The 72089-nt window shown below is 36.2% G+C and overlaps 4 protein-coding genes across 5 annotated transcripts; 2 read left to right on the top strand and 2 right to left on the bottom strand.

Moving 5' to 3' along the window:
• Positions 1-4972: 4972 nt before the first annotated feature.
• LOC145040657 (uncharacterized) lies at positions 4973-11087 on the bottom strand. The gene is made up of 2 exons (XM_078988565.1): positions 10764-11087; positions 4973-5047 (listed from the first exon to the last, which is right to left on the bottom strand). Exons 1-2 carry the CDS (start codon positions 11085-11087, stop codon positions 4973-4975), a joined length of 399 nt encoding a protein of 132 aa, XP_078844691.1.
• Positions 11088-33000: 21913 nt separating this feature from the next.
• LOC145043612 (Eukaryotic aspartyl protease family protein) lies at positions 33001-36290 on the top strand. 2 transcript variants are annotated; one of them, XM_078992315.1, is made up of 10 exons: positions 33001-33585; positions 33875-34010; positions 34095-34330; positions 34446-34670; positions 34780-34915; positions 35043-35113; positions 35291-35390; positions 35483-35543; positions 35705-35776; positions 35870-36290. In XM_078992315.1, the coding sequence occupies exons 1-10, from the start codon at positions 33284-33286 to the stop codon at positions 36082-36084; spliced, it is 1554 nt and encodes a 517-aa protein (XP_078848441.1). In that variant the 5' UTR covers positions 33001-33283; the 3' UTR covers positions 36085-36290. The 2 variants fall into 2 exon arrangements, with proteins under 2 accessions (XP_078848441.1, XP_078848442.1); XM_078992316.1 differs by having other exon boundaries at positions 33002-33585; positions 34098-34330.
• Positions 36291-36582: 292 nt separating this feature from the next.
• LOC145043611 (pre-rRNA-processing ESF1-like protein) lies at positions 36583-41755 on the bottom strand. The gene is made up of 7 exons (XM_078992314.1): positions 41075-41755; positions 40904-40981; positions 40094-40323; positions 39644-39806; positions 38393-38521; positions 37115-37779; positions 36583-37029 (listed from the first exon to the last, which is right to left on the bottom strand). The coding sequence occupies exons 1-7, from the start codon at positions 41693-41695 to the stop codon at positions 36783-36785; spliced, it is 2133 nt and encodes a 710-aa protein (XP_078848440.1). The 5' UTR covers positions 41696-41755; the 3' UTR covers positions 36583-36782.
• A 7905-nt stretch (positions 41756-49660) lies between these two features.
• On the top strand, positions 49661-52270 carry LOC145043613 (peroxidase 64-like). Its single transcript, XM_078992317.1, has 4 exons — positions 49661-49976; positions 50094-50282; positions 50906-51068; positions 51720-52270. The coding sequence occupies exons 1-4, from the start codon at positions 49779-49781 to the stop codon at positions 52112-52114; spliced, it is 945 nt and encodes a 314-aa protein (XP_078848443.1). The 5' UTR covers positions 49661-49778; the 3' UTR covers positions 52115-52270.
• Positions 52271-72089: the final 19819 nt, after the last annotated feature.

Genomic DNA, 72089 nt, shown 5'->3' on the forward strand with positions numbered 1-72089 from the left:
ATGTATATGGTTATGTATGTCGGGAAAGACCCATTTATATTTAGGTTGGATGGGGCCCATTTATATGTACATTGGTCGGGGCCTACTAGGTAGTTTGGGTGGGACCCGTTTATATGTAGCTTGGGCGGGGCCCATTGCGTAGTTTGGGTGGGACCTGGTTATATGCTTAGTGGGTGGGGCTTGATATATGTATGGTGGTATATGGTATTTTGGGGAACCCACTAAACTTCGTGCATACCCAGTTGAATATAAATGTTTTTCTATTACTACATTGATTTGTGAGAAGGGCAAGGTTCGGATGTACACACGCGTATTCGCAACATGTTTCCACATAATGTAACAATACACTAATATATATATATATATATATATGAATAAATAAAAATAAAAATGTTGGGTTAAAAATAGGGAGGTTACAAGTTGGTATAAGAGCCCTGGTTTAAGAGAATTAGATGAACATCTGTGTGATTCCAGAATCAAATCAAGGATGTAAATATCTTAACAAATATTTAAGAAAAAAAACCTTATTCAAAAATAAAAGAATGTGATGCATACAGTTAACCAAAGCTCAAAAATGAAAGTGACTCCTAAAATGTCTATATTGTTTTGATTGTTGATATATGAAACGTTAGAAATGCATACTAGTATGTATGCTAGGAATCTTTTCAGGAATTACATGATAGAATTGTATGGTATTTAAGATGTATTAAAGCCTAGGGATTTGTTGGATTAATGTTTCTAAGCTCATAATGAAATTGGTATATTCTTGTAATTGGAAGCAAATCCCTTTTGGGGTTGCCTTCATAACTAGAACTTGATTAGAATGATATTTGTATAGAGAGGATGAGTTATTAGATTATTATATGATTAATAAACTAATTGGAAATTATGAGGAAATGTTTTGTTAATATATTATATGATTAATATATTAATTGGAAACAAGTAGTTGATTTGTTAATTTATTACTCCCTCCGTCCCAAATTGATAGTCCACTTTTGACTTTTTAAGTCTTTTTTCTTGAACTATGACCTTAAATATTTTTATTTGTGTTATATATTACTTTATAAAACTTATAACAATGAAAAAACATTTAAAATACAATCTATTCATATATTTTGCATCAAGTATTATCTATCAAAAACAAAAATATTTAAGGTCAAAGTTAATGAAAAAAGACTTCAAAATTCAAAAGTGGACTATCAATTTGGGACGGAGGTAGTATGTGATTAATAAATTAATATGAGATCAACTACTAAATAATTGATTTGTTAATTTATTTGATTAATAAATTAATATGACATCACTTAGAATTGATTAATTATTAATCATAATTAATCTGGAATTAATTTAGGATTAACTAAAATTAATTAGAGGTGTAAATGGTGAATTGTAATTGTTTATAGTTGAGTAAGGAAAGACAATTCTGGAGAGTTCTATAAGGTAAACGGTTTTTTTAGGAACAGGGGAGGATTAGGGTTTCTGGAAGCCTCCCAAAGTTGATAAGCCTCCTTAAATCTGTGCATACACTTCTTTTAAAGGTGTTGAATCAAATTTATAACTCTTTACTCTCTCATCACATGTCTTTTAGTTCTAGGGTTTGGGTGTGATCCATTACAGACATTATCCTTTTGGTTCTAGCTTTCTAAGCTCTTCAAATGAAAGATTAAAGTAACTTGTTTTCTATAACAATTTAGAGGTATGTAACCATGATTTCTTAATTTTGAAATTGTTAGGGTTCATGTTAGATTTTGTTATTCAAATTATTTTGCCTTCAAAGTGTAAGACATAGATCCTTTTAGGTTGGGTTTTACCTTCTTAATTGTTAAGTATTTATTTCCACATTATGTATATTGTTGTAACCTCATAAACCCATCAGTGGTATTAGAGCTACTTGAGGTGTCTTGCACTGAAAGCACATTTGTTGAATCGAACAAATATTTTTCGCAAAAATTGTCTTCATGATGTGACAATCCATCTTTCACAATGTGAACTAAGCTCATATCCAAATTTTCAGGATTTTCTTTGTAATCTGATTTGTGTGGTCATTATTTCGTAATTATGTGTTTTGATTTCAGCAACAATTTGATTTTTTGATTATATTAGATGATTAAATAAAAACCCTAAATATTATAAGATAATCTTAGACAAGATAATGATTAATTAATATTATCCTAATGGATCTAATAATTAATTTAATTATAAGACTAACTAAAAGATTATTATAAATCCATTATAGGTTTAAATTGATTAATTAATTAAATGTTTAATTCAGATAATTAATATTTAAACCTAGTATTTTGAAAAGTTTTAAAAGACATTTTATATATATTTCTTAAAAGTTAATTACTATATGTATTATATAACGCCATGTGAATCACTAGTAAGTCTCATTCACGAAGCCAAGCTATATAGAGGGTATAAGGAAATGGCTTATACAATGACCATTGAATGTGTATCCTTCTCACTCACCGCTCTCCTATGTGGTTGAGGGTCGTTAGTTGAACGGGTTAAATAGGACATAATCGGATTAAAGGTATAATTTTTAATGTACTAGAACCTTCTTTTAAAATCTCACTCTAGTTACTTTAGGAAAAATGTGAAGTTGTATGCTAATCCATGAAAACGTGCATTGTTTCTTTAAAATTTGTTAGTGGAGTGTGCGTGTTAACCGGCACACTAATGTGGAACTATAAAGTTGAAATGATGGCACAACTCGAAAATTATTGATGTTAATGGGGCATGTGTGGTTAACCGGCACATCAATCTGAGATGATAATTACCTCGAGGTTATCAAGTGGGTTTGCATGCTTATTGACATCTCGTTTGTGATCCCCGGCATCCCAGTCACAAAAGTGAGAGCATAAACTGAGATTAAACATGTCATTGATAAGATTCAATGAATCTCAAAAGATCTAGGAGTTTCATAAGATTGAAATTGGTAAAAGCCTTACTTACCTAAAATAGATTCGTAATTTGATGGCATCCCTCTTCAAAGTTCGGATCGATAATATGGATCCTAGCCATAATTTAGTTTATGGGTTAATAATTAAGGATTAAAATCATCTAAATTGAATTCCCTCTTCTCCTAATTTTAGATGTCAAATCAAGACAATGATGATCTTCCTCGTTTTTATGGAAATGGTTTTCCTCAATCTTGTGGAGATGGTCTTCCACTTTCAAGCCAATGTGAAAATGTCATCCATTCCTTAGGAAATGGTGCAACTACACATTGTCTCTCTTCAACTCTTCCACCACCTCCTTTTGTGACCCTCCCAACATCACGTTTTTGTCAAGTTGAAAGATAGGAAACTACTCAAGCCATATTGTCATGTAAACATGAATATGAAAATTTTGTGTGTGCACACATTCTGAAAAATAAAGTCATACGTAATCTGATGATCACATTTTGATGTTATTGCAGGATCAAAAGGAAAGAAAGAATCTTGAGCAAAGTGATCTAAATCTGATAATTAGAAATGGACTTTTGTCACATGGTTCGATGGTCAAAATGTGGAGTAACTACTAAGGAGTTAGGATAATTTAGTAGATTGATATTATTTTGTGGAGATGTCTAGAAATATAGTTTTTCATTTCCACCTAGTTCCCGAGTTTAAACAAAGAAAAGAAAAGAAGTAAAAATAAACTACAGAGATAAAATAATATAAAGGAAAGTAAAATAATTTTTTTGTGTTTCCAAGTTGCAAAGAAGAGGAAGGAAAATTGATCATTTTGTTCTTTCTTTCCAAATCCTTCCAAATCGAACGGAAAGTTAGGAGGCAAAATGATTTTTCCATTTCTTTCCTTTAATGAAACTCGGAAACACCATTTCTTTTACTTTCTTCTCATTTCCATCCATTTCCTTTTTTTCTCTCGTTAAGTTGAACTCGGGAATGTCATGTTCATTCATTGTAAGGACAAGCTCCAATTTTGATTTTATTTCAATAAAAGAAAAGTTTTGGTTTACATAGTTGCCTTATCTTATTTCTATTTAATGACATTTTGAAAGTGTTGGTTATGTTTCATATAATATCAATATTAATTATGGATTTGATTCTTATGATATCGCTTAGAGTATTGTCATAATTGACCAGGTAAAAAGAAATCCCATCACCAACCGGACAGATACTTGGTGTTGTACAATTCAAATTGTCTAATATATGAGAATATTGTTCATTGGAAAATTATTACTTAAATCATATTTAACATGCTTATGTGAGGCAGAGGAAGGACTAATGGATCTAGTACATGTTGATAAGGACTCTTCAGATCCACCACGGTAACTTTATTCATCATGATTTACTGATGCTTCAGTAAATATGATTGTGTTTATAAGATTAAACATAATTATGATACTTTGAAAAGATTCAAAGGGTAGAAAAACGAATAGAATAATCAATTAAGCAGAAAGATAAAAGATTTTCTAATCTAAAAGGAAAGGAGAGTACTTTAGTATCCTATTTTATGATCATCTTAGTGATTGGTGAATTGTATCACAATTGATCCTAAAAGAACATCTTAGTGTAATTGTATGACTAAGAAGAGGAATCAAACATTACTGGAAATGGTCCGATCATTGATGAGTCATGATTCATTCCTAATCAAGTTTTATAGTCATGCTCTAGTAAAACATATCTTCAAAATTCATTTCAAACCAAGAAGGATGATAATACCTCATAATATGTGGAGTAAGAATACTTTCTCGCTCACGCACATTAAGAACTAGAGTTATGATGTTTTTCAGCGGTCGGGAAACAAAAAATGAACTGAATCCTATTCTGAAGATTGTTATCATGTCGGGAATCTGCACAAACTTTTGCATATTTGTTTTAGCTCGTCAAGGAATGTTTCTTGAGAGAAAAATTATATGTCAAGAAGTGGGAGTCGTATTGATCTTGAGAGTTTCAAGAGTCAACCGAAAATGATCCTTTTAGTTATCACTAGCATGCAACCTAAGGTTGAAAACATGTTGTGTTTATTGACACATTCTTATTTTGGAGCACTTCCAGTTGATTTGGCAATGATTATCATTTGTATGTTCTTCATTTAACTACAAAAAAAAAAAAAAAAAAAAAAAAAAAAAAAAAAAAAACTAAGCATGTTGGTCAGTGAAAGTACATTGATCAATATAGGTGAGCTGATAACAATATGGAAGCACTTGTAGGAACTTTGAGCTAGCAGAAGGTAAGAAATTTAGGTTGGCGAAATTCGGTCCATGAAGAAAAACTGAATTTGAATTTGGTTTGTAGTAAACCTTGTTTTATGAATTTATGTTGGAAATGATAGATTCACATGGATAAGAACGTATTCACCTTGAAATATAAGTGACAAATGTTTCACTCTAATTCATGAAATTTATTATGAGGATACACTTTTGTTGATAGATTTTAAGGATCTGATAAATATCAATACGGATATTGGTTGCATTAATTGCATTCTCAAATTCACAATATGATTACGGGATCCCTCTCCATATTTTGAATTATGTGGAATAGCAAAGAATTGTTTAAACTTTTAGGAGATATATTTATCATGTCTTGAAAGGGTTTGAACACATACACTATCTAGATAAGTGAATAAGCTTAAGAAGCCTATATAGAGGCATGATGAAGCATCGCAAAATAGGAATCTGCACTTCCATGAGAAAGTCAAAGGGTATTGATTTATAGAAGTCCGGTTGATGCTTGAGTACATTTCAAAGCTAGTAGGAACATAATTTTTATGTTGGTATTGCATGTTGATAATATTATTCGTAAATAACATTGTCTCTAGATTTCAAGTTACAAGAGATGGGAACTGTTTTGCTATAGTGGACTTAAGGGAGGGGGCACTCATATATCATTATGAATCTAAAGATTTAGATCTATATTTTAATAGAACTTAGTCAAAATCATAAATAAATAGTGTGTTGAAATGTTTCTACATATAAGATTCTATATGAAAATATTATAGCAAGAGATCGAATAGATATCAAATCCTTATATAAGATATAATGAGTCGAGTCTCTTATGCTTCGGATATAGGAACAATTACATATGTTATAATATTTGCTTATTAAAAATTTTCAAATGCTATGAGCATTGTGAGAAAAAGGGACTAGAATTTTAAGTGGCCAGAGTTATTAAACAAACTGTCAAGAACAATCTAAGGTTTTACTAAAGATTGTTAGCTTGTGGATAGTTGGAAGTATGGTATTGTTTTGAAAGGACCATAGTGACATATTTTACATTGAGACGATTCTTGGTTAGAATTGATGGCCATATAGGAATATGGAAATGATTCCATAATGGAAGAAAGGTATATGGAAATATTTCCATAATAAGAATTGGTTATAAAATCTACATGTGAGTTGGAAGCTTTAATGCAAGAGACGTATTCTAGGAGTGTACCTTGAATTGAAAATTCATAGCCATGGAATTTTTTTGAGTAAAAAATTTCATTGGAACGTTATGTAATATATAAGGCTCAGTCTCTATGACTTTAGAACCTCGACATCACAGTAGGCCAGTGCATGTCAAGATAAAAAATCCACTACATCTTAAATAAGGACAAGAATTTGGAATTGTGAAATGAGAATCATTGGAGTAATGTCTAGTCGATATGTTTACAAAGGAAAGACCATTGAGAGGCATAGTATGGATGTTCATAACATGACATGACTGATGTTATCTAATTCAAGTGGTTAGTTGATTACTTGAAACATGATAGAATATATAAATTCGTAATTTTTATGGTGATTAAATAATAGGAATTACTTATGTTCAATGGGTATGATACCACAGTTAATTAATTCATTATTGTGTTTCACTTTGCATGTTTACTTCTGAAATAATTTTAGTATTTGAAATTCCATAGACGCTTATACTTTTGGAAGTAAGTAGTGAATCAAGACTGCCATGATTTGATTGTAGATTATCCATAGAGATTGGACATTGGATGGGATTGCTACAATACTCATGAGTACTTAGAAAATGGAGATTTTGAGAATTGGATAAACCCACACTTAGATATTACTTCACGAATTCAATCACGATTAATTCTAAGATGATAGTATCTTCTATTCTTAAAAAATAGATACATAAGTTGTAATTTTCAAGTCGGTTGTGCATTAGTATTATGAAAACGCATCGATAACATGATGTTATAAAATGTAATGTGATGTATGACTTGGTCGATAAAGATTACATTTATGTAGTAAACATTTATCCATTCCTTTTTCCTTATCAGGAAAAAGTGTTATTTTTGGCCCCTTGGTGATTTAAGCTCATCTATGAAAAACCAGGCACCTGGTCTGAACTAAACTGAGGCGTTCGATTTTGTAGTCTGAATTTGATCACGAATCGGGAAATCATGAAACAAATAAATAAACATGAGTTTCATCATTTAGTACATAATTCTATTCATAAGATATCTTGTAGAACGAAGGAATAACTAATCACATATATTAGGGCCAACGTTTGATTTAAATCAGAGTTCAGTAGTGGCTTTGGAAAGCACACTTTGCTATTTGGTTCAAGGTTATACTTGCAATTATAGTTATAGACTTATCCAAGTGGGTGATTTTTGGATTAAGGTGTCTAAGATCATAACTAAATTGGTATATTCTTGTAATTGGAAGCAAAGTCCTTTTGGGTTGCCCTCATGTAACGTCCCAAAAATTACTATGTAAAATTTTTATTTTAAAACAAAAAGAAACATCATTCATTCATTCCAAAATTCATTAAAATGTGATAATCTATAAAATAATTATCATAGTACAAATAATGTCATAAAATGCATAATGCTTTTGGATGCGGTGCGATCATGTCGGGCCCTCCCTTTCGAACCAGCAGTACCTGAAACTGTAAACATAAACATGTAAGCACAAAGATTAGTGATTTTCCCCATAATAACTCATATCAAACATACATAATAGCTCAAAGCTAAAATTGGGTCTATTACACCCCCTTCGGTATCCTTCAACCGGTATTGGGTCTATTTCACCCTCTTCGGTATCTTTCAACCGATACTAGGTCTATATCTATAACACTCAGTTTCGGACTTGCTTCTTTATTCAAGGTTGGGGCCTAATATTCAAAGGTTATGAGGCTTAGGGCCTTGGGAAAGAAAGAATTTGGCCCTTCTCGGGTGTAGGTGTTATGGTTTAAGTGATCCAAATGTTTGATGTTGTCTTTGGAGGTTAAGGGTATAATTGTAATTGGATATCTCGATATTTTATGGATTTTGGGTTTTATCAGGAGGTTTTTATGTTTGTGGGTATGGTTAGGAGTGTAGGGCTTCTCGCCATCTTTTCGCAGATATAAGGTTCATTAGAAGCGGACCTAGGATGAGGGAGTTATGGTATTATTGAAGTTTGGTAGAAAAAGTTTGTGTTTCAGCCCCATGCATGCAAAGGTTCCATGCGCGTGAGTAGGCCCAGCGTAAGCTGGGGTACACCTAGCGTAATGTTAGAAAAGTGAAACACGGGTTTGGAGTTGTACGCCCAGTGTATGTGTAGGATCCCTAAAACCCTAAAATTTAGGGTTGGCTCACTATTTAAACACCTTAAGTCCCAGGTGTGACCCTCTCTTTCATCCTCCATTATCATAAACTTAATCTCGAGTTGTATCCTCATCCAAGATTGTATAAGCCTTTTTATGTGCATCTTTGGTGGGTTTTAGTGATCATTCAAGAAGTAGAAGCTTGGTGCAAGGTGGTGGTTCAAGGAAGGCTTGTAGATCTCGACTCTTTGCTCCATTTCCAGCTCTTTAAAGGTAAAATGTTCTTAGCTTGCTAATTAGATGATAATATCTAAGATTATGTGGGTTTTGGTTCCATTTTGACCTCATGAGCAAGATCTAGTGGTTGGACACCACACTAGAAGCTTTGATTTGCCACTTCTAGCAGATCTGAGGTTATAAGTTTATAAAACGCTTATCTGATGCTTAGATATGGTCCATGCATGTTCTTGTTGGGCTTTAATGGATTAAAATGGTTATTGGGTCTCATTGAGACATGTAAATGCATAAAGGTGTCGACTTTATGCATTAGGAGCTTAGTTGGAAGGTATTATGAGGTTTTTATAGAAGGATTTAATGGATTAAGTCATGAAATAAGTTTTGGAGAGATTGCAGGTACACCCCACGTAAACATAAGTACTCCCCACATATTGAAGACTTTGTGAATACACTCAATTTACCAGTTTGTTCGCCCACCATAAATGGTCGAGTGCCACTTTGGCCTTGGTTGTCACATTTGGACCTTGGGCCTTGGATTTGGGTCTTGTGCTTTGAGAATTAGAATTCTGGATGGAGGAATTGTTTTTAGAATTGGACTTCTTCTTAGACTAGGTTATGGGGTTTCTTTATTGGGCCTAGCCTTGTGGTATCTTTAGGTTTTCTGAGGTACGTTATTGACTAGGGAATTAATGGGCTTTAGGATAAAGCCCATATGGGGTTGGGTCCAATTTGGAAAATTGGGCTATTCATGGGCTTTTATGAATCGTGTAGGTTTGGCCCTTTTGGTTTTTGGTTTGGGTCCTGGTTTTGGTTCAAGTTGGACCAGGGGTAAAATGGTCATTTTACCTGTAAGTGAGGATTATGGATTATAGTTTGGATCCCAATTTCTAATTGGGTGTGTTGTTGGCATTGATAGCACGGGAAGCCGGCAGGGCAGCATCTAAGGACTTCTTGCTATGAGCTTCAACATTCGAGATTAGTCTCCTCACTGTTCTATGGGTCGAAGGCACCAATTCCCGCCTATTTGGTTTGTGTAATATAGGAAGACCAGGGGGTGGACCTTGGCAATCTGTACGCAAGACCAGAGTCTGAACTCTGGTAGTTAATTGATTACTAATGGTAGAATTGTATTCTAGTTGTCTTTATGACTCTTGTATGGAAGACCAAGAGGTGGCTCCTAGCACTTGTCTATAAGACCCAGGGTTGTGGCCCCCGGCCTAGCAAGGAAGACCACGAGGTGGCTCGTGGCATAATGGCAAGACTATGGTTGGCACATAACACTCCTATTGATTATGTTTTTGTGTGATATGTATAGCTCATAATTATGTATGTTATGTAAGGATTGTTTGATATGTATGGTATGTGGTATTTGGGGAACTCACTAAGCTTCATGCTTACAGTTGTAGTTTTGGCTTCAGGTGTTACCAGTTCGGAAGTGAAGGGCCCAGCTTGATCACAACACATACACCCATGTTTTCTGTAATATGTGATTTTGGGATTTAATTCTGATAATTGTGTTACTTAGAAATGATTTTAAATGTTTGGATCAAGTTACATCTATGTTTTGAATATAATAAAAATGAAATTTTTATCCTTTATTTTTGGGACGTTACAATTTCACCCTTATAGCTAAGCATACAATCCCATATGCTTTAAAAGAGATTATAATACTAAAACTAATCAAAAGAATGGTGCTTTTAGACATGCATATCCAATGCATGTTTTGAACTCAACTTAGGTCAAAATGGGGGGTTTGTAACCAAAATCTTATGAATGGCTCAAACAACTCACCAAACTTCATATCCAAACCATAAACTACTCCAAATGATCCAGAGATTCATAAAGTTGAAACCATTACGAAATATCACCAAAGTCAAAATTTTAAAATAAAATAAATCATACCTCAAAACCGGATGCTACAACTCTCCCCTACTTGAATCATACTTCGTCCTCAAAGTCCATTGCTGCAAATAGCTCCGGGTAGTGGTCGTTAATTTTCTCATCAGGTTCCTAAGTCTACTTTGAGCCTCTCCGGTACTACCATTGCACCTTCACTACTTTCACCACCATTTTTCTTAATGCTTTGGTCTTCCTATCGATGATCACAACCAATCTCTCTATGTAATTTAGGCGCTTGTCCACCTGAATATCCTCCAAAGGCACCACTGCATAATCATCAACCAAACACTTCCGTAGTTGAGAAACGAGAAAATTGTTGTGGATATAACTGAGCTCTTCGAGCAACTCCAAATGATATGCATCCATGCCCACCCGGGAAATAACCCTGAAAGGGTCGATATATCTGGGGCCCAGCTTGCCACGCTTCTTGAACTGGATGACACCTTTCCAAGTTAGAACCTTCAGGAGTACCATATCTCCGACTTGAAACTCTAAATCGGATCGGCATCTATCTGTATAGCTCTTCTGTAGACTTTGTGTGGTCTACAATCTCACACGCACATGTTGGATCAACTTGATAGTCCATAGCACCACCTTTATGCTACCCATTACTTGCTGATCGACCTTTCCCCAATAAATTGGGGTCTGAAACCTCCTCCCATAAAGAATCTCAAAAGAAGGTCAATCAATACGAACGTGATAGTTGTTGTAAGAAAACTAAGATAATGGGAGAAACGTATCCCAACTACCACCGAACTCCAGCACACATGCCTTAAGCATATTCTCCAAAGTCTGGATAGTTTGCTCACTCTAACCATCGGTTTGTGGATGAAAATCCATGTTGAAGTGCATACAAGTACCCAACTCCTCATGAAATCTCTTCCAAAATCTGGAATTGAAACGCACATCCAAATCTAAGACCACTGATACTGGAACCCCATGTTGTGCCACAACCTCTCGGATATAAACATCTACCAACTTCTCCACAGAGATGCTCTCCTGAATGGGAACAAAATGCGCACTCTTGGTCAATCATTCCACGGTGACCCAAATAGAATCCACCCCCCGCACTACCTGTGGCAACTTCGTGATGAAGGCCATCATTATCTCTTCCCATTTCCAAACAGGAATATCCAATGGCTCTATTTTTCCATGAGGTCGTTGATGTTTGGCCTTGACCTTCCTGCAAGTAAAGCACCTTTCCACATATGAAGCTACATCCCGCTTCATGAAGGGTCACCAATAATTGGTTCGAAGGTCTCTGTACATTTTTGTCGCACCGGCTGAATAGAAAATCTCAACTTATGCGCCTACTCCATCAAAATCTGACGAGCATCTCCTAGATACGGAGCCCAAACTCTCTGATGTAATGTCAAAAATCACTGGCTATCATAATCAATAGATGTAACTTGACACCCACTATGCGTTTACTCTTCCGGTGCTCCTCTTTTATAGCATCAACCTGGGCCCCGCGAATCTGCTCCAAAAGTGGATTAATCACTATCATCCTCAAACACAAATCTCGTATAGGTGTGCTAGTCACCTTGCAACTTAGCGCATCGGCCACCACATTGGCCTTTCCACAGTGGTATAAAATCTTGTAGTCATAATCCTTCACTTCATCTAACCACCTATGTTGCCTTATATCTAGATTTTGCTGATCCATCAAGTACCTCATTCTCTTGTGATCCGTGTAGATGGTACAACGACCCATAGAGGTATTGTTGCCAAATATTGAGGGCGAAAACCACCACCCCTAACTCCAAATCATGAGTGCAATAGTTCGCCTAATGAGGCTTCATCTTCCTCGAAGCGTAAGTAATAACTAGAACCATCTGCATCGGTACTACACCCAGACCCGAGATCAAAGCATCACAGTATACCACAAAATCATCCACACCCTCTGGTAGAGTCAAAATTAGAGCCTCGGACAACCTCTGTATAAAATTATCAAATGTCGCTTGCTGCTCAGTAGGGGTGTAAGTGAGCCGAGCTACTCGTGAGCTACTCGGGATCGACTCGCTAAAAGCTCGACTCGAGATCGAATTAAACGAGCCTGAGCCGAGCTTGAGCCTAAATATGAGGCTCGTTTATTAAATGAGCTCGAGCCGAGCTTCAATTAATGGGCTCGCGAGCCTAAATGAGCTTAAACGAGCCTCTATATATATATATATGTATATATATATATACATACACACACACACACACACATATATATATATATACACACACACACACATAGAGGCTCGTTTAGGCTCGATTAGGCTCGCGAGCCCACTAAATTATTCGTGAGCCGAGCTCGAGCTTCATTTTAAGACTCGAATCGAGCTCGAGCTCGAGCTCGAGCTTCCTCAAATTAAACGAGCCGAGCTCGAGCTTTGTCAGGCTCGGGCTCGGCTCGGCTCGTTTACACCCCTACTGCTCAGGCCCCCAATGGAAAATAACTAACTTTTTCGTCAATTTGGTCAATGGGACTGCGATCCTACAGAAATTCTCGATGAACCTCTGATAATACCCTGTTAAACCGAAGAAGCTCTAAATCTCAAATGGAGACTTCGGAACCTCCCACTGCATCACGGCTTCGATCTTGGCCGGAAAAACCAATATCCCCTTCTCATTGACAAGATGCCCTAAAAACTACACTTTGCACAACCAGAACTCATATTTGAAGAACTCGACATAAATCTTCTCCCTCCTCAGAGTCTCTAGAACTTCTCGTAGATAATCCTCATGCTACTCCTTGATCTTAGAATAGACCAGGATACCATAAACAAAATAAATACAATGACAGACCAATCCAGGATCGGTGTACACACATGGTTCATGAGACCCATGAATACGGCAGGGCATTAGTGGTCCTAAAAGGCATCACCACAAACTCGAAATAATCATAACAAGTCCAAAAAGCAATTTTCTGGACATCCTCATATCTAACTCTCATATGATGGTATCCTGAACACAGATCGATCTTGTAGAACTAAGATGCACACTGCAACTACTCGAACAAATCATCAATCCACAGAAGCGGATAACGTTTCTTCATCGTTAGCTTCTTCCACTCCTGATAATTGTTGCACATCTTGTGGGAGCTATCCTACTTCTTAACAAACAAAATCAGTACTCCCAGGGTGAACTACTCAGTCTGATAAACCCCTTGTGAAACAACTCCTGTAGTTGTGTACAAAACTCCTACAACTTTGGCGGTGCTAACCGGTAAGGTGCATTAGCTATCAAAGTCGTACCTAGTACCAGATCAATACAAAACTCCACCTGCATCTTTGGGGGCAATCCATGAAAGTCCTCTGAGAATACATCTTGATACTCTTGAATGACCGACACATCCTTAATCATCCTCTTTCTCTCCATCCTAATGTCCAATACACAAGCCACAAAATCTGAACAACCTTGCTGAAGATATTTCCTAAATCTCATAGTTGAACAGAGATTCGTTCCATGCTAAGCACCTTTACCATGAATAGCTAATTCTCCCCTACTTGGAGTTCAAAACTGAACTAACTAGAGCCTACAATCGATCGTCTCCCCATTAGGGTTTAACCAGTCCATCCACACAATGACCTTGCTCCACTCAAAGGAATAGGAACCAAATAAATCAGATATCTTTCATGAAACTGCTCAAGAGTATAACCTTAATGAACTCTCGATACCCTTACTGAATGATCATCAGTTATCTCCACTGAATGATCATTAATACCCTTATCGATGAACTCTCGATACCCTTGCTGAAGCGGATAACGTTTCTGATGGGTTTAGAGCATTCTAAGACTCCTAAGATGTACATGCAACCCTAAATACCTTGGATCTATGTTTTCTTTATTATACATGCAAACTTTCATTTTCCAAGGTAGTACCCTAACTAGCATACAAAACTTTGATACTTGGGTAATAAACCAAGTTAGATAAGATGTTGTAGCTTGTTGCTGGGAGCTTTAAGAGCCTAGCATCAATAGTGTGAATGCCTCAAGTGGAATCACAAATCACCACTAACACTTGGAAACTTGGAAGAGGACACTCTAGCACACAAAATCGGCCACACTCTTGTATAGACTCTAGGTGCCAATTTCTTGAACCAGGGGGCTTCTTATATAGTATGGTTACATTAGGGTTACACCATGTAAACCCTAATGTGCATGACTTTCCACATTCCTCGTGATCCATGGGTTCTAACCTCCATGGAGTATCCATGGGTCACCACATGGGTTAAGCCCAACAAAAGGAATCATGGATCATTAGCCCACATTATAAGAATGAATGATTTACAGAATCAATCCCTATATATTTAATTAGTCTCTTTTTTATCACAAAAAATTAATACCAAATTAACTCTTGATAAATACTAATTAAATAATATGATTTCATATTAATATATTATAACTTATAATATATTAACAAATCATAATTATCCTCTTCTCAAAAGTCCAAATTGTTCCGATGAAGTGCAACCCAAATGAACCATGCTAAACCGGGTCAATTACATACCAAATATAGTTATGGACATAGATACCTTAACCAATAGTCTCTCACTTGGATAAGTCTAATAACTAGAGTTGCAAGTACGACTTCAGGAACCAACCAGCAATCGTAGCTCTTAAAAATTTGTTGAACTGGAACGCGTTATTTTAGACAAGTGATCATATAATCCTCTGTTCTAAAGATATCAACCAGACAAATACATGGAACAACATCATACTTATTGTCCAGCAGTTTGTTTCCCGATTTTCGATTTGTTTGACATAGAACTTAATCGAACACATCAATTAAGTTTTGACCGAGCCCGGAACATAAGACAAAAAAAATATTGAGGTGTCCAAGATATCACTTTTAGTCCTCCGAGGACTAAAAGGAATAGATAAACTTCGACTCATATGATTGTACTAACTATTCTCCAAATCATACACAACAACACGTTTTATAACATCAAGTTACTTATGCGTTTTCGTACTATCAATGCACAACCCATTCATATTTAACAACTCATATCTCTTGGTTTGAAGGCTTACATGATATTATCATCTCACGATCACTCGAGATTATTTCCATGAAGTGATACAAGTGAGCGTCGATTTAATCAAATACTCAGAACTTATGAGCACTCATGAATGTCAAAGTAATTTCTAACCATTTCATACAATCTACAAGCCAAATTCATGACAGTGTTAATTCAATACCTACTTCTAAAGTATGATTGACTATGGACAGTTTGAATAATCTTATTATTCAGGAAGTCAAAACATGCAAAATCGAAACAATAGTAAATAAATGACACAAGATAGTAACTTTACTCATAAATAAACAACTTTTACTTCATCATCAAATGTCAATTACATTTTATCTATTACAAGTTTCATAAATAACTATTTAATCATTAAAACTAATATCGTCTATTAGCTCGATGCGCCTCACATGCTGCAAATGCTTAACCTTATTCAGCCCCTTCGTGAGGGGATTTTTTGGGTTCCCTTCTGATGATACCATCTTTTCCACGAGGATTCCTTCTTCTATCTTGTGTCTTATGAAGTGATATTTTTTGTCAATGTTCCTGGATCTCCCATGATCCCTTGGTTCCTTGGCTAAGGCAACCGCACTATCATTGTCACAAAAAATCTCCACAGGCTCCATTATATCTAGTACAAATCCAAGGTCTCCAATGAAGTTCTTTAGCCATATCGCCTCCTTTGTTGCTTCGCTTGTTGCTATGTACTCTGGTTCGCACGTTGAATAAGCTACGGTCTCCTGCTTGGAACTCTTCCAAGTAACTGCTCCTCCATTCAGGGTAAATACCCAGCACGACTGAGAGCGGAAATTACCTATTTCGGTCTGAAAGTTGGCGTCACTATAATCTATCACCCTCAAGTCATCACTCCCACCGAGGACAAGAACCCAGTCCTTAGTCCTTCGCAAGTACTTGAGAATATTCTTTATTGTAGTCCAGTGAGCCTTACCAGGATTCCCTTGATATCTGTTGACCATGCTCAAAGCAAAGGCCACATCAGGGTGAGTACAAGTTATAGCACACATGATCGAGCCAACAGTGGAAGCATATGGTAACCAACTCATCTCAGCTATCTCAGCCTCTGTACTTGGACTCTGAGTTTTACTCAGTTTGGCAGTGCTCTGGATCGGTAAATCACCTTTCTTGGAATTCCACATGTCGAAACTCTTCAACACCTTGTCCAAGTAGGTACTTTGACTAAGTCCAATTAGTCTCTTACTACTGTCTCTCAATATCCTTTCTTGGAATTTTGCATGTTGAACCTCTACAACCTCGGGTAATCGGCCTTCTTGTGGTTGCTCTGATTGCAATGAAAGAAAATCAAGCTTGAAGTACGGGTAGTGGTGGTGGTGGCAGTGCAATCCTTGCTGAAGTGCCCTGACTTACCGCACTTATAGCATCCCGAACCACCCGTCCTACAAACCCCATCATGCATTATGCCACACTTGCCATAGCAGCCCCTCGACCCAGAATCATAAACCTTGGGTTTCTTTGCTGAACCCTCAGTCATCCACACTTACCCTGCATTCCTCTTTCTGATGTGCTCCAAATCGATTTCCTGCTCTCATGTCATGGATATCATGTCCTCCAATGTCGAATAGTTGGATAGCGAAAAAACTCCCTGATATATGATCTCAGCATGTCTTGGCACCGAGTCTTCTTCATCTCCTCGTTTGCAGCATATTGGGTACCAATAAAGCTCCCTCTCAAAACTTAGCGGTGATCTTTTCACGATCTCATACATCTGATGCATATCCTGAAACTATCTTACCGGTTGTTGCACCTCAACAGCCGGTGAAAACTCTATTCGGAACCTATCAAAAAATCCAACTAGGTCATGGTCATGGCCTCAATGTTTGGTGATCCCATAGCATAACCAACCTCCTCCCATCAGTCCTAGGCTCGCTCCCTCAGACAGCCTGTAACAAACATCACCTTCGACCACAAAGAACTCTAGCACCCCGCATCCCTTGATATCCTTGAAGGAAAGTGGGCGGACTTCATACTGTCTGTCATCCAACTCGGCTCTAAATTTCCGGAAGCACTCCTCTATCAACTTAATGATACCCTCCTTCATCGACCCGAACATCACCAGGTTCGCATCAAGGATGCTTCTCATAATCTTAGATCTCATGAACTCGCACAGCCCCTCGTCAATTGGTTCGGTGCCCGAACCAGATCCAGATCCTGAACCTCCTGCTCCACCACGTGTCATCACCATGATGAAACATATTACATAAACAATCAGTACACACACGAAGAGGTTCACACTACTGAAGTTTCTTGAAATCATCAAGGCCTTCCTTGTCTCAGGTATAGATCATGTGCTTTCAGTAGTTCGGGCCCAATACTACCTTCCACACCTATCTATACCTTCTTAAAAAATGTTCTCGACTCCCCCAAGTGACTTCCTTAGTATCTATTACCTCACTCGTAATATAGAGCACCCTATACGCTAAAACATTTCCCCAAGCTTTCATGGGGTTCCTTTCCCACCACTCTCTGCCATCAACTGCAGAAGAGACTCTATCCAATACCTCTTAACTACCTTACAAATACAATTACATGTTACCGAAACTAGATAATTTTTTACTGCTTGGTCCCACCCTACAACTTTTGGACTCAAACAAGAGTCGTGTGATAGATTTGAACCTAACCTTCAAGAATTATCTAGTCCACAACATGTAATCTAACGTATTTGCTTAATCATTAGCTGATACCAGTGGAGTCCCTAGAATCAAAAAGCAAACAACATTCAAGTATTAAGTTCTAAACTAGAGCACTACTTAACCAGGCTACTCTAACAGGTCATCTGAAATCTATACTAGCATGCAGTTCTAAAGGTCCATACAACCGGCATACAAAGCATCCCACCTAGCATCCTACAATAGGATTCTGACCAGATCCTTAGCCCTAATATAGCATGCCTATACACATATACATATACTGAACAATAAACATGTATGAGTATTTTGGGAAATACTTACTTGATCTAGGCTGAGTGCACGCCTCATGCCTCTTTTTTAATATAATCTATTTATTAAAACCATTTTCTTCCAAAAAGATTACCAATTCCTCAGTTTGAGTTCAGAAACACCCGAGAGTATGCCTGAATCTCTCAAACCAAGACTCTAATACCAACGTGTAATGTCCCAAAAATTACTATGTAAAATTTTTTTTTAAACTGACATAAACATCATTCATTCATTCCAAAATTCATGAAAATGTGATTATGCATAAAATAGTTATAAGAGTACAAATCATGTACCTGAAACCATAAACATAAAACTGTAAGCACAAAGATTAGTGAGTTTCGACAAAATATCCCATACAAAACATACATAAAAGTTCAAAGCAAAAACTAGGTCTATTTCACCCCCATTTCGGTATCTTTCAACCAACTGGGTCTATTCACCCCCTTCGATACCTTTCAACTGGTATTGAGTATATCTTACCCCTTTCGGTATCTTTCAACCGGTATTAGGTCTATTTCACCCCCTTCAGTATCTTTCAACCGGTATTGGGTCTATTTTACCCCAACAGTTAAGCATAAATCATATCAGCAAGAGACACAAAGACAACAAGAACATACAGGCATATCAGCAAGTGTCACAAAGATAATTATCATCCTACAAACATAATCCAATAGGATGGTATTGGTACCTTCAACCACGAGTATAGTGAAGGGACTCGCCTAATAAACGATGATCAACTGCTATTACTCTTACTGATGCGAATGCAGATGCTATAAACCACCTATATAGTTGTACAAAGTACACCCTTAGCTTTCCTTCCAAAACTAGGGGTTTGACCGAAAGTCAAAAGTCAAAGTCAACGCTCAAAGTTGACTCACCACATCGTTGCCATCCTTGGGCACATTGTGGCCCTCAAATGACAAAACAGACGTGTTTTCCCCAGTTACCATGTCGTGGCAACTTAGGCCACACTATGGGTACTAGGTTCAAAGTGTCTCAATAGGTTACACCGAATCCTCTTATCCTAAAGGTTCCAAAGTCCATATCTGATCATTTTTATTGTTTAAATGGATAAAGTTTCCAACTTTAGATATCAAATCTTAGGTCCAAAATACACAAACATGGCATGGGCTTAACCAAGAAGCACTTAATCCTTTAAGTCTCAAGCCCATCTACTCTAGAAAAGCTTATAGCACTAAAACCAACTTAAAGATTGGTGCTTTTTAGACATGCATGTCAAATGCAGGTCTTGGACTCAAGTTTGGTTAAAATGGGGTGGGGGGGTTATGACCAAAATATTATGCATGGCTCAAAGAACCCACCAAAATTCAGATCCAAACCATGAACTACTCCAACATATCCACATAATCATAAAGTTACAATCATCATGAAATCTCACCATCCCATCTAACAACATCAAGCAGAAATGGGACAAAATACAAAATCCAGCACCCTCAAAAAAGTGGAGCCTTGAACACTTACAAGGGTCCATAATCAAGCAAGTAAAGGAGATGGGGACTTTCTTATTGATACTTAGCTTACTCATTCTTGCTTCTTCCTTCAAAACTCTCAAAAGCACTAAAGAAAGCTTTAACAATCGAGTAAAAGGAATTAGGATTTCTTCTTTGCTAAAGAGGGTGGTGGAGGTTGACGGTGAGCAAACCCTTTCCTCCTCATTCCTTTAAATAGGGTGCATAACTTGGATAATTAGGGTTTAAGACGTTAGTGGCGGCCATGCCCTGCCCTTCCTTGCCACGTCATGGCGAGTCAAAGAGACTCGCGACCAGAAAATGTCTTGCCACATCGTGGCCATCCTTCCCACGTTGTGGCGACTCCTAAAAGTCAAAATTTTAAAATAAAATAAATCATTCCTCAAAACTGGATGTTACACGTCATAAATAGAACTTGATTAGAATGACAATTTTAAAGAGAGAGGATGATTTACTAGACTATTATATGATTAATAAACTAATTGGAATTAGATAGTTGACTTGTTAATTTATTATGTGATGAATAAATTAATATGAGATCAATTGTTAAAATAATTGAGTTGTTAAGTTATATGGTTAATAAATTAATATGACGTCAATTAGAATAGATTAATTATTAATCAGAATTAATTTGGAATTAATTTGGGACTAATTAGAATTAATTAAAGGTGCAAGGTGTGAATTGTAATTGTTCATAATTGAGCAAAGAAAGGCAATTATAGATAGTTCTATATGGTGAACGGTTTTGTGTATGTGTGTATGGGGGGGTTTCTAGGGTTTTTGAAAGCCTCCTAAAGCCGATAAGGAAAATTGCTTTGAATATGACCCCTTAAGCAAGGAAAGGCAATCTCTGTGATCCCTAGCTATAAATATGACCCTTTGGGTCCTTAAATTCATGCATACACTTCCCTTATAGGTGTTAAACGAAATTTATACCTCTTTCATCTCTCCCCATTTGTCTTTTAGTTCTAGGGTTTGGGTATGAGCCATTAGAGGCATCATCCTTTTGGTGCTAGCTTTCTAAGCTCTCCATAGGAAGGATTGAAGTAACTTGTTTGTTATAACAAGTTTGAGGTATCTAACATTGATTTTTTAATTTCGAAATTGTTATGGTTCATGTTAGATTTTCTTATTCAAAGTATGTTTCCTTCAAAGTGTAAGACATAGATCCTTTTAGGTTGCATGTGCCCTTCTTAATTGTTATGTGTTTTTTCCGCATTGTGCATATTGTTGTAACCTAATAAACTCCTCAAGATTTGCTTGGTATTTGTTTAATAGAACCTATATTGATATTGGTTATTTATTTGACATGTACGCTACGTTTCATGCTCCTAAAATTAAATAGTTTTAGATTGCCTTAAATGGCGCTATTTCGCAGCTCTCGTTTGAGTCTAACTGTTATAGTGTCGGGTCTCTCAGTCGACAAATTGTTTGATTTTAGTGGCATGTAATTGTATTATTCTGATAATTAGTTAATGTTTGTAGAAGTCTTTATCAAATAATAGTATGGTTAAGTGGAAAGTAATTCTAAAAGGAGAGTCTAGGAAGTTTAATATATGCTTGATAAGGAATATATTCATAATTGTACCCATTTTTGCATTGTATCCGTAGTGTAGAAATCCACAAACTATACCTATTATAGTTTATTGTTCATGTTTTGTAGTGAATGAAATCTTTTACCGTGATTAGTCAACTAACATAGAATACATTCAACACATAGAAGGTCTATTGCTTAGCACTTTCTTCAACATGATACAAAGTGTTGCTAAATTAACAATTGTTTTGCATGAAGAAATAAAGAATTTAAGATGCTTAATACAGTCCATGAAAGGGACCAAACTTTCCGATGGTGACTATTGACAAAATTAGTGTGTAATTTAGTGTTGTAACTTGTATTCTCCCCCATAAAATCAGATTAAAATGTAAAAATGTAGGGATATGAACTCACCTTATGTGAACCTTTGAGATGGACGTGAAAGGAGGGAGGTTTTCCACGTCAAGAACACTTGGAGCAAGCTTGAAGATTGGGAAGTCCCAAGAGTGAGTCAAAGTAGAATATTTCCTGGAGATTCTTCGATTTTTAGAGAGAAAAAGGGAGGGAGAAAGAGTGTGCTTTTGAAGGATATGAGTGGGGTCTTATAGGTAAGCATTAAGGACATAATGAGTGGATTTGGAGCAGGTAAATCTAATGGGGTGTTGGGGAAAATATTTTGATTAAATTAGGCATCATGGGAATAGTTTTCTAAAGTAATCATAAAGTGGTTATAGGGAATAGGTTGTGTCATAACTTTTTGGGAAAGTCAACCGTCCCTTGAAGAGTATCTGGTACAAAAGATATGGTTCATAACTAGGATTTCCCAAGGATGTGATTAAAATAATGGGTTTTAGACATCAAAATTGTGTTCTATCCCTTCAAGGTTGGCAGAAAATGGAAGTGCCCATGAATCGGAAAAGTCCAACCGGAGTTGAGGACGTTTGTTCGGAGTCGTTCATGAATCTGGAGTCACCTATGGATCCGTAGTGGCCTTGGTCTTCTGAGGCCGCGAAGCTCGTTGAATGCAGATTCTTTCAAATTGAGTTGGTTTCGGATAAGGGTTCCCAAATGTGAAAAGCATTTCGGAACACGTGGAGATTGTCCGCAACATTTTAGAGAGTAATGCTCCGGACTTAGGGGGTCCCTTTCGATTTGCTCTACTTGGGTTTTGAGTGGTGAGGTTGAGGGGAAATGTGGCACAGGTATCAGTTCATGAGACTACGAACCGAAAGTGGATTGAACTATGATTAGAAATGACCCGAAGGTAGTATGGAATAGAGAGCAGTCCGGGTCGTGCCATAGTGATATAACCTGAACATGGCCTCGGACCAAAAGCGATCCCGATCTACAATAGTCTAGACCGAAAGAGGATTTTGAACCGGAATTGATTTCGGACCAAAGGTGGTTTCGGTCTATTGATGGTTTCAGTCTATTGATGGTTTCAGTTCCTTTGCTACTTCTTGTGAGATCTACCGTCTCAAGTAATTTTCGACTATGCTACAGCGATTGGGCGCCTCCCAGTGTTAATTGAAAAGTTAAGAGATTTAAAGAGACTTGTTAAGAATCGTTAATAGTGTTCAACCTTGTAATGCGGGGTTTGCACTCCCCCGTTATGGTTCGTTATGAGATCCACACAACCCCCAAGGGTGAGTAATAGTGTTTCATCGAGTCATTCCAATCACTTACCCTATTTGGGTTTTGAATTTCTGAATCTGTGAATATTTCGAGTGATACCTTGTATTGATATAAGGTGTTTGTACATTGATGATCATGAAGAAAATTTTACTAAACAAGTGCATATCGGGTTTTCTGTTTTCGACTCGTTGACTCTATTTGACTTGACTTTGACTTTGACCCGAAGTTGACGGTTCTCACATTTTACCCCCGTTAGAGGAATTTCATCCCAAAATTTTCGTTTTGATGAGGACCTTAAGGGTCGGGGAAAAGATGCGGGTATTTTTGCCTCATTTGATCTTCAAGTTCCCAGGTGAACTCAGGTCCGCATTTAGCGTTCCACCGGACCTTCACAATAGGAATGAGACTTTGCTTTGTTCTTTTGATTTCTCGGTCCATGATTTCTATCGGTTCTTCTATGAAATGGAGGTTCTCATTGACTTCGATTTCGTCAAACGGGATGACGAGAGTCTCATCAGACAAGCACTTCTTTAAGTTGGACATGTGGAAGATAGGATGTATGTTATAGAGTTCATGTGGTAACCGAAGTTTGTATGCTACCGAGCCAATCTGTGAGAGGATCTCAAATGGTCCGATGTACCTTTGATTATGCTTCCCACGTTTTCCAAAACGTATCATTCCCTTCCAGGGTGAAACCTTCGGTAGAACAAGGTCACCAACCTAGAATTCCAAGGGTTTGCATCGTTTATCTACATAACTCTTTTGTTGGTCTTGGGACGCTTTCAATCTTTCTCGAATTTGAACAATTTTCTCCGTTGTTTATCTTATGATTTCTGGGCTAATGAGGGTGTTGTTAGGGACTTGCCCTCTTGCTAGTTGTATGTCTCCCACTTCGGCCCGACACAGTGGTGATCTGGACTTGCGGCCATAAAGAGCTTCGAATGGGGCAACCTTGATGCTAGTATGATAGTTGTTATTGTATGAGAATTCGATAAGTGGTAAGGGGTATCCCACGCTTTACCAAAGTTGATCACACAAGCTCTTAGCATATCTTCCAAGGTTTGAATATTCCTTTCACTTTGCTCGTCGGTTTGTAGGTGGTAGGCCATACTCATGTCAAGCCTAGTCCCTAGAGATTTCTGCAAGGACTGTCAAAATCACGAAGTAAATCTACTATCTCTGTCGGAATTGATGTTGGCACACTATGTAGTCGTACCACCTCTTTGATATACGTTCTAGTTAATTTTGTCGGACTCCTTTATTGGAAGGAAGTGCATGGATGTGTTCAATCTGTCGATGATTACTCAAATGGTATCAAGACCACCCGTTGTCTTGGGTAAATTAGTTATGAAATCCATTGTGATCCATTCCCACTTCCACTCGGGTATCTCGGGTTCTTGTAGTAAACCCGAAGGCTTTTGGTATTCTACCTTGACCTTGGCGCAAGTTAGACACTTGCTCACAAAGGTAGCGATCCCAGCCTTCATGTTCGGCCACCAATAAAGCTTCTTAAGGTCCAGATACATCTTTTCTGAACTGAGGTGTATAGAATAGCGAGTTTTGTGTGCCTCGTTCATGACGACGTCTATAAACCCTCCGAACTTTGGTATCCAGATCCAGTTCATAAGATAATGTGCTTCGTTGCCTTTGAATTTAGGTTTTTATCCATTCCTCTTAAGGTTTCACCTATCACATTTTCTGGTTTCAAGGCTTCTAGTTGTGCTTCCTTGATTTGTGTAGTCAGCTGCGAATGGATTGTCATGGTTAACAACCTTACCCGGCGACCCGAGTATTCTTTTCTGCTTAGTACATCTGCTACTACATTGGCCTTGCTCGGATGATAACGAATTTCACACTCGTAATCGTTTAGTAGTTCCACCCATCACCTTTGCCTCATGTTGAGTTCATCTGGTTGAGGATGTGTTGAAGGCTCTTATGATCGGTGAAGATTGTACATTTCATGTCGTAGAGGTAGTGCCTCCAGATCTTCAGGGCAAACACCACTACTCCTAGTTCGAGGTCATGGGTAGTGTAGTTAACTTCGTGCGTCTTGAGTTGCCTTGAAGCATAGGCGATGACCTTTCATCTTTGCATGAGCACACACCCGAGACCTTGATTTGAATCGTCGCAATAAACCACGAAGTCTTCAGTTCCCTCCAGAAGAGATAAGATTGGAGCACTGCACAGAGCCCGTTTCATCCTTTGGAATGATATTTCTTGGTTTTCTCCTCAATTGAATGCCACACTCTTTTGGGTCGGTGTGGTAAGCGATTTGGCAATCCTTGAGAAGTTATGTATGAACCTACGGCAGTACCCCGTAAGGCCCAAGAATTGTCGAATCTCGGTTGGTTTCGGTGGTGCAGACCATGTATCGATTGCCTTGATTTTTGAGGGATCCACGTGTATCCCTTCCTTGCTAACCAGATGGCCAAGGAAGCCCACTTCTCGGATCCAAAATTCACACTTCGAGAATTTTGCATATAACTTCTCCGCCCTTAGTGTCTCTAATATTTGTTGTAGGTGTTGACAGTGTTCTTCCTTGCTTCGTGAGTAGACCAGAATGTTGCCTAAGAAGACAATCACGAACTTATCTGATGGAGAGTTGGAGAAAATATTTTGATTAAATTAGGCATCATGGGAATAATGCCCTAAAGTAATCATAGAGTGGTTATGGGGAATAGGTTGTGTCATAACTTTTTGGGAAAGTCAACCGTCCCTTGAAGAGTATCTGGTACAAAAGATATGGTTCATAACTAGGATTTCCCAAGGATATGATTAAAATAATGGGCTTTAGACATCAAAATCGTGTTCTATCCCTTCAAGGTTGGCAGCAAATGGAAGTGCCCGGGAATCGGAAAAGTCCGACCGGAGTTGGGAACGTTTTCCCGGAGTCGTTCATGAATCCGGAGTCACCTATGGATCTGGATTGGCCTTGGTCTTACGAGGCCGCGAAGCTTGTCGTATGTGGATCCTTTCAAGGTGAGTTGGTTTCGGATGAGGGTTCCTAAATGAGAAGAGCATTCCGGAACATGTGGATACTGTTTGCAACATTTTAGAGAGTCATGCTCCGGACTTAGGGTGCCTTTCGGGTTGTTCTACTTGGGTTTTGAGTAGTAAGGTTGAGGGGAAATGTGGCACAGGTCTCAGTTCATGAGACTGCGAACCAAAAGCAGATTGAACTATGATTAGAAATGACCCGAAGGTAGTATGGAATTGAGAGTAGTCCGGGTCGTGTCGTCGTGATATAACCCGAAAGTGGCCTCAAACCGAAAGCGGTCTTGATCCGCAGTAGTCCGGACCGAAAGAGGGTTTTGGACCGGAATTGATTCCGGACCAAAGGTGGGTTTGGTCCATCGATGGTTTCGATTCCTTTGCTGCTTCTTGTGAGATCTATCGTCTCGAGTAATTTTCGACTATGCTATGGGTATTGGGCACCTCCCAGTGTTTATTGAAAAGTTAAAAGATTTAAAGAGACTTGTTTAGAATCATTAATAGTGTTCAGCCTTGTAATGCGGGGTTTGCACTCCCCCGTTATGGTTCGTTATGAATGCCACACACACCCCAAGGGTATGTAATAATGTTTTCATCGAGTCGTTCCAATCACTTACCCTATTTGGGTTTGGAATTTCTGAATATGTGAAATTTTTGAGTGATACCTTGTATTGATATAAGGTGTTTGTACATTGAAGATCATGAAGAAAATTTTACTAAACAAGTGCATATCGGGTTTCTACTTTTGACTCATTGACTCTATTTGAATTGACTTTGACTTTGACCCAAAGTTAACGGTTGTCACACTCTTTCATTGGGAAATAAAAAGTATAATGTCACATTCATTGATGATTGTACACGGTTTTGCTATGTGTATTTGCTTAATGCTAAAAATGAAGCATTGGAAAGTTTAAAATATACAAAACTCAGGTGGAATTAAAATTGGGAAATCTAGTTAAATATCTTAGAACTGATTAGGGAGGTGAATATTTGGATCCCATACACTTCCATTCAGTGGGTATCATTCATGAAACCATAACATCATATTCTCCCCAACAAAAAGGAATTGTTGAATGCAAAAATCGAGTTTTAAAAGAAATGGTAAACTATATGCTTTCTTATGCATGATTAAGTGAAGGATTTTGGGGGGAGGCCATGATAACCTCCTGTTATTTGCCAACTAGGGCTCCAAATAAAAGGAAAAAACAGTCTCATATGAACTTTGGTTCAAGAAAAAGCCAAAATTGAGCTATTTTCAGGTTGGAGATGCCGGGCATTTGTAAAACTCAACAAGCCCAAAATAAACACTTTCGGAGAATATGGAATATATTTCATATTCATTGGATATTCTGAACATTCCAATTTATATAGGTTCTATGTAATAGAATCTAATGATTAGGTATCGATTAACACCGTTATCGAGTGGCGTTATGCAATTTTTGATGATATTCATTTTTTATCAATTCAAAGGCATAAGGATATAACTTTTGGCACTAATGAAATACAAAATGTAGAAATTTAAGATGGTGTTGTTGTACTAAAAACACTAGAGCTTCATAGAAGCAAAAGAGGCCAAATTTCAAAAGATCTTGGCTCTAACTTCCAATTGTTTTTGGTGGAAGGATCAAGGGATGATCTTGGTATTCAATAATCTTATTGCTAAAGTATTTAGGATGATCCTAAGAAATATTAAGAGGCAATGAAGTCTCAATATGTTGTCTTTTGGAAGGAAGAAATTGATGATGAAATGTCATCATATCTTGAGAACAATACTTGGGTATTGTCTGATTTGCCTCCAGGATCTAGACCACTTGGTTGCAAATGGATATTCAAAAGGAAAATGAATGTTAATGGGACTATTGATAAGTACAAATCTTGGTTGTTCATTCAAGGTTTTAGGCAAAAACCCGGTGTTGACTATTTTGATATGTATGCTCCGCTTGTGTGTATTTCTACTATTAGATTGTTGATTACCTTGGAAAGTATCCAAAATCTGACTATCTATCAAATGGATGTTAAAACATCCTTTTTAAATGGTGAAATTCATGAAGAATTTTACATGAAACAACCCAAAGGTTCCGTTATGCCTGGTAAAGAGCATATGGTATGTAAACTAGTAAAATCTTTATATGGGTTGAAACAAGCACCCAAACAGTGGCATCAAAAGTTTGATGAAGTTATTTTTTCCTCTAGTTTCAAGTTAAACTAATGTGACAAATATGTTTATAATAGATTTAATGATGCTAATGGTGTAGGAGTGATCATCTGCTTGTATGTAAATGACATGTTGATCTTTGGTACCAACCAAGATCAAATAGATGAAACAAAGCAATTGTTGTCATCTAAATTCTAATTAAAAGACTTGGTAGAGGCTAATGTAATTTTTGGTATAAGTATTAAGAGGGTGAACAGGGGCTTAGTAATGACTCAAATTCATTATGTTAAGAAAACTCTCAAACGGTTCAATTTTAGTGATTGCTCTCTTGTGAGCACTCCTATGGATTCAAGTCTGAAATTAATTCCTAAAACCGTTATTCCTATTTCATAATTAGAATACTCTAAGTCTATTGGTAGTTTGATGTATGCAATGGCAAGTACCAGGCCTGATATTGGTTTTTCTATGGGAAATTTGAGCAAGTACACTAGTAATCCTAGTGCACAACATTGTCAAGCGGTTAATAAAGTGTTTAAATATCTCAAGGGAACCATGGATTATGGATTGAGTTACTTGGGAATTCATTAGGTCTTAAAAGGTCATCTGGATGTAATTTGGATAACCAATATGGAGGATCATTCCTCAACTACTGGTTGGGTGTTTTTATGTGTGGGGTGTGTCATTTCTTAGGCTTCCAAGAAGCAGTCTTGCATTACAAACTCGATAATGGAATTTGAGTTTCTTGCATTAGTAGTTGATGGTAAAGAAGTGGAGTGGCTAAAGAATTTGGTCTATGAGATTCCTTTGTAGTCAAAGCTAATAACACCCATCTGTATCCTTTTTGATATTGCAACCGCCTTGGCTAAGGCTTACAGCCATGTTTGGAATGGAAAGTCTAGACACTTACGTGTTAGATATAATATGATTAAAGAACTAATCATGAATGGAGTGACTTTGGTAGAGTTTTTGAAATCACAACAAAATTTGGTAGATCACTTGATTAAAGGTCTGACAAGACTTAGTGCACAAGTCTGTTATAGGGATGGGATTAAAGTCCATTTAAATTTGTAATGGTGAGACATCCAATTCCCTTCTAATACGACATTAGGAGTTAAATTCAATGTGGAAAGCTCACATTTATAGATTGGAACACATAAAGTATATATCCTTGGTATATATTCAATTCTGTAGTTCACCAGGTTGAAGATTAATTTCTTAATAATTCCTTTGATAAAATGTATGTACAGATACATGAAGTAAAGGAATTACCTACATGATTGTGAAGAGTGGTTGCATTTAAATAGGTTGGGAAATTGGCATTCATACAATCATGAGACGATTAGGACACACGACTTTATAATAGTATCAAGTTGAATTTTGCTAGAAAGTTCAATAAACTAGTATGTATTTTACTTTCAGGGATTAAATTGGGTTGAAGGGTTCAATTATTAGAACACCCTTATTCTCGAGTATTTGAATTGTTTGATACTAAAATGAGAATTCAATCATTTTGATATTTTTATTTATGTATTGGTTTGGTTTGTTTAGATAATTTTATGTTAGTTCATGGGTTACACTAAAATGAGGGAGGATTGTTGGTGATTTTAGTGTCACCATGTATTGTGGGTAATTGGAAGTTGGAACTAACATGTGGGCTAAGGGGCTTATTATTTGTATTATATATTATATGTTCGACGAAAGAGGGGTGCATACATATATAAGATCATATTATAAGTCGTTACGACAGAATAGCGGGGATCAAGGGAAGCGCTCCCTTTTGAAAGGGACCTAGGGGCAGCGCCCCTAGCGGAGTCCAAGGGGCAGAGCCCCTCATGGTGGTCTCACTTCTGAGTTTGTTGACAAATCTAGTCAGTTTCGCAAACCATTTATTAAGTCATTAAATTCGAGATTCTTGTAACTAATTCAGAAGATAAAAACCCTAATCTGTCAAAGTATAAAAACGGCTCTTCTTTTGAGTAGTTATGAGAACCTTTCTCAGCTCTTCTTCTTCTACAATAAACTCATAATTCTCTAGTGATTTGGCTTACCTTCTTATTCCTAGATTTGTGAGTGTCATTTTGGATTATCCTATAGTGGATTTCCAGTAACTCGGGCATAGGGCGGAAATATTAGTTCGGAAAGTGACCTTACATGATCCATTTGGAATCTAATTCTCCACCATCACCCTATTAATATTCTTCCAATACACCATAGGGAGTGGGAGATGCTAAGGGATACTAAGAGTGCTACACACCACCCCTTACCAAATGCTAAGCAAGTCGCTAAAAAGGAGGCGCTAGGCTAGTAGCAAGAGGAGACAGAAAGTGGAAATGAATGTTGTGATTGGGTGTTGGAATTAATTATTTTTTCTTAATTTTTTCGCTAAAATCAAACCTATTAAATTGACACACTACCACTCTTTACTTGGATAAATATGAGAATTATAAATAAAATTGAGATTAATAATCAAAAGGTATCATATCGAATTTTTATGCAAAAGGAGTGTGTACTAGCATACTATATTCCTTCTGAAAAATCTGAAAATGAAACATATGAAAACATATATCACTCTCTAGTCTCTATCTAATAATCTCCTTTCATATAGTCAAAAACAAAAAGCAATAAGACTTTTTTCTTCTTCTTGATTCCCATTTCTCTAACTCGTACAAAAGCAAAAGAAGAACTGATTTACAATGGTGATCCATCATGAGCAAATGCCTACATATTTTAGGGTTTCGTTTGAGATGATTAAGTTATTAAGTGGTAAATGAGGTATTTAGATTAGTTTTTGGTTTCTTTATGGAATTAATTAGTTTCCTTAATGAAGTTTTGTTGTTTCGGTTTGTCAAGGGATTAGATCGAGTAATATACTAGTGTCTAGTACTAAGAAGCCAAGAAATCAGATGAGCCATGGCCCCTCCTGGCCCCTATTGAGTCTTGCGTGTGCTTGGTGGTTTTGTTTTAAAATTATCTTAAAATAATATTTATTTTAAAATTGCTTCTGTTGCCGTTTTTAAGTAAAACGTATTGTTTTTAGCTATCAAACCCCATCAGAATCTTATATCAACAATAAGTGACACACACATTTCAGTTAGACTATTCATTGCAAAATCAGACATACTCTAAAAATTAGAAAATAAATGTTACATGTACTCATAAACAAATCCAAACGTGTTACACAATGGGCACTCCCAAGTCTTGCTCTCCTCGATGCTGAAACTCTCAATGACATTTGATTCAACACTACAATGATATTTTTCACATATAACATAAAACCAGTGTTGCTCCTTTTTAATCATTGTGATGTTCCCGACCAATACCAACTTGGTTTCCTAAGAATAGAAAAACACTTTAATAATGATAATCACATGTTAGTAATATCATATAGTATAATTTCAAGACCTCCTTCAAGTCCATAAGAGCAATCGACAACATCATTTGGCAAACCATGGGCACAATAGTCCAGGTGAGATCAAATTTACAACTTCCATACTTACAAACTTCTCGGATTCAACAATCATTGAATGAATCTCGAATGCGAAAATACTATTGCATAAAATAATGATTATAGTTTGATGGTGCAGCAACAGAAGGGTTTCATTTTGGTTTTTAGTTGTAGAAATGGAAACAAACAAAATACACACACACACACACAGAGAGAGAGAGAGAGAGAGAGAGAAGATGGGAAGGAAGAATAGAGAGATCGGTACCTCACGAGATTGTTTTCCGATAATAGGCTAATAGGGTGGAGGAGTGAACAGTCTTTTCTTTTGTTTTCTAAAAAACAAACAATCTCTTCTTTTCTTGTAATGTGTCCGTGCATATTAAAGGAATAAATTTATTTTCTAAAAAAACACCCTACTTAATTACGAAACTAACTTGAGATTTAAACAATTTCATGTTTTACTTGAAATTTATGGCGCCCATAAAAATTTTTGTATCGGTTGAAATATGTCCAAGACATACATCTTGTTACTTGAACTCCACACTTGTAATTTCATCTCAAGTTTTCTTGGTTCCCAACTAATGAAGAATTCATTGTAGAAAGGTGTCAACCGATTAATGAAAAAGGAGAAACCTGTTTGATATACCCGATTTTGCTTATGTAGCCATATATTTGTCACATGAATGTGACCTCAATAAAATTTGTTAACTAAACTTCTAAAACCTACTAACTGGTTTTATCAGGTCAAATTGTTTTTTTTTTTCTTAAAAAATTATTCATATAACGGCTTTTCTAAAAGCGTTTATAAATATAAATGAGTTTTTCTATAAAAATAAGATAATAAGGAAATTGGTTATTACACAATAATTTTTCAATACATATCACTATATAAAACATAAATTATTATATATAATTTTTTTATATACAAATCACTTAAAACAATTAATAATATTTTTTCTCAAGCCTCAATTTATTACATAACTCATTAATTCAGATAAAAGAAAAAGTCAATTCCGTGGTTGTAAGTTGTAAACACAAATGAGAAAGTCGACATACCGTCATTTTCCTCTTCTCCCGCAAAATGTGGAAAATTATTTTAAAATGAAAAATAAAAATAAAAATAAAAACTGCTTTCTGCTTTCTGCTTTCGTGTTCATATTCATGAGTCATGACACAGACAGACGGCAGAAAAGACTCGCTACTTTTTTTCGCTTACACTCGTAGCAACTCTCTCTTTCTCTCTCCCTAAAACTATATACATACATGATTCATATACACATACAGATACTTACATGTCACCTTTAAAAGATCTATTCTGTTTCTAGTTTTTCATACTTCGGTTAAAAGAGAATTTCCAATTTCCATCTGGGTGTTCTCTTTTTTCCCTTTTCGTTTATGCGATTAACTCCCTCGAAATTCTCTTGATTATTTGAAATGGGTTTTGGGTCTAATTTGATTTTGGTATTCGTTGGATTGATTTTTGTGGGTTCAAGATTAATCCATGGTTTTGGGACCTTTGGATTCGATATACATCATCGATACTCTGATCCAGTGAAGGGTATTTTGGATATTGATGATCATCACCTACCTCAGATGGGTTCAGTCGATTATTACTCAGCTATGGCCCACCGTGACCGTCTCTTCCATCGCCGCCGTCTCGCCGGCGACGCTACCGTCGAATCCTCTCTAGCGTTTGTTGACGGCAATGAAACTTATCAGCTTCCTTCTCTCGGATTGTAAGGCTTCTCTTCTGTTTATCTTTACTTATTGACTTCATATCTCCCTTCGATTCTGTTTCCGTTTTCACCATAGATTGAAATTGAATACAATAATTGAATTCTTTTAATGTCGATGACAAATTATCCCTACTTTATTGACTTTAATTTGGGGAATTCCGAGATGTGATCAGATTAAATTCGAATTGGGTATTTGTTAAATTAGCGAACAAAATCCAAGAACAACCAAATTCTTGATTGTTCATACTTCATACACATAATTCTTGAAATCTCGTGGGAAATTTTGCAGCTTGCATTATGCAAACGTATCTGTTGGAACTCCAAGTTTATGGTTTCTCGTCGCACTCGACACAGGAAGCGACTTGTTTTGGATACCTTGTGATTGTCGAAGCTGTGTCAAAGGATTAGTCACAAGATCAGGAAGAGTACGTATTTCATCACCATTTTTATCGTATCAGTAACAGTAAAAGTAAAAGTAAACAAAAGGTGATGATTGTGTATTCTCTTAGCAGCTTGATTTCAATATATACAGCCCAAATACGTCTTCAACAAGTACAAGAGTTCCTTGTGATAGTAGTTCGTGTAGATTAAGAAAACAATGTTCAGCAAGACCCGAAATTTGTCCATATCAAGTCAATTATCTTTCAAGTAACACTTCATCAACTGGAATCTTGATAGAAGACACTTTACATTTAACAACAGAAGACACTTCATTGAAAGCCGTTGATGCAAAGATCAAGTTTGGGTACGTATCTATTCTTTATAATGATGATGATGATGATGATGATGATGATGATGATGATGATGATGATGATTAGGAGGAGGAGGGTATTTATGTCATTTACTATTTGAATTTTTAGGTGTGGAATGATCCAAACGGGGTCATTTTTAGATGGGGCAGCTCCAAATGGGCTATTTGGGCTTGGAATGGAGAACATGTCGGTTCCTAGTATTTTAGCAAGTAATGGTCTTACTGCTAATTCATTCTCTATGTGTTTTGGTTCTGATGGAGCTGGAAGAATTAATTTTGGAGATAAAGGAAGTTTGGATCAAGGAGAAACACCATTGAATCTTGATACACCTCAGTAAGTTTGTTTACTTGAGTATATTAAGACATTAATTTTGAAAATTCTACTCTATACCTTAATTGGTATGATAAACAAAACCCTAATCCATGAAATTTTTATCCACTAGTCGAACGTATAACATTAGCATGACACAAACAGTCGTGGGAGACAATGTTACAAATGTTGATTTCAACGCGATATTCGACACTGGCACTTCATTCACTTATTTGAATGATCCCGCATACTCGATTATTAGTGAAAGCGTAAGTATCTTTACTTTAATTTCTTTCTATTATACCATTGTACTTAAAAATTAAAAAAAAAAAAAAAAATTAAAAAAAAAAAAAAAAAAAATCCGACTTATTCGCATGATTTATTTTGTTTTTGCAGTTTGCTTCACAAACAGAAGAGACTCGGAGTCAACCAAGTGACCTTCCTTTCGAGTATTGCTACGACATAAGGTCAGTACAGAAAGAACGACTTAATAGAGAAAGCCAGAAAGCTAGAGAAACGAGGCTTTCCCGATTAAGTCATGCCTAATTACAAATTTGCCATTGTTCATTATTTACTTTCGTTTCCCGAAGTTTTTTGTTATTTTCTCAAATATCATTTATCCAGACAACACTTGTTTTGTGCAGTCCGGGGCAACAGACGTTTGAAGCGCCACCGTTGAATCTAACAATGAAAGGAGGAGACCTGTTTTCCATCACCAATCCATTCGTTAATGTTCCTCTTGAAGTAAGACCAATTTTTTTAAATATATTTTCTTTACTTGTATCTATTTTAACTCGTTTAAATTTTAAACTTATCGGGTTATTGTGGTTATTTAGGATGGTGGATCCGTGCTTTGTTTGGGTATCGTGAAAAGCGACGACATAAATATCATTGGACGTAAGTAACCTAACCCTCGTGATCCACTTCCATTTATTTTAGTACAGTTGTAAGATTTACAACTGTACTAAACGATCATTCTGAGTGACAAACTCACACAGAATGATCGCTCCTATAGATATAATATAAATATTACATTGTTTTTTTTTATTATTATTCAGAAAACTTTATGACGGGGTATCGAGTAGTATTCGATCGCGAGAAGAATATTTTGGGTTGGAAACCTTCTAATTGTGAGTAAATCTTAACTAACACTTATTATATAACTGTTTTTACTTTTACCCATTATGTTAAATGATTAACCATATGATGGTTTCTATCTTTAGGTTACAATGCTATAGAATCAAATACATTACCAATAAGTCCACGGGCCTCACCCAAGGGTTCACCGTCTATGTCTGTGGGACCCGAGGCCACGGCTAGGAACGGTTCACCGAGCTCGAGTCAGATGCAGCCAGGAAATGGCGCATATGGGTTGATGACATCATCGTATACATATTTCATAGTTATTGTTGCCAATTTTTTCATGGTTTTGTTGTAATTCTTTTTTTTTGCCATTTGTAGAGTTACATTGGTATATCATGCTATGTATATCATGCTATGATACACGGTATAGAGTATAGAATCATATCACATACATATAGAGATACATTTCGATTCTTATTTAGTTTTGGTGTATATATATAGTTTTGATTGTTGAGATTGATTATGGTTTACATCTACTAATAAAATATGATGTTTTTCTTATTTGGATTCCAAGTTGATGCAATTGTAGCATCCTACTTTTATTTATGTACAATGACATCTTACTCTTTTCCATATTACCAACATTGTGCTTTTAATTTATTTTTTTCATATCCCTTGTCTCCTACTTAAAACACTTTTAGATTTTTCAAAATATAATATTATAATCCACGACCACTAGTATTCAAATCATTTTACTCTAAAATTCTACCCGATATCACATTGTACTTTCAATTTGTTTTTTATCAACACCTTGAAATAACTAAATGGATTTTTTTAAATATAATGTTGTAATAAGAAACAAAAGTAGAATGCTATAATAAATATTATGTTTCTATCTTTTTTTTGCAATTAACCTCTCTAAAAATGAATCCAAAACAAATAAATATGGTAAGGAATACAAAACTTTATAACCATAACATTAAAATTAAAGGGAAAAAAACAAAATTGAATAGCGATCTGACACGAACAATAATCCCATCAAAATTTATGCCTTTATTTCCCTTTCCTCTTGGATTTCTTAGCATCAGAGGAAGGTAACAACGGGAGTTGTTTTGATTTCATTTTAACAGACTTGAGCAGCATTGACATCTCGTGTTTATCTTTCTTTGAATCAATTTTATCATCCACTTTTGAAGCCTTAATTTCTTCACATGACTCATTATTATGATCTCCCTCCTCCTTTCTCTCCACATCACCTTTATGTTGCTTGTGTGCAACTTGACGCACATAAGCCGCACTCCTGTAACACCAGTTATAGCATAAGGGGCAGTTTCGTAAAAAACTAAAACTTTTCAAAATATATATTTTTTTAAGTAAAAATGTACCTTTTGAATTGAGGATCCGTGGGGTCCAATGCGTAATCGGGTCGGGTAAAAAGAGATGAAAACCGTGGATCCTCATAATCAACGGTGGGTATCTTCTCCTCATCCATACCTTCTTTTTTCCCTTTTTGCCCTTTACTCTTTTTCCGTTTCAAATTATACCCTTTAACATTTCCATCATCATCACCAAGTAGTAATTCAAGTTCTTCTTTACTCGCTTCACCTTCTTTATCCAAATTTTTACCTTTTTTATCTTTTTTATTATCGGCATCTCCGGCGAAAAAGTCGCCGGATTCCTCCACGGGTTCCCGGCCGGAATCATCACTGTCATCGGAATCCATGGCTTTGCTTTTTCGAGCTTTCTTTTTTTCTTTTTGCTTGCGGAGATGAGCCTCCCAAACGGTTTCGGATTTTTTGTCTTTTCTCTCGAGGATTTTTTTGCTCAGATCTTCTAATCCGGTGTTGAAAGTGACCTCCATTTCCATTCCGGTGTCGTCTTTGTCGGAATCGGAATCAGAACCGGATTGGAGTAGAGCACGATATCTGTCTGTTTTTTGTCTCTTTCCGTGGTTTTTATTGTTTTCATCTTCTTCTTCTGATTCGGATTCACTTTCACTTGAAGCAATGAATTCCTTTAATTGTTCTTCATCCTTAACATACTCCGATTCCTTCATAGTATTATGAATCATTAATTACAAATCATCTTAAAAAAATGAAATGGGGAAATTACATTTTCACCCCTGTGGTTAGTTGATTTTTACAGATATCGTATTTTTTGTTCCTGAAAAGTATTTTTCTCGTGTTTTTCATCCTAGAGTGATTGAACTTAACGGTTGGACTTTAAGTTAATGTAAAATGACGAATATGCCCTCGTCTTTCGTCCCCTTCATCTTTATGTTCCAAGTATGGGCTCAGCTAATTTCTTTGTTTTGATTGTAGTAATGACTATGATTTTGAATTTTGTTTTTTTAATGTAAAATGACGAATATGCCCTCATCTCTCAAAAAACCTGAAATCAAATGTGTAGTTAAAACTTTTAACTTCACATTTGATTTCAAAATCCAGGGTTTCTTGAACATAACACAAAGATGAAGGCTGAGAGATAAAGAACATGAGGGCATATTTGTCATTTTACAATTAAGTTAAGCGGCTCAGGGACAAAAAATGTTACTTTTCAGGGTAAAAAAAAAGGGACCATTTCTATAAATATCAACTAACCATATGGCCAAAAAATGCAATAAACTCAAAAAGAAAATATAAAATTAAACAGATTTTACAGACCTTATCAACATTAATTTTCCTTTTAAGCTTCTTGGAACGTTGGGGTTCATTCTCATCCCAAGTAAGATCAATTTTACTTTGTTGCAATGCTCGAGTTTGAAAATCTACACCTTCATAATTTGCTGGAGCCTGAAACAAAAAAGCATTTGGGAATGAATTGGGAGCATTAAAACTAAAAGATTATCAAATTTCATTTATGTGTGTATTATATACAGCATCTTACTTTCATTTCTTTCTATTACAAAATTCTACTTTCAATTTTTTTCACATCTCCAATGGGGACTTTTTCAATTTTTTTTAATAAGCAATCAATCGCATTCGAGTGATCAATATACTTTCGTGTTTTTATATTTTATCCCTCGTCTTCTTATAATATATTTCATTTTACCCCTTAATTATATTTTAGTTTTAACTATTATTTATTTAATTATTAGTTATTTATTTGTATCAAGTATTTAATGACACGTTATTTATGAGATATAGAGTTATAACGGTTATATAATATTTTAAACTTTTTTTTATAACTATGACGTATTGATTTATTTGTATTTTACGTTTATAAACTAAAAACCCGGTATAATTATTTCTATTTTCGTTTGTTTTGGCATTCAATGTCTATAAAACATGTTGTGTGTTTAAAAAACTGACTTTGGATTTAAAAATCAAACAAACAAGAACCCAAAACTATTCACTGTATTGATTTAAAAACACTAAACAATATCCAAATGATAACAAAAAAAAAAAAAAAAAAAAAAAAGATAGTTTGGCAAATTCAAGAAGCCACTCTCTGGGAATGAAATACCAGATTTCTCACAAAAGATGATGATCCACTCTCCTAACCCACTACACTCTTATACTATCTGACATGACAAACTCTATTAGTAAAAATACCTAATTTACCCCTCCACTAAAAGATGCTCTTTCTACTTGCTTGTATCTCCTTTATTGCTCCTATAGAATAAGTGAGAGTGAGTAGAGGTGTAGCAGATTGATTATTTCTAATCAAAAAAAGAAAAAAAGGTATTTGAAAAGGCTAACCATTTGAGAGGTCATTTAATTAGAGGTTAAAGTTAATGGAAAGATAAGGTGACAATAATTTGAAGTCATAGTATAACTTTACCATTGGAGAAGCTCTTAGGGAATTATACTTACAAAAATCTATCAAATTACATAACTACAATTGAGTATATTTTCAAAGTACAACACAATGGTGTAATAGGATTATAGGATTAAAGGAAGAAATGACAATACCTCGGTTGCAACATCACGTGGAGGATGTTTAAACTCCATAGAATCAGGTATAAACCTCAAATCCAACATATTTGATGACCTTTCAAACTCAATTCCATCACAAGTTCTATAAATGTAATCAGCTGTAGCAACTGAATCGCATACCACCACTGCAAAATAGTACCTGATAAAAAAAAAATTAAAAAAAAAGTTGAGAGGGTGTTCCTTCTGTCCAAATATAGCATCCTACTTTCACTTTTTCTACAATTTAAAAGTCTATGTAACTATAGAAGTGAATAATGCTATGATTGAGTAGGTTTCTATAAATGCAATGCTCTAATATGAAGAAATTTATTAGAAGAAATGAAAGTAGGATGTTATGACAAACATATCAATGAAAGTATGATGAATTGATGATACTTCTTGCATTTAACTCTTTTCTAAAGCTTTGAACAACCAAGATTTGATTACCTTAATCTACTTAGTTCATAAGCACGCAACTTGTCATTGTCTATCTCATTGTCATCATCACTGTTGTCACTATTACTTTTCCCATCATCATCATCAAATAAACCAACTGGACCCCGCACTGCCTCCTCTTCCATACGCTTGAGTCCAAACTCAGATGGGTATACAGAAACAGACAAAATCTGCCCTGTTTTTGGCAGAAATGAGCTTAACACAACGTACAAGTCAACTGCCTACAAAAGAAGAAAAAAAAGTGCAATGTTTAGGGACTACATAACTAATAGATACAAGTCTAAAATAACATAATAGTAAATAAATAATGAAGTAGTCAAATTCGAGATCTTAGCAAAATACATGCACAAAATTGACCATATCGAAAGATTATATAGAGGAAATCAATGGAGATCATCGAGAGACTAAACCATATCTACATATATGAAGTGATAAACAGTTCTGAGAAAAGCCATAATCATTTACTTGTTAATGTAAATTCAATAGTGTTCTGTATTGATAGACTGAAAGTATAATCCACATTGATGTCTGAAAACCAATTACTTATAATTCTACACTTCTACCAAAAAGTTTTATCTTTACTCTCATCATTAGTATGTCACATGTAGAATTGTAGATTAATGTAGTTTGTCTTCAAAATTGCAAAGTGGTGTGCTTTTTGTGCGAGCTGAGTAAACTTTAACAAATAACCAATTATACCAAGTTTCTTGTCTCTGTGGCACCCTAGTGCCTTTGCATAAACATTCAACAGTTCTTGATTTAGCACAAAGTGAAAGCAAAAGAAGAAAGAATCCCACTCACCTGAACTTGATTCCAATCCAAATTAACAATAGCGAGCCTGTGAGTTTCTTTGTCAATTTCAGGTACATTCTCCTCCAGCTATTCCAAAATTTCAATAGAAACCACAACAGAAAATTAGTATAATCATTTTTTGGAACAATGATCGCATAGAATATTATAAATAGAATTTACCTGCAAACCAGTAGTTTCCTCCTCTAGATAACCTTCATCGTCTTCATCCGTATCCGTTGTAGTATCATCATCCATTAAATCCTCTTCACCTTCTTCTTCCTCATCCTCTTCCTCTTCTTCTTCTCCCGAGGATTCCGTTTCCAATTCCGGCACTGATTTGGATTTAGACGATGTTTGCTTAACTGCCTTCAAATTTTCGGCGTCATCACTCTCAGATTCCTCCTTCTCTTCATCGCTTTCCACGTCGTCATCGTCATCCGATTCCTCAGGTTGTTTTTTCTGTTTCTTTTCTTCAGCATCCATTCGATAATAGTGTTTAAGAGCACTTTGAGATGAATCTCCATCTTGTTTAGCTCTGCCTCGCTTATCTACACGAGCAGAGGAAGTAGAGAAGTTCTTATCAGTGAACATACGACTAAAACGCGAATCAATCGCCACCTTTGTTTTGTGCTTCGGCACATCCTGAAACCTAGGATCCTTCTGCGACAGAGCAAACCTGTCGTCTGTGATTGCTTTGTTGCCGCCGCCGAACACGCGGCTTCCGGCGACTTCTACATCCTTGTTAGCATCTGGATTTTTATTTGCCCCATTTTTGTTCTTGCTTTTGCTTTTGGAACCCATTGAAATCGTTCAGTAGACAAAACAGAGAGGAGTGGGAGGAGGTTTATGGCCAGCAAAATAAAACATAAACCCTAGATACTAACGGGTCAAGATACTGAGATGAAAACGGGTTACAATTCAAGTCGAGTGGATTTGGATCGAACCGATTTATTTTGAAAAGAAAATAAATGGTCCAGTTTCTCAAAATCTGAAATTTAGTTCATATGATTTAAAATCGTCATAGATGGTCTCTTTGTTTTAAAAACTTTTGATGATTGATCCTTATTGCTAACTCTGTTAAGTTCTGTCCGTTAGCTAAAAGATATTTTCGTCATTTCACCACCACAGGAACCATTTATGATGTTTTCTTGTATATTTTTTTTAAAAAGAAAAAATTAAATATGGAAAAGCTCTCTCTCTCTCTCTCTCTCTCTCTCTCTCTCTCTCTCTCTCTCTCTCTCTCTCTCTCTCTCTCTCTCTCTCTCTCTCTCGAGATCTGAAAAAGCTTTAACAGGTTATAATACGCTACAACCTAAACTTGTTCTTGCTTACAAAAAATTAGAATTTTGAGTTCTTGAATTCAGATTTTGTATTTGTATGTGTTCATGTTCCATATTTTTTGTATGTGTTATTGTAATTTTGTTTATGTTCCAAATCCATTTCTTTGATGCTTCGGTTTTCGAAAATTCGATTTGGAGATAAAACTACAACATGTATGTGTTCTTGTAATCTAAGAATCAAAAATCAATCAATACACTCCATCTCTCTCATACATACAACATTAAGAACACAGTGGAATTGATGATTTCATGAACAAAAACATTTCTATGTGTGTGTTTTCTAACCCGATTCCAGCAACATAAAACATTTTTTAGAACTTAAGAGCCCAAAAAATCTGCAGATCAATGAACAAATTTGAAGCAGAAAACACTAACTGAAGAATGAAGACGAAAACCCTAATTGAAGAAGAAGCCATCATCGATATCTGAACATCTCTTTACGACGAATCAAGAAGAATAACAAAATCGGAAGCAACAACAGGGGCAGATCGATGGTGGTTGAGGAATCACAATGAAGGGGAGCCCATTTTTTCAACAATCCTCTTGGCCTCTTCGAACTCGTCTCTGGTAGCAATTGAACCGAAAAAAGGAAACAATAGCAAGAGTCGACCAATGGAGAGCACCATCGATGCTATATTTGACTAAAAAAAGAAGAACAACGAAAACGACAGTAAGTAAGCGTTTCGTGGGATTTCTCAGCAGCCGTAGGAGGGTGGCTGGAATGGAGGCAACAACCCACTTCCTTTTGTTTCATTTTTCCGGTGAGTCAAGGAAGAAAGAGGGAGGGGAGAATCGGGAATAGAAACTACTAAAGGTGTTTGGGTGGTGCTTCGACAAGAGGAGAGTGAGAATTTGTGAAATCGTTGTTTCCTCATTCCTTTCTATGACCGAAGGTCAAAACGAGAGAGAGAGAGAGAGAGAGAGAGAGAGAGAGAGAGAGATGAGGATTATATTTATTTATTTTTTAAAATATAAGAAAACATCATAAATGGTTCCTGTGGTTGTGAAATGACAAAAATGTCCTTCAGCTAACGGACATAACTTAACGGAGTTAGCAATAAGGATCAATCGTCAAAAGCTCTGAAAACACATGGACCATCTATGACGTTTTTAAACCACGGGGACTAAACTTCAGATTTTGGAAAACCACAGGGACCATTTATGATGTTTTTTCTTTTGAAAATAAGATAGCCATTTACAAATGGGTTATGAAACAATCAAAATAAATAAATATTCATTGTTAAAAACGGATTCTATAGGGTAATGAGAAAACAAATATATAAAAAATTATATTATATATGTTTCTACAATTCTAAATAGTAAATACATGACAAATATGTAAGGAAAAAATGAAAAAATTAGTGTGTCAGAGCAGAAAAATCTTTAAAATATACAAAATAGTTTTGAAACTATAATTTTCTAAATATGAATTAGTAAAAGTATATTTGTAAAAAATGATATAACAAAAAGTTGTAAAATAATACTTTTCTTAAAAAAAAAAACTAAGTTTAAAAAAAAGCATATAAAAACAAAGTTGAAAATAAAAGTTTAGAAAAAATAATAAAAGAAAGTACACCAAATTTATATAAAATAATGAAATAATAATAATATTTGGGATTAAATTATTATTAAAAAAAAAAAAGTTGCATGTACTGAACTTGGGTTAGATTGTTGGGTATGAGTCGCACCTATATCCATGCACAAGGCTGCCACATCATCATTTTTATCTCCACGCATCTAAAGGGGATAGTGTTCATTTTATTGAAACGGCGTTGAGGAAAAAGAAAAACAGAAAAACAAATGAATGAAGAAAGAAAAACGGGCATTAAGGGGTGTTACGTTGGCCACGAGAAGCAACGAGAAACCAAGGAGGAGCGGTGTTGGTGGCGTTATCCTAGCGTTAATGTGCCTCCGTGTAGGCAAAAACACCCATTAACGAGCTCATACCTTGCGTCCCTACGTGTTTCGGACAGACAAATGAGTTAACCTGGATCAGATTTGTAACTCGCAAACAAAAATAAGGGAGAGAAGAGTCAAGAAATTGATCGAATGACAAAGGAAGAATGCCTTAACCAGTAAGTTATTTTGTAACACTCATATAATTCAAGCCAATTTAAAACATTTTAACCCATTCAAAAACCATTAAGTTATACAACTTGTTTTCAAAATAGTTTAAACATCAAAGTATCCTCATAACCAAATCACAAAATCATGAAATATGAGGAGCGGTACGATCACGCCTTTGCCTTACCGCGATCTCCTGATGTACCTGAAACAATAAACTGAAACTGTAAGCCCGAAAGCTTAGTGAGTTTCCCCCAAAATATCAACCACATACAACCATAATCATATCATATCATATCATATCATATCATATCACAATACATAACAGCCATGCCTCTCAAGTCTACAGTGTGACTGGTCCGCCCTCAACAGGCCTTCAGTCCACCTGGTCCACTCTCTGAGTCTAGAGTATGACTGGATCGCTCGCACCGGGCCCTCAGTCTATCTGGATCTATCCCGAGCCTTCGGTATAACTGGACCGCCATACGGGCCTACAATCTATTCGGACCGCTCGTAGGGTATGTTGGCCTTCAGCACAAAGCAGGACCGCCTCAACCCAAACATCAAACAAATAACCATGTGCACATATAATAGGTAATCACATAACAGTCCATAGACAAACAAATCGATCTAGCATATCATAAATCATAGCAACATCCTAACCAAGATACCGACCTAACCGATCACTAACATAGTATCATCCTATATACCGGGATACCGACCTAAACCATGTCACTAACATAATATTGTCCTAATTACCAGAACGCCGATCTAAACATATCAGTAAGCACATCAAACAGTACACGTACAAATAGCAGATATAACTATCGCACAGATCATCGATCATAGTACTCTCTCATAACCAAAACACCGACCTAACCAGGTCACTAACATACCAATCCTAACGGATCATAAGAGCATGACAACATACTGTCTATCCAGATATCGATCTAACATATCATAACCAAATGTAGCATACTGTAACCATGATAACACTAAAAGGGCCGACCTTGGTGCCTTAGACCCTATTGATATATTGAGGATAGCTTACCTTGCAATTGCCGAACCGAAGCATGAAAGCACTGGCCCGAAGCACTGCTCCAAACTCCAACACCTTATGCCATCAATAGACCATGACATAAATATTCAAAATACATAACACCCCTGAAGGTCAAACAGGTCAAAGTCAAAGTCCTTGCCAAAGTCAACCTTCCTAATTGACTCTACTCGCCGAGTCAACCCGTCGACTCGTCGAGTTCTTATACTCAGAAAACTCCCATAACACGACTCAACCCGCCGAGTTGGCCCAAGACTCGTCGAGTTCACCGATCTCTGAATTTCATCATGTCCAACTCACTGAGTCGCCAATCGACTCATTGGTCCGAAGTTTAACCACAAGAGATTGGGGTTCTGCAACCTGACTCGCCGAGTCCAAGAACAGACTCGCCGAGTTGTTCTTCCAACTCGTCGAGTCCATGCCCATCTTCATATGACTCGTTGAGTCCCTTCAGTCCTTCATCCATACAGAGGCTTTTCGAGCCATGCAGGGGCTCCAAACTGTAGATCCACTCTTCTAGGGCATAACCCCTACGTAAAGTTGCAAACTTTACGTGAAACCAAGGAGTTAAAGGTCTGAATCACTCTACGACTTGGTTTTTAGACAAAGGGGCTTCACCAACAACTCATTGACTGGTGCTTTATGACATTCTGGACCAACTCAAGTCTATATTTGAAGTAGCAACCTCAGATCTAAACTCCAAACTCGAAATAGGTCTCAAACATACCCAAAATGGCCCCAAATCTCTCTCATGAATAGATCTAGATGCAAAAGAGTGAAGGTAACAGATTATTACCTCCAAGATGTGCCCAAACTAAAGTAGATTCTGGATACACACCACTCCCTTGATGCAAGCCCTTTTTGATCTTCAAGTTTCTTCCACAAAAGACAACTTCCAAAGCTTCAATCTCCCTCCAAAGGCCTCACACACACGAGCTTAGGGTTTTCTAGTTCTCAAGGGAAATAAGGAGGCTGAGAGAAGGACATAAAATCCTTTAAATAGGGTGCAACCCTCGAGATTAGGGTTTTCTCATTCCATCACCAACTCGTCGAGTACAACTTCCGACTCGGCTAGTTGGTAACTTAACTCACGATCAAATCCCGCTCTGACTTGACGAGTAGCATACCTACTCGTCGAGTAGCTTAATTTACACTTTAAGCCCTTCACTCATATTTCTGGAATTTGGGATGTTACATATTTTTAAATATCATCACAGAAAAGTCTTATACATTAGTTAAAATTATTAAAATAGATAAAAATTATTGTTTCTCTATAATATCCTAAAACATTAGTTAAAATTATTAAAATAAATTATATTGTTTCTGTATAATATCCTAAAAATTTATAGTTTATATACATCAATGGCCTTGGCCTAAGACTAATCGGAGTAGACAATGTTCACTCCCGTTTTTATGACCTAGAAACCAAAAAACAGCTGAAAATGTCGTTACCATGGTTGCCCCCCCCCCCCCCCCAACATGGCGTTTTTTAGCATTATGTGGTTTCCCGTATTCACGGTAACGAGTGACAACGGGGCGTTCGTCTCATTTTCTTCCTCTGTTTTCTCCACCTCAACGTAGTTGCTCCATTTCTTCCTCCTTGTCAGTGGTGAGGCTACGTTGCTCCAAAGGGTGTCCATGGACACCCCTTGTTTTGGAATTCTTTTTTGTTGATTATATGGTAGATCCGAGATAGACACATGTGGCATCACAAACTGGACACCTGTGGCAACTTGCAAACAAAAACAAAGAGAAAAATTCTAACAATCCATGGGTTTTTTAAAGAGAATTTCTAAGAGTGTGATTTTTATGATTAAAAAGGTTAGAAGGTATTTAACAAAAATAAATATTTCTATAGATATCATAATCAATTTATAATAATTCCAAACTTGTAAAATATAAGATAATTGAGAAGATAATCTCTAACAGGATGAAAAAAGTTAAAACCCTAAATAAAATTTTTTTTCGCTTTTTTGCGTGACCGGGTCTTTGCTGAACCTTTCTACTTCCTTTGTTGTCACCCACTCGGCTTCACGAGTCATCAACATCAGCCTTCGTGTCTTTTAGTTGTTGTGCTGAAGCATTCTCCGCCCCGATTTCTTTGTCAACACCACATCTGTGCTCAACATCATCCTACCGCTTGGTAGTTGGTACCCACCAAAGAGCTTCTAGCCCAGCGGTATCCGGTGTTGTCCTCCCTCTTTTAAGTTGAGGGTTCAAGTCCCGTCGTGGACATAAATGAATTTAAGGTGTAATTTAGCAGAATGTTAGATTTGTCGTTCCAAAAAAAAAGTTGGTATCCATCTCCTACACCTTATGAGTTCTTCCGTTTTATTGGATCGACAATAGCTTCCTCTGGTATCTCCTGTGTATTTTATTTTGAGGTCTTATTTCACACTTTCATTTACTCTTTCTTCTAGTATTTAGTCCTTTAATTGCTTACCCCTAAAATAAATCAATTGTTGCTACACATAAGTAAAATAAATCAATAGTTGTATTACCTATCACTCAAAGTCTAGAAACCAAAATATAGTGTAGCATTTTTCGTAATTAACCAGACATATATATTAGGAAGCAAACAAAAATTTCAACTTATGATCAATTATCAAATGTTATGTTATTTGATTTTGGAATTTAGTTATTTAGCTTAAAGTGAAATAGATTGACTAAAATTTTTGAAATAGTTTCAAATGTATATTTGTTTATTGATTTAGTTTGTATATGGTGTTAGCTATTTATAATCTTGTTAATTTTGTACAGTAAAGATGCGTAGTAATTAGGAATATCTACTTGTAATACATTTACTAGAATATATTAAATTTTGTTTCATCATTGTTATATTATATTTGTATTAAGTTGAATTATTGAGAACTCTACCCAATCACCAAAACTTTATAAGTTGTTTATTTTGACACATCATTCAATTTGGATATACTTGAGTTTGAATCATGTATTCGTCACTGCTCCTTATCAACCCCCGTTTCCTTCAAGTAGATGATGATCTGGCAGCACAACATCCATCAACGGTTGTGCCCATACCTAAGCAACTATGAAAGAGTTTGAGGAAGGCAATTAGGCTTTGGACATTTTGGCTCAATGTAGTGAAATAACAACAATCTAACACCATTTTGTTGGGAAGAGACGAATTAAATAGCCCAAAAGTTTTATTAAATGGAATTTAAATTAGTGAAAAATAAATTACTAGCTATTTTTTTAAAATAAAAAACACATCTTCAAACATATATTGATAAAATTTTGTATCATTATTATAAGGTTTTGGAAGTGGAAAAAGAAATACAGCATTCATATTTATAAACTCACTTTTTTTAAATACAACAGTGATATTTACGTTTTTTTTTTTTTTTTTTCTTTTTCTAAACTGCGATTGGCCTAAAAGAATGTATTAAGATCACATGTAGTGGTCTTTGGATTGGATGTAAATATGACTTGATTTTCCATATACTTTTTTTTTTTTTTTTTTTTAATAAATTTATTTATTTATTATCTTAGTGCATGTAAAAAAGTTACTTTTTAACAACTTTTTTGCGACATTATAGGAAATTCCTATTACATAGTGATTATTGAACCAATAACGCGTGATTTCATTTATGGTGTCTTTTCAATATAGAAAAATAAACGCTGCGTTAATTTTTTTAGTATGGAAAATGAAACCTAGGGTAATTTTATTATGTGTTCATCGGTGCATTCAGGTTAATATATATGTAAATATAAGATTTCAGTTAAAGATGTTAAATGATGATTAAAAGTCTCAACCGTTCAAAAAAATCATAAAAAGTCTCAAGTACGAAAGTAAGTTTATCAACTCCAAGAAATATTGATATCTTAAACGTAAAATATAAAAACCATTTGAATTTATACAACCATAATTTTACCCAATTTTTTCTTTTCTTGATTACAAAAATGTATTTCATGCCTAAAAGTTAGATGCTTTAAAAACATCATAAATTAAATAAAAATAAAAAACCATTAATAGACTGTAAAGTTCATGCAAAAAGTTTGAAAACAAAAGGCTCCAATCAAGAATAGTTAGCCCCTTTCCTAGACGTGAAATCTCCACATACAAAACAATTTACAACTTTGTCTGCATGCAATACAAGGGTCATCAAAGTACTAAGTTGGATGATATAAATTCATCTCTGGAAAAATAATCATTAAATCCATAGATGTGTTGTCATTTATTCGACAGCCTCTTACATTTGAATCGTCTTTTTCGTAAAAAATTCATGCATTATTAATTTACTATTTTTTTTAATTCTAATAATATATATAAGAAAAATAACGTGTATATGAAGATCTTGTGTTGGATTTGTTAAATTAAAATAGTTAAGTGCGTATTTAGATCTACAAATAGCCCATTAATTATAAACACCATGTAACTTGATTGAAAGTAGTGCTTCGATCCATGGCTTCCATGTTTATCTCACTTCTCATTTTCTCATTCTTCTTCTTTCTTGGAACTCCATTAAGCTCTAACTACTACCAGAATACATGTCCAAATGTAGAATCAATCATCAAGAAAGTTGTATCCGATGCCACAAGGAATGACAAAACAGCCCCGGCTGGACTCCTTCGAATGCACTTCCACGACTGTTTCATAAGGGTATGCATAAACTAACAACCATTCCTTATTTAATTTGGAAGCATCATATATACATACTTACATGCATCTTTTAGATGATATATGTTGTGTTTACGGGATTTTCGTGGTGTATTGAAGGGATGTGATGGTTCCGTGCTTTTGAATTCAAAGGGTAAGAACACCGCCGAAAAAGACGGACCCCCGAATGTTTCTCTACATGCATTTTATGTCATTGATAAAGCGAAGAAAGCGGTTGAGTCTGTGTGTCCTAGTGTTGTTTCGTGTGCTGATATCTTAGCATTAGCCGCAAGAGATGCAGTTGTGTTGGTAAGCTTAAAAAACTATTTTGTATCTAAGGTCTCATACTGTGTTTGACATTTATTAGACGTCTGGAGTGAGACTTTAATGTGACCGAAACCGATGTCAATAGATTCAAAAAGGTGAGAACCATGGGACAGAGTTTAGCTTTTGAACTGTACTCTGTGCAAAAAACATGAATATCCTCTTGATACTCATCATTGAAAAAACATTACATATTCAATTAGACATTGTTTGGAATGTATAAGTTAGCTTATTGCAATTTAGTGTTTAGCGATATCAATAAAAATAGCTTATAAACTAACTTTCTAAAAATCTATTTGAGTTAAGCTCATGGGCTTTTTGGCTTTTTCCACAAGTTTTCCAAATGTACCATTACATGTTAGATTTAATTATACATCTAATTAAATATCATTTTGTGTCATAATACATATTTTCATCTAGTTTATTAGTTAGTTTATATCAAATGCTATTTCTTTCTGTTTTTATCGTTTAGCTATGAACTACCATGTAGCTTATAGGCAAAAATTAGTTTTTCAGCTAAAAAGTATATATTTAGTAAGTCGGTCAAATAGAGCTTTAATGTGCACAAGAGAAAGTGTGTTTCTATGTTTGGAGTTATTGTAATGTAGGCTGGAGGACCATCTTGGGATGTACCTAAAGGAAGAAAAGATGGAAGAATATCTAAGGCTAGTGATACCAGCCAACTACCAGCACCTACCTTTAACATATCTCAACTTCAACAAAGTTTCTCTCAAAGAGGTCTTTCTTTGGAAGATCTAGCAGCACTTTCAGGTATTTTAACTTCAAGGGTTAAATGCATAATTATGCGATGACGTTTCATCATTTTGTTGGTTTATGCAAAGGCTGGCTTTATACGATATATGCAAGGGCATTTCATTAAGGATAAAAGGATGGATGCACTAGCTTTACCGGTTGAAACATGGCTCCAATTGTATAAATTTGGTAGAATAATCAAATATTATGGCATAAATTGGTAGAAATCTCAGACATTGTTGTATAAATTGCTAAAATGGTGTTTAATTCATTTTTTTTTTACTAAAAGCTAAGCTAAACCGAAAAAATGATTTGTAGCAAAAAAAAACCCGTCATATTTCAGTTTTTTTTTTTTTTATTTCTAGATTATACAAAATCGGTTTTTGATTTTTTAAATTTCAAGTTTTTGGGGTTCGTTTTGCATCTATATATTTAGGATAGCTATTTATGACAAATGTTTAATAAATACTAATATTAAATAAATAAATGAATTAATAATAACATATACCTAACGTTTCGGTTTAATAAATAACAAAAACCATACCAATAGTTTTCAAAATAATATGGTTTTTCTGTTTTTCGTCTAAAACCAATTTATTACATAAACTAAGAAAAAATTTAATTGTTAATAAAACAAATGTCAAGTTAACCCTAATTTACATTCCTTAGGTGGACATACACTTGGGTTCTCTCATTGTTCATCATTCAACAACAGAATCCATAACTTCAACTCCACACTTGACATCGATCCTTCGCTCCAACCTTCATTTGCTTCAAGTTTAAGACGATTTTGCACAACCAAAAACAATGTAAATAATGCAGGAGTCGCAATGGATCCTTCATCTACTTCTTTTGATAACACATACTATAAACTGATATTCCAACACAAAGTTCTATTTTCATCGGATAATGCTTTGCTCAGCACCCCTAAGACCAAAAATTTGGTATCCAACTTTGCAAGCTCAAAGGATGCGTTTTTTAAAGCATTTGTAAAGTCTATGATCAAGATGAGTAGCTTCAATGGTGGCCAGGAAATTAGGAAGAATTGTAGGTTTGTAAACTAAGTGTTTTCCCTATTTATGATGTATATAAAGTATTATAGGGCTCTTGGATTGTATTTAGAAACATATGTAAACTATATGCAAGTTATAGCAAGTATGCTATGTAATTTAGCCAAAATTCTAAAAGAAAATTGTGTTCGTAAATGCTACCTAAGGGCAACCATAATACATTGAACTTCATAAAGTTCAATAGATTACCACATCATCATTCTACATTCCATAAAACTTTATCATTTTTTTCATGCAATGTCTTCAACTCTACAAAGTACAACTAGACTTGTCATCTTATTCAACTCTACCATGGAACTCTTCATTATGGATGCTCTAAGTTCCACTTCTTTGTTTTGTTGAGGTAACCCGTAACCCAATGTTTTTTTAAGAGGTATAATATTAATTATTTACTTTCATTTAATTTATCATTGTGAGATTTTTTGTTGTTTTTTCATTATTATAAAATTTATAATATTTTGTTGATGTAGCATTAATGTGAGTACATGATCCGAGTAATTTATTAAAATAAACTTTGTATAACCTGTTTACAACACGCTTAATTAATGTAACATCGTGATTTTTCACCCAAAAATTTTCTTTTATTTTAACCAATTATTATCAGAAAATCATTAAGTCTTATAAAAACATCACCAATAGTTAATTTGAAAATCTTTAAAAAAAAAATAACCCATCAAAATCTATAGTGGTATAAACCTAAAAACACAAACACTAAAAGCAAGTGTAAATGAAACATCATAAGAAGTCTCAAACTGGTATCATCACTACTAATCAAAGGACTATAACTACCCATAAGAACCCAACCTCACCAGGCCATCAATAATCAAGCTACATGTACCAATGCAAAGCCACAACAACAGGCAAGAAACAAATGGCAGCATCAACACAGTGATTCAATCTCAAACATATAAGCATGGAAATAAAGCATACACATATGTCATGTTATGTCATGCAACACATCAATCTATGCAATATTCATCGATAACTATTAATATACACATTAATACATACATTCTTTCATCATAGTAATTATTAATTTATTTGCTTCACTATAATTACTATTTACTATTAGTGTCCCTCGCTAAACTAGGGTCTATTGCATCACTAAAACATCCCCAAATAAAGACCCTATTCACTACTAACGTGACCTGGCGACCCACTACACCAAATTGGGCGCGACTCCCACACATAACACCGTCCCTCGTTCTCTGCCTTCGCTACTCCGACTTTACATGCACAGGCACAATGCGTTGTCATTATAGGGTGGTATCTAGTACCTCCACGAGTACACCTACACCCAAACATGATGTTTGTACATGGATTCCAAGATCACCAACATCACTCCAATCCCAGTATACCCATGTACACCACGATCATGCCTCGAAATGGTCAGGTAGAAAACCATCTGACACCGTCTTAGCTTAAGCTCTTTTCCTTTAACGATATCCTTCCACCGTGATATCTTGTAAGGGCACGTACCTAAGTTAGGTTACTACCCTTTAACCCTACTATGTGCATTTCCCCTTTTATTTAACTAATTAGATAATTAAATAATTTTTCTTTCACATGGGTAAAACACACACCTCACCAAGTATCATTATGTAATCATGCAAGTGAATTATTATTATAATTAATTCATGGCCTACTACATCTTCCAAACACACATCCAATGTATATCAATACAAATATACTTAACAACATGTGATAGCATATGATGAGATACACCTTTCAATCAAACAACATCTAGCATGCATATCATAGTTTCATTTAAAGGTGACAAAACAGAAAATATAGCATGCGTAACATCATAATATAACCACACAAAAGTCCCCACGTCTAGCATGGACCTAGCCCTCTCAATTTGCACCAAATGTTTAATTTAAGAACGCTAGCATACAAGGTTTCCTAAATTCAATTGCATTCATAAATAACTTTACATATCTAGGTTATATTGTCACACCCCCAAACCAGAACGGCAGAAACGTCTGGGGGCGGATGACTTCATGTACAGTATCATAACGATTGAATATGAATGAAACATAGCAACCAAACATCATACATTACAATATACCAATATTCATTGTCTTACAAATTGTACTTGTTTATCAGTTACACAAAAAATAACATAAAGCATGGTTGCTCAAAAGGTAGTAAAATAATCCCGATCCAAGGCTCGATGTAACGCCCGTGTTTCTAGGCTAGACATTAATGATGATGTAACATTCTAGGTTAACCTTTGTAAATCGTTGTGAAATAATTAAAAAAATGTATTATTTTGAGTGTTATGTGTTTTATGCTTAATTGTGTAACTTAAATGAATTAAGAACAAGAATAAGCATAATAATAAAATATTAGATAAGCCCGATATCTATGAAGGAAGTTGTAGTGGTCGTGGCAAGGTTTCCGAATATATAAAGAATTTCGAAATCCGAGTTATAACGAAGAAATTATGACCTGTCGAAGTTTCGCGACAGAACCAGTACGACACTGCGTGACGTAAATAGTGAATTTACGTAAGAGCAATATTTAGCCTTAGTGATCTAAACAAAATTCGTAGAATACGTTAAACCGAGAGCGTGCATAAAAAGAACGTCTAAATCTGACTTCGTATGAGGAAGTTATGATTTTTCGAAGTTTCAACTTAGCGGTATGCAGCCCAAAGTTTTAATATGAGATCGAGTGGTTTCTATCCGAAACAATCTAAATGAGAATCAAAGATCTCGTCGATAGTAGTCCAACGGTAAAAAGACAGACGAAAACGGACGTCAGATGAAGGAGTTGTGAATTCCTAACAATGTTTTCCTGTCCCGGCCTACTAAAAATAATATAATCAAAATTAGCCGATGGAGTCTAAATGAGAGTTGTAGAGCATAATCTCACCTATGCGTGCATATAAAGAACGTCGAAAACGGAGCTCGTATGCGAAAGATATGAATTTCTGAAATTCGAGGCACGAACCCCGACACTGTGTCAGAGTTCACGACGTGAACTCAGAGATGACGTCTCCTGGAGCCTGACAAACCCAAGTTGCGATGACGCACCTGATGAAGACTGAACTCACGACGTGAATATTTGAGATTCACGACATGAATCCAAAAAATCATCCCTATAAATAGAAATCGAAGGGGCAGCCGATTTTGGTTGCTACTTTCTTACTCTCTCACTCCCGATACCCTCTCTAGCTGTCTTGAAGCACCCTCAAAGCCTCGATATCATCCCGACACCCGAAGCAAGTCCCGAAGCACCGAAGATCCCGAGAAGAAAAGAGTTTTTGAGCCGAAGCTCTGCCCGCGAGAATCCCGGTGTGTGAAGATATCCCGGTTTCACCAAAGAATGCTGCTTTAAGAGCCGCAGTGATGTCCGATAATTTTCTTATCAAGTGAGTGTGTAGTTGCTTTCTTCAAATACATAGATATGAATTATTCTCTATAAAATACGTGTTATGTGTTTGTATATTATCTGTTATCTGGAATGATTATTGACTGGATATATTATACAGGTTTTAAGGATGTATAAGTATGTATGTGTATATATATATATATATATATATATATATATATATATATATATATATGTTATCTACAAAACTGTTGGGTATAACATGGGTAGATAATTGATGTGTGATGAAATAAATTGATGAGAGACCTCGATGTTGTTGTTGATCTAGTCATCTAGCGGAGTATAGATGACGACCACAGACTCTTTCTAGACTGTCCAGTGGAACACTGGCAGGTTTGTTCACCGGTGTACTCTATCCCCCTCATGGTTGCCTTTATGACATCTATTGTTGAGGAAACCCCTTTGCAGTAATGTCCATCCCGATGAAAATCCTTAGACTAGGTCCCTTGTGATAGTTGTTGTTTTAGGGACGTAAAGTGAGGATAATGAGAATGGGTAATTGGGTTATTGTTGGTTGGTGAAATTAAATATAATTATTTATTGTGGGTTGAAAACCCTATATGCTCACCAGGCTCCCAAGCCTGACCCACTCAGTTTTATTTGTAATTACAAGTAGTGGTGCGAGAGCATAAGTTGGACAACTTGTGAAGATATTTTGTTTATAGGCCAGTAGTTGTATATAACTGTTGTAAGGCTTATAATGTGTCGTTTATGCTTTTGGTCTGTATAGGAACATGACATCCCGAGTTTTGTTATATATGAAAATACATTTCTTTAAAGAAATGCTTTGATAAATTTTATCTTATCATATTTTGTTTTGGGAACAAATTCCACAACTCTTTTAATCAAAGGATTACTTTGAAATAATTTTAAAAGCATAAATTAAATCGGTCTTTTCTGGCCGTGATTTTGGGGATGTCACAGTTGGGAGCATTAGTTTAAGCGAACTAGGAATTTGTAGGATTTCTAGACTAAAACTTAGAATGCTAAGTGAAGATTGTCTGTTATATTTAAGACACGAGCACTAGTTTATTTTAGGAAAGTTGCCTAAAATGCTTTTATGTGCTAAATGCAATATGTTTGCTATATATGATATTAATTGTTCAGATCTAAGGTTTGTTGCCAACTGGATTTGAAAACCTTATGTGTTTAGGATTCTAAGCGTAGGATTACGGTATTAGAACTAGCATGTAAACGTTTCAGAGTGTTATGGACGATTTAAATATCTATCGTGAATGAGGATCTAAATTCACCTTATTCGGTGTATAGATCAAGAGTGGCAAGAACAAGAAGCGGAGTTGGAAACGTGAACGAAAACAAGAATCAACCACCTGTAATCGAGCAAATAGCTGTTGTAGCAACAGCACCTGAGCCAATGACAATGGTTGGTGTACAATTGATGATTCAGACGATGTTGGATCGTCAGATGGAAGAAACTAGATGTCTGCTTTAGCAGAATCGCGAAGAACCTTCGATGCCGATTGTATAGCTCGAATTAAGTGAAGGGCAGTCGGAAGGAGGAAACTTCAGTAGGATTATTGGTCAAGCCAACCCACCGTTGGTTAGAAATAACAACCCGGATGGAGGAAATGATGGACGAGGATGCAAGTACAAAGATTTCATGGCATCCAAACCACCATGTTTATCCGGAAGCGCTACACCGGTAGAAGTTATAAACTGGATCTCCGAAATGGAGACAATGTTTAAAAGTTGCGAATACAGCAACAGGCAGAAGACCGCTCGTGCGATCCCTCTGTTAAAATCTGGAGTATTGAGTTGGTGGAAGCTATTAGTCGACTCGATGCCCAAGGAAGAATCTAGAAAGATGTATTGGGAAGACTTTGTGGAACAACTGAAACTGCAATACTGCTCAAAGCAGGACCTTCTGGAAATCAATAATGAGTTTCAGAATTTGAAGAAGGGAAAAATGAGCGTTACTGAATACGCTGCAAGTTTCACAGAAAAGATGAAGCTTATCCCATACCTAGTTCCAACAGAACTCTCAAAGGTCAACAAGTTTGCCCGTGGATTACCAGCGGACTTTGGTCCAATGGTTAAGCAAGCAACCACATTGAAAGCCGCCATCTGGGCTGCTAAGAATGTTGAGACTCAGATCAGGGAGAAGGGTCTGGAGAGGTCAGAGGTTGATGAGAAGAGGAAGTTCAATGGACCTTCAGGGTCCAACAAGAAAAATAAGTTCTCGAAATCCGGTTCGAGAGGAGGTAGAGGAGGCGAAGCGAAATGGTGCGACAAATGCAAGAAGAAGCATCATGGGAAATGTGACAGGGAAGCCACATGCTTCAAATGTGGAAAGCCAGGACACTATGCCAATGAATGCACCCTTACCAAGAAAGTCTGCTATGGGTTTGGTGAGGATGGGCACATCTCGAGGGATTGTCCGAAAAGAAGGAGGCAGCAAAACCCAACATTCCACCAAAGCTGAAGGCGAGAGCCTTTCAGATGACACTGGAAGTTGCTAAAGAAGAAGCTGATCTAGCTTCAGGTACCTTTCTCGTAAACGAATTTCCTGCCCAAATTTTGTTTGACTTAGGAGCCAACTACTCCTTTATTTCGCATGAATTTGGTAGAAAACTTGATTTGCCTTTTGATAGACTAGATAATGCTTTATTAGTCGAAGTTGCTAGTGGCAAGTTTATACCTGTTAGCCATCGTATGAAAAACATCTTGATTGATTTAAATGGGAATAAGTTCCACGAGGAATTATTGCCTATTGAGTTAAATGGTTTCAACATCATGCTGGTAATGGATTGGCTTAGCGCCAATGATGCCGAAATACTGTGCAAGAAGAAGATTGTAAAAATAAACTCGTCGGGGAAAGAGTCATTTATGGTGTATGGGGACAAACGCAGAGTAAATTATGGGATTATTTCTCTAGTGAAATCCAGAAAGTGTTTGGCCAAAGGATGTACATCCTATTTGGCATTCGTGATTGATGCAAAGAAGGAGAAAAAGGAGATGCAGAGCATTCCTGTGGTGTGTGATTATCCAGAAGTATTTCCTGAAGATCTTCCTGGATTACCGCCTGATCGACAAGTAGAATTCCGTATTGACTTATTACCAGGAACGACGCCAATAGCAAAAGCACCTTACCGACTAGCGCCAACGGAGATGAAGGAGTTGATGATGCAACTTCAGGAGTTATTGGAAAAAGGTTTCATTAGACCTAGTTCATCATCCTGGGGAGCTCCGATGTTATTCGTAAAGAAAAAGGACGAAAGTATGAGGATGTGCATTGATTACAGAGAGCTGAATAAGGCAACGATAAAGAATAGATATCCATTGCCAAGGATCGATGACCTGTTCGATCAGCTACAAGGTTCAAGCTATTTCTCGAAGATCGATCTTAGGTCAGGATATCATCAACTGAAGGTGAGAGAGCAGGATATCGAGAAGACTGCATTCAAAACACGATATGGACACTACGAGTTTTTGGTTATATCGTCTGGACTAACCAATGCTCCAACAACATTCATGGATTTAATGAACAGGGTTTGTAATCCATTCCTTGATGAATATATGATAGTGTTCATAGATGACATTCTGATTTACTCAAAAAGCCAAGAGGAGCATGGCAGACACTTGCGAGAAGTGTTGGAAGTCTTGAAGAAGGAGAAGTTGTATGCTAAGTTCTCCAAATGTGATTTTTGGATTCGAGAAGTCCAATTATTGGTTCACGTGGTCAACCAAGAAGGGATAATGGTTGATCCAGCAAAGATTGAAGCTATGATGAAGTGGGAACAACCGAAAAGTCCCACGGAGATCCGAAGCTTTTTGGGATTAGCTGGATATTACCGAAGGTTTATCCAAGGCTTTTCTTCGATCGCTACTCCATTAATAACTTTGACTCACAAAGGAGCTACTTATGCTTGGAGTGATAAACACAAAGAAGCATTCGAGTTGCTAAAGTAGAAGCTATGTGAAGCACCGATTCTTTCTCTACCCGATGGATTTGAAGACTTCGCTGTCTATAGCGATGCATCTGGTGTTGGATTGGTTTGTGTGTTGACCCAAAGAGAAAAGGTGATAGCATATGCATCTCGACAGCTGAAAGAGCATGAAAAGAACTACCCCACTCATGATTTGGAGTTGGTAGCGGTAGTATTTGCTCTAAAGATATGGAGGCATTACCTCTATGGAACGAGGTGCAAACTTTTCACTGATCATAAGAGTCTCCAATATCTCTTTAATTAGAAGGAATTAAATCTGAGGCAACGACGCTGGCTAGAGTTACTCAAGGACTACGACTGTGAGATACTTTACCACCCCGGTAAGCAAATGTTGTCGCTGATGCTCTCAGTCGGAAAGTCAATCTTGAAAGAAAAAGGCCAAGAGAGTTGAGAATAGAAGTCGTCTCGATAATTGTGGAGAGTATAAAGAAAGCTCAAGAAGAAGCTTCAGAGAAGAATGACCGAAAGGAGGAACGTTTGGGCAAAACGTTAGTGTTCGATATAAATAGTCATGGACTGAAGGTACTCCAAGATTGGATTTGGATACCTAAGTCATGAGGAGTAAGAGATCTTCTGATGGAAGAAGCTTAAAAAACCATGTACTCAATTCATCCTGGTAGCACTAAAATGTATAGGGACCTAAAACCCTATTACTGGTGGCCGACGATGAAGCTCGATATTGCAAAGTATGTGGCCGAGTGTGTGACATGTGCGAGAGTTAAGGCACAACATCAGAAACCATATGAGAGTTTAGAACCTTTATCTATACCGATGGGTAAGTGGGAACACATTGCCATGGATTTTGTCACTAAACTGCCCAAAACAAAGAATGGTCACGACATGATTTTGGTGGTCGTTGATCGCTTCACCAAGAGTGCGCACTTCATAGCAGCCAATGAGAAATGGTCTATGGATAAGCTTGCGAATTCTTACGTGAAGGAAATTGTGAGGCCTCACGGTGTTCCGTTAACGATTGTATCAGACCGTGACAGCCGTTTGACCTCAAGGTTTTGGAGAAGTCTACAAGAGGAATTAGGTACCAAGTTGTGTTTGAGTACAGATTACCATCTACAGACTGATGGGAAGAGCGAACGAATGATACAAACACTTGAAGATATGCTGAGAGCATGTACCCTGGAATTCCAAGGTAAATGGGATGAACATTTACCTTTGGTAGAATTTTCCTACAATAATAGTTTCCACTCGAGCATAAAGATGGCACCTTATCAAGCTTTGTGCGGACATAAGTGTCGTACGCCGTCTTGTTGGCTTGAGGCTGGGGAAAAGCAGTTTATGGGGCCTGAGATAGTCCATCAAACTACTGAAAAGTTGAAAATAATTAGGGAGAGAATGTTAGCAGCTCAGGATCGTCAAAAGAGCTATGCTGACAACAAGCGAAAACCGATGACTTTTGAAGTTGTGGATTCAGTTTTGCTTAAAGTCTCACCATGGAAGGGACTTATAAGGTTTGGAAAAAGGGGAAAGTTAAGTCCAAGGTTTATTGGACCATTTAAAGTTCTTCAGAAGATTGGGAACCAAGCTTACAAGCTCGAATTACCCGAAGAACTGAATGGAATTCATAACACTTTCCATGTGTGTTATTTGAGGAAGTTCACGGGAGAAGTTCCCGATATAATTCCAATTTCTGTGTTAAGAATTGATGAGAACAAAAGGTTAACTAAAGAACCAAAGGCAATCGTTGACCGAAAGACTAAGAAGTTACAACGCAAGATGGTTGAATTAGTGCTTGTCCGTTGGAAACATACGAATGGGCCAAATCTCACCTGGGAAACGAAGAGTAACATGATGTGTCGCTATCCGCATTTGTTTGTTGATGTGTGACTCCGGGGACGAAATCATCCTAAGGGGGAGAGAATTGTAACACCCGTGTTTCTAGGCTAGGCATTAATGATGATGTAATAGTCTAGGTTAACCTTTGTAAACCATTGTGCAATAATAAAAAAATGTATTATTTTGAGTGTTGTGTGTTTTATGCTTAATTGTGTAACTTAAATGAATTAAGAACAACAATAAGCGTAATAATAGAATATTAGATAAGCCTGATATCTATGAAGGAAGTTGTAGTGTTCGTGGAAAGGTTTTCGAATATATAAAGAATGCCGAAATCCGAGTTATAACGAAGAAGCTATGATCTATCGAAGTTTCGCGACAGAACCGGTACGACACTGCGTCACATAAATAGTGAATTTACGATGAAAATCCCTTTGCAGTAATGTCTATCCCGATGAAAATCCTTAGACTAGGTCCCTTGTGATAGTTGTTGTTTTAGGGACGTAAAGTGAGGATAACGGGAATGGGTAATCGGGTTATTGTTGGTTGGTGAGATTAAATATAATTATTTATTGTGGGTTGAAAACCCTATATGCTCACCAGGCTCCCAAGCCTGACCCACTCAGTTTTATTTGTAATTACAAGTAGTGGCGTGAGAACATAAGTTGGACAACTTGTGAAGATATTTTGTTTATAGGCCAGTAGTTGTATATAACTGTTGTAAGACTTATAATGTGTCATTTATGCTTTTGGTCTGTATCGGAACATGATATCCCGAGTTTTGTTATATATGAAAATACATTTCTTTAATGAAATGCTTTGATAAATTTTATCTTATCATATTTTGTTTTAGGAACAAATTCCGCAACTCTTTTAATCAAAGGGTTACTCTGAAATTATTTTAAAAGAATAAATTAAATCGGTCTTTTCTGGCCGTGATTTTGGGGATGTCACACTCGAGTACCTGTTCACGGAGTCCCTGAGAATACAAGTCGTTTTGAAAAGCGTCAACATAGAATGTTGGTGAGTTCATAAGCATGTTTGTAGGAAAAACTCTGTAATATCTTTTCTTATAATAAGTGTAAAACTTCAGAAAATCCAATATTTTCTATAAAAAGTAGTTTGTGAGTTTCGTTCCAAAACCATGTATAATTACATGCATGTCCTTTATTATCCGTTTTTTGTGGTTGAAAAGAGTGTATCCCCCAGAAAATCCTATATTTTCTGTATAGAAAGGTGTTGTGGTCTTAAAACCCTAAGACCCGAGTGGTGAAATGAGTTTACAAAGTATACGAAACATAGTTTGGTATTTTGTAAAAACTAGTAGAGTTTAAATCCTTTGTAAATCCAAATAATGTTGTTACTTTCTATGCGTCTTTTTCCTTGTAGAGTAAAAATGAATGTGTTCAAAAAATACAATATTTTTTTAATAGCGAACTGTAGTCTTAAACCCTAAGAACATTATGAAAATGAATAGTATACCGACATTTTCATATATAGTTTCATTTCTTTTAATAAAACTAACGAAGTAAAGCTTCCCGTAAACCAAAATTGTATTGTTAATCCCTATGTGAGTCGCTATAACCATGCTTGATATGATTGATATTCATGTCATGACGTTCTTTAGGCGTCGTTTTGGTAAGATATTTGTCACCCTAGACTGGCCTAGTCTAGCTGTAGCGAACAACTCAAGTGTGGGATGTCAACCCCGTATAGATCTATACACAAACTGTCGTTCTCCCTCCAGGAGACTCTGGTTATAACTAACAGGACTTGCATTGTACGCTAGGTAGGTACGACTAAAGGAGAGTATCACAAGAGCCTTAACAGATTTACATAAACTATGACTTCTCTTTCTTGTAAAACGACTTAACTGTATCTAGTGTAATTAAAAATACTTATATAATCAAGTATAATAGTTCATGAAATTATCATGTCTAGGTGTTTTCAAAAGGTTACAACCTTTAAAACTTTCATCTAACCACAAGTATAATCACTTTTCGTAAGTTAAAACAATTTTCTGGTTTTTGGCTTTTTCTGTCCCTGTTTTTAGAAAAATTATAGAAAACTCTTCGTAAGTTGAAATTTGGATCTGTAAGTCTGAGAGTTTGGAAATTGATTCTACTTTGTTCACAATTTTCCCATGATTTTTAATGGCCTCAAACCAGTGTGAAATTGTTAATCTTCACAGACTGGTCCAAGATTATCCCTGAAATGATAGACAGTTTTGTAAAAGTCGCCAAAAATTGTAGAAAAATCGTATGAATGTGTGAGAGTAGTCATTTGAAAGGTATAAACCTGAAATTTTTTCATGTAAAACAGTTTTGAAAAATATTACATTTAAGGTGGTCAAAACATTTCGTGAATGACATATAACTTTTCTATGGAAGGCTGGAAATTAAGTTTATGTTATACATGTTTGAACACAAGACTTGTTTATGTTATTTTTGGAGTGGATGGGCCCATATCTACTGTTTTCAAACAATATATGTGTTAACAACCCTTATTTCATGATTTTTATGAAGATATATATGATAAACTTCATGTTCAAGTAAAAACCCATAAGTTAAACATACAACACAATGGTTAATGCAATTACCCAATGGTTAACTGAAACTTTGACTTGTATTCCCCCCCCCCCCCCCCCAAAGAGTATGAAAACATGAAAAATGGTGGGGTATGAAGCTCACCTTGAGGTTTTCAAGATGTAGGTGAAGAAGGAGATGAAACTTTGAACCTAGCTTGAGTTTTTGGTGAGATCTCGAAATAGAGGTGGTTCTAAGGTCCACATTCACAAAAAAGAGAGTGTAAGGGAAAGATCTTAGCACATCTTGAAGTAAAACACTTGTTTTAGTCTAGAACTTACCAAGTTATGAAGGCTTGAAGAGAAATTCTTGAAAACACACACACCATCCACGAAAATTGAAGGAAAGAATGAGGGAGTTTCTTTGAGATTGAGAGAGAGTAAGGTAATGTGATAGTGTTGAAATGAGAAGTGAGGATGATGGTGATGTATTTGGCCGATTTTTAAGGAAGGAGAGGAGAGAGGGAAGTGAAGCTTGGAAGTATGTGAGTCATTATCCTCTTGCCTAGATGTATGAAGGTTATTTCCTGTTAATTTGTGGCGTAATATTGAGGTGGCAAGCCTAATATCTTCTTAATCTTTTTCTTTTTTTTTTCTTTTTTTTTAATAAATGGTCCAACCTATTAGTGGGTTTCTTGGCCCATATGATGGCCCAAAATGATGGGCTTCGATTTGGCTTGGTCCAAGAGAGTTTTCGGCCCACTTAAAAGGTCTTCGGCCCAATTAAAGCCCTAAATAAGGGTTCTCGGCCCAACTAAGACTCAAGTGTGGTTTTCGGTCCAAAGAGAAGATTCAATAACAAACTGTGGCCCATTAATGCTAAAATAAGGTTTTTTGGCCCATTAAAGCCCAAATGAGGGGTTATCGGCCCAATAAGGAAGTATTGGTCCAATAAGGGTTTTAGGTTGAGAATTTTTGGGTTAAGGCCCAAAGACGATTGGATTTGGCTTATTGGATCGAGTTTTTGGGTCTTCACGTAGTTGCTTCGACTTTAATGACAATGTACGCAAGTATGAACTTAATATCATTGACGTTTGAATTTCACTAAATGCATTGTTACAAAATTACACAAGGATTTTTTCTTATACAAGGGCCAACTTCCTAACCCAACTTTGCTAGTTGTGACATATATGTAGCTTTATGCAATTAGTTTATACATCCCACAACATCAAGTGAAAAAGAACACAAATATAGATACATGCATTCCTTCCAAACTAGTGCTTAAACCACACAAGAGATGACTCACCTCTAGTCCAAGTTTTGTGAAGCTATGAGCATAAGAAAACCACCTTCTCACAAGCACTCTAATGCCCCTAACAGAATACCCAAAGAACTGATCAAAAACCAGATCATAAAATAGAAACGATTATGTTCAGACAAGTCTCACGTCATGACCAAAGGGGTGTCACGTCATGAGCTTAGGCTCCTTCGTGATTCAGGCCCAATTCATTCTGTCATCACGTCAAGGTACTAGGATGTCCATGTCGTGACATCAATTGACTGTTAGGGTTTGAAAAGTCAAGTCCACGTCATCATGACGTGGCAACATGGATGCTCACGTTGTGACCAAAGATCAAACACGACCCTAGATTTTCAAAGTCTCGTGGTCACGACGTGACACATGGATGTTCACGTCGTGAGAACAGCAGTTAGAGAATTCCAAAAATTGATTGATCCCTTCCTTCTGCTCAATTTGGGTCCGATTAAAACCTCCATTTGGGTGTTCTTAACCCCTCAAGACCCTTTCCATGCGATAAGGAAAAGAGTGGGACAATCAAACATACCAAAACCAAGAATTTTTCATCATTCATGGCATGTCCTTGTATGTGACTTGTAGGACAACAAAATGAGTTATAGGTAGAGGTTTTTACCTTCTAGAAATCTAGAAATGAACCACTAAGAAGATGCTAAGGAAGAAGCTCTATGAATCCCACCATAAATCCACCAATTGCACCAAAGATTTCACATTTCTTCTTCATTTCAATAGACCACCAAGGGTAAGAACCCTAGAACACTCTCTGTAGAAGATGGAGGTTTAGAGTAGGGTTTGTTAGCTGCAAATGAGAGATTAATGCTGGATTAGGGTTAAGTGTGGTATAAATATGAGTCTGTTTTTCATGTAGGTCCCTCATAGTGGTTAAAAATGGACATATGACCCATGTGCATGACTATTATTCATGTAGTTCCCTCAGAGTGGTTAAAAATGGACATATGACCCATGTGAAACATACACTCTGTCTTCCACGTGTCTAATTTAAAGAAGTGTATGTCCGATGAAACTCTTGTGATTCCACTCAACGAGATCGGGATTAACGAGAGTCTTAACTTTGTGGAAGAACCCGTAGAAATTATGGACAGGGAAGTCAAGCGAACGAAACAAAGTCGCATACCAATACTAAAGGTTCACTGGAATGCCAAGCGGGGACCTGAATTCACTTGGGAGCGAGAAGATCAGATGCAACAGAAGTACCTGCACCTTTTTCCTAGTCCATGATTGTATTCATTTTAGAATCAATTTCGGGATGAAATTCCCTCTATCGGGGGGGGGGGGGGGGATGATGTAACAACCCGATACTTTCGAGTCAACAAAAGTCTAATCCGATAAATAAAATTCAAGTCTTTATTTATTTCGTTAAGTTTATAAAGATTAGAAAATAATTTAAATTATAAAGATAAAGCTTATATAAGTTTATATAAGTTTTCAGATTCAAAAACACTCGAAAAACCAAGATTTTACCCTCGAAACCACAAACCTCGCAACAACAAATTGTTTGCAGCCGAAAACCCTCCTTCCGACCACAAACTCAACCGGATATATATGTTTCATCTGAAAACTTAGTCATTTCTCACATTTTTCACTCGAAATCACACTCAATTCTCTCTCAACTATCATCCAGGACACTCATATCTTCAAGATCAATCCTTTGAATCTTTATAGTTTCCACTAAGAACACCAAGAACAACCTTCATATCTTCAAGTGACCGAAAACAGCTCAGAACCGCAAACCGTTTACTGCCGAGAACCGTTTTCGGCCGAAAACCCTTCAACATTTGTGCAGTTTTCGATAACATATCCTAACAAAAAACAAGTGTTTTCTAACACTTCAATTAATGGTTTTTACTAATTTAGATACAATTATGTGTTTAAATATTATTAGGATACCGTTAATTCAGCGTACGTCAGCTCGAGAGTCATCTTTTCAGTCCGCTATCCAGCCGCCAACACACACTAACTGTGAGTTCATATCCCTATATTTTCAACGTTTTTATTGTTTTAAAGGGGAGAATATAGGTAAAACACAATAATTGTGTTTTTATACAAACAATTTCAAACAGCTTCAAAACCTTTGCAATTGCTTCAAACATAGATTTCACTACATTTTACAAATATATTTATATAGTTGAACCCTTTTGTAACATGTCAAGCATAAGGGCATTATACTATCATACAATTAAATTGCAAATGTTTTCAGTACATTACAGAACTTTACGAATAAACTATAATTGGTATAGTTTGGAAATCTCTACACTATTTTACTAAGTACAACACGTTGAATCAAAGCATTTATTCAAACTGTAATAGATATAGTTTAGAAACACTACTCTAATACATTGTTACAAGTATACACTACTAAATAATTATTTAAATATAATTATTTTACATTACAAGTACATTACTATAAGGATATTCATACATGTTCACATACAATAAAACATTACTACACTACACTACACGTAAACTAGTTAACACAGGGTTGTGAGGCATTACTTCACTAGTATCCACCAGGGTACGGAAGTAAATCCTATACAGTATAACCAGAGTCTCCTGGAGGGAGATAGTGAGATTTGAGTATAGATCTATACGGGACTGACAATCCCGCACCTGAGCTGCTTGCAACATCTAGGCCGACAAGTCTGGGGTGACAAATGTCATAACTTTCAGACGCCTGAAGAACGTCGTAGAGGTCACTAGGTCGTATCAAGCATGGTTATATGAAACTCACAATAGTATAATTAACACATATATTTATGGTATTAACACTACTTCACTGATTTTACTTTATTTAATAAAATTACAACACTCTATGATACACTACTCTACACTATAGCTAGGGTGACCAGGCATTCATACAAGGTTTTCATTCAAATACTACAGTGATACACTACTTTACACTACAACTGGTGATATCCAGACATTTATACAAGGGTTTTCATACACATATAGTTACAATACACTATTTTCTAGTACTAAGTACACCACTACAGTATACCTTTTAAGTAACTTACATGACTACATTTCATTCACTATAGAAAATATTGGATTTTCTAAAGAAACATACTAGCATTTTCAAAGTACAAAGACGAGTTTTCCATCACTAAAACATACTTATGAACTCACTAAATTAAATGTTCATACACTTTCAAAATCACTTGTATTCTCAGGGAATCAGTAGACAGGTACACAGACAGGATTTTGAGAAGACGAAGCCCTATAGAGTCGCGTCTTTTATACTTTTGTTATACCCTTTTTTTGTCATACAACTATGTTATGAACAGATGTAAATACAATATTTTATTAATGTAATGGTTGTGTTTGCTTTGATTACTATTATATAATTGTTGTGATACTGTAAATGACATCCTCCGCCCCTGAACGTTTATGTCGTTTCGGCTTAGGGGTGTGACAAAATACTTGGCTCTCATCCTTGTTTTTAAAAAAAAGGGGGGGGGGGGAGATGAGCATATTCCATTCCTCACAATGAATAATTGCGCCATCTTCCCCCGTGCCCTCCAGGCAGCACTCATACCGGCTGCGACAAGGATGAAGTCTTTCTAGTTCTCCCTGAGGACAGTTATGTTTTCCAGATGTTTGCCAAGAACTAGGTTGTCCCCGAATAGCTTGGGAAGACGGTCGGGAAAGTCTCGGGTTTTCCGAAACCCATGTCCCACAAGGTTTCGGTTGACCCAGAACCATTGCCTCTGCCAATTTTTCTTCGGATTATCTTGCTTAGAGATCAGCTGACGGTTGCCCCGCCTCTTCGCCAGTGTGTGGACACCAGAGTTTGTAGACACACAAAAGAAGTAACTGAAGACCCAATAAGTGGGTATATAATCCAGGGATTGACAGATCAGTTCGAATCCCACAATTTTATTGATGACATTTGGGGTTAGTTTGTCAACAGAAAAGCCGTAATGGTACACAATCATATCGAAGAAGTCAGACGTTGGCAAGCGTAACCCCGCTTCAAACAGAGGAACGAGAACTACCACTTTCCCTCGAGGGCAATCAAAGATCGATGATCCCTTTGTTGTAATCATCACGCCATGTTTACGCAAGAAACCAAAGTTTTCTTGCAATAGCCAGAATTCCTCTACGGTAGGAACTCTGCCGTAACGATCCATCATCAAAAGTGGATGGGTGATGAAAAAGAAAATCTCAAAATGACTGAGTTGCTACAACGAAAGCAAAGAAAATATGGCAATAGTGAAAGGTCTAGAGTAAAGAGGTAGATTTTAAAGGAAAAACTGGTGTCACGAACTGTCTCATGACAGATCTGATACATATCGACGACGCTATCTAAGTTTGTTGAGTGCCAGAAATAATCTCAGACATACACGTGTTGCAATACAAGCTCGAACGATGATGCTACCATGCTAACCCATACGCCTACCAGCCTAATGGACTTGTTAGCGTATCTCTCAGGAGGACATTAAAGAAAAAAAGTCAAAATAGTGCCAGCTTTGGCCAGGGCTGAGTCTGGTCTTACCCAATCAGAGGCCAGGGTCGGGCGTCCGCCATCATAGGCTCACTGGTATGATGGCTAAGGGGTAGAACAGTGTTACCCTCCTTTCCTCAGGAGAAATACCCCAACAAACGTGGAGCCAATTAGAGAGCTCCACCTGCTCATCTGACGACAGCTACGATCATCATTATATTGAAGATTCCCCTCTAGCCAATGAGGGGACGAGGCATAAAGACATGATAGTTAATCCTTCAATATGGATTCTACACATCTCGTCTCACGAGGGAAGGCTCAACAGATTCAATTAGGAGGTACTTGCTCCTTACTTATGTATAAAAGGACCCTCCTTCCTCACGGAGAACGAGACGGAACACTTTTCTGTCAGTGATTATCCTATCTTCTCTCCATCAATTCTAACTTGATCGTCATAGCTTCGTCCTGGGAGCCCCTCCCGGACATTGTCTAACGATCATCTCTTTTCTTTGTACTGTGATATCAGGAGAAGGAACCTATTTGACACTCACCCTCAATCTCACCCTTGTCATCTCCCACATATCACAACAATAAGCAATACATCCAAACATTCGTAAACCAAACTAATCAAATGGTTTCCCAGACCACACCTATTGAGGATTAATACAATCAATTACAATTGATGGAGATCTATTCACTAAATAGCAAGTAGTGTTGACTGCTTCCACCTAAAATTGCTCTGATAAATCAACAAATAGTCTTATATACTTAGCACAATGCATCGATGTTTGGTTCATCTGTTATGCCACTCCGCTTTGTTGTAGTGTTTACCGTACAATGTGATGCCTCACTATAACTTATGTTTTGCATAAGTTCTCAAATGAAACCTTGTAGAAATCCTACCCATTATCTATTTTGGGTGACCTAACTTGGTTCATGGTAAATTTTTCGACCATAGTCTTCCACTTCTATAATTGCCTAAACACCCCATCTTAATCTTTTGTCTTCAGGAAGGATAGCCAAACCTTCCTTAAGTAGTCATCGATAAAAGAAACAAAGTATTGACATCCACTATGAGACTTCACTGAACTGTGACCCAATAAATCTTAATGAACATACTTGAGGATCTCCATGACTGAGTTTTTAACTAAACTAAACTTCACCTTGCGTTGCATCTCTTGAATACAAGCTTCACTAGGTTTAAACTGTCCAATTACATATCTACCAAACAACCCATGCCTACCCATTTTTATACCATTATCACTCATGTGAGATATATACTGAACGTTTTTATCGATCAGATACACTTCAACTATAAAGAAAAAAAGTAAACTAATCTAAGCAAACAAATAATAGAAAGTAAATAACACCAGGAGTTATCCAAATTGTCTTTCACCAAGAAAGGGTTTGTCTTCACCAAGAAGACGGTTTGTCACAAAGACGGTCACCAAGACAAACTCTACATTAAAGTTTACCCTAATGTAGATTATATACTAATCTATACAAGTATATGTTGGATTAGGTGTCTATGTCTATAACTATAATTGGTATATACCTAAATTGATAATAGCACAATCCTTTTGGGTTGCCCTCAAAACTAGCAACTAGATAGATGATTTTCAAGAATGAGGTTGATTTATTATTTGATAATAAATTAAAATAAATAATTTGTTAAAATATTATGAAAATAATATATTAATTAGAAATAGTAATTATTAATCAGAAATTAATTGGAATTAATTTTAGGATTAAAAGAATTAATTAAAATTGCAGGGACTGAATTGCAATTATTCAATAGTTGAGAAAAAAAGGCAATCTAGAACCCCCCATTAGGTGGGGACGATTTCTTGGAGCCTAAGGGGTTCTAGAAAAATCCATTGTGGATAAATAGGAAAGTGGATAATTACACGGGTTAAGATAATCTTAGATTTGGGTTTATCTAGGGTTTCCTGACTGCACTATAAATAGGGTATAACCCTATGATTTTCGGCCAACTCTTTCTTTGGAAGACCTAGCCGAAACATGTAGCTTATCTCCTCCTTCTCAATCATCTTCATTTTCTAGTGTTGGGTCTGAACCATTAGAGGCGTGACATTTGTGACGCTTGCTCTCAAGGCTTCAACAACACAAGGATTTTCATTGTTATTACTATATAACAATCAAGGTATGATTCTTATAACCCTATATGTATTTTCAAAAATGTGCTAGTGTTCTAGGGTTTCTATTTTGTTGCTCAAAGTTGTATGTTCAATTATAGAAAACATAGATCAAAATATTAAGGTTGCATGCACACATAGGAATTATATGTGTTGCATAATACCCATTAGTGGTATCAGAGCATATGTTTAGTTTTCTATTGAATTGATACAGTCGTTGAACTTGAATGAGGTGAAGCAAAACATAATCGTCATTCTGTTCCGACACCACGACGTAGTGACCTACGATTTTGTTCTGCCACGACGTGGTGGACTGTCAGATCCACAAAAATCGGATTTTTGCTTATCTCATGA

This window comes from Lactuca saligna, chromosome 4 (genome assembly GCF_052625555.1).
Source record: "Lactuca saligna cultivar CGN05327 chromosome 4, ASM5262555v1, whole genome shotgun sequence".
In the NCBI taxonomy this organism is placed as follows: Eukaryota; Viridiplantae; Streptophyta; class Magnoliopsida; order Asterales; family Asteraceae; genus Lactuca; species Lactuca saligna.

Excerpts from the sequence above, each read along its gene's own strand:
- LOC145043611 (XM_078992314.1), bottom strand. The coding sequence starts at position 41,695 with ATGGGTTCCAAAAGCAAAAGCAAGAACAAAAATGGGGCAAATAAAAAT. Across the intron at positions 39,807-40,093 it reads TATGAACTAAGTAGATTAAG|GTACTATTTTGCAGTGGTGG; the intron begins GTAATCAAATCT and ends TTTTTTTATCAG. Across the intron at positions 38,522-39,643 it reads CACGTGATGTTGCAACCGAG|GCTCCAGCAAATTATGAAGG; the intron begins GTATTGTCATTT and ends TTTTTGTTTCAG.
- LOC145040657 (XM_078988565.1), bottom strand. The coding sequence starts at position 11,087 with ATGGTACTCCTGAAGGTTCTAACTTGGAAAGGTGTCATCCAGTTCAAG. Across the intron at positions 5,048-10,763 it reads TGGTGGTGAAAGTAGTGAAG|TTAAATGAAGAACATACAAA; the intron begins GTGCAATGGTAG and ends TTTTTTTTGTAG.
- LOC145043612 (XM_078992315.1), top strand. The coding sequence starts at position 33,284 with ATGGGTTTTGGGTCTAATTTGATTTTGGTATTCGTTGGATTGATTTTT. Across the intron at positions 34,916-35,042 it reads ACTCGATTATTAGTGAAAGC|TTTGCTTCACAAACAGAAGA; the intron begins GTAAGTATCTTT and ends TTGTTTTTGCAG. Across the intron at positions 35,777-35,869 it reads GGGTTGGAAACCTTCTAATT|GTTACAATGCTATAGAATCA; the intron begins GTGAGTAAATCT and ends TTCTATCTTTAG.
- LOC145043613 (XM_078992317.1), top strand. The coding sequence starts at position 49,779 with ATGGCTTCCATGTTTATCTCACTTCTCATTTTCTCATTCTTCTTCTTT. Across the intron at positions 50,283-50,905 it reads CAAGAGATGCAGTTGTGTTG|GCTGGAGGACCATCTTGGGA; the intron begins GTAAGCTTAAAA and ends ATTGTAATGTAG. Across the intron at positions 51,069-51,719 it reads AGATCTAGCAGCACTTTCAG|GTGGACATACACTTGGGTTC; the intron begins GTATTTTAACTT and ends TACATTCCTTAG.